The following is a 72,089-nucleotide window of genomic DNA, read 5'->3' on the forward strand; positions in this document are numbered from 1 at the left end:
TGCAAGAGGGTCCAAATAAGTGTCCGAGTGTTTAAGCCCTAATGCATGAGAAAAGGCAAGTAAACACCATAATTACATATCCGCCATCATGCAAGAGGGTCGGAATAAGTGTTTGAGTGTTTAAACCCTAATGCATGAGAAATGGCAAATAAACACCATAATTACATATCAGCCATCATGCAAGAGGGTCCGAATAAGTGTCCGAGTGTTTAAGCCATAATGCATGAGAAATGGCAAGTAAACACCATAATTACATATCTGTCATCATGCAAGAGGGTCCGAATAAGTGTCCGAGTGTTTAAACCCTAATGCATGAGAAATGGCGAATAGACACCACAATTACATATCTGCCATCATGCAAGAGGGTCCGAGTAAGTGTCCGAGTGTTTAAGCCCTAATGGATGAGAAATGGCAAGTAAACACCATAATTACATATCTGCCATCATGCAAGAGGGTCTGAATAAGTGACTGAGTAATTATACCTTAATGCAAGAAAAATGGCAAATAAACACCATAATTACATATCTGACATCATGCAAGAGGCTCCGAATAAGTGTCCGAGTGTTTAAACCCTAATCCATGAGAAATGGCAAGTAAACACTATAATTACATATCTGCCATCATGCAAGAGGGTCAGAATAACTATCCGAGTGCTTAAACCCTAATGCGTGAGAAATGGCAAATAATCCCCACAATTACATATCTGCCATCATGCAAGAGGGTCCGAATAAGTGTCCTTGTGTTTAAGCCCTAATGCATGAGAAATGGCTAGTAAATAAAATAATTACATATCTGTCATCATGCAAGAGGGTCCAAATAAGTGTCCGAGTGTTTAAGCCCAAATGCATGAGAAAAGGAAAGTAAACACCATAATTACATATCCGCCATCATGCAAGAGGGTCGGAATAAGTGTTCGAGTGTTTAAACCCTAATGCATGAGAAATGGCAAATAAACACCATAATTACATATCTGCCATCATGCAAGAGGGTCCGAATAAGTGTCCGAGAGTTTAAGCCATAATGCATGATAAATGGCAAGTAAACACCATAATTACATATCTGTCATCATGCAAGAGGGTCCGAATAAGTGTCCGAGTGTTTAAACCCTAATGCATGAGAAATGGCAAATAGACACCACAATTACATATCTGCCATCATGCAAGAGGGTCCGAATAAGTGTCCGGGTGTTTAAGCCCTACTGCATGGGACATGGCAAGTAAACACCATAATTACATATCTGCCATCATGCAAGAGGGTCCGAATAAATGTCCGAGTGTTTAAAGCCTAATGCATGAGAAATGGCAAACAAATCCCATAATTACATATATGCCATCATGCAAGAGGGTCCGGATAAGTGTCCAAGTGTTTAAACCCTAAAGCATGAGAAATGGCAAGTAAACAACAATTACATAGTTGCCATCATGCAAGAGGGTCCAAATAAGTGTCCGAGTGTTTAAATCCCTATGCATGTGAAATGGCAAGTAAACACCATAATTACATATCTGCCTTCATGCAAGAGGGTCGGAATAAGTGTTCAAGCGTTTAGACCATAATGCATGAGAAATGGCAAGTAAACACCATAATTACATATCTGCCATCATGCCAGAGAGACCGAATAAGTGTCCGAGTATTTAAACCCTATTGCATGAGAAATGGAAAATAAACACAATAATTACATATCTGCCATCATGCAAAAGGGTCCGAATAAGTGTCCGAGTGTTTAAACCCTAATGCATGAGAAATGGCAAGTTAACACCATAATTTCATTTCTGCCATCATGCAAGAAGGTTCGAATAAGTGTTCGAGTGTTTAAGCCGTAATGCAAGAGAAATGGCAAATAAACACCATATTTACATATCTGCCATCACGCAAGAGGGTCCGAATAAGTGTCCGAGTATTTAGGCCCTAATGCATGAGAAATGAAAAGTAAACACCATAATTGCATATCCGCCATCATGCAAGAGGGTCCAAATAAGTGTCCGAGTGTTTAAGCCCTAATGCATGAGAAAAGGAAAGTAAACACCATAATTACATATCTGCCATCATGCAAGAGGGTCAGAATCAGTGTCCGAGTGTTTAAACCCAAATGCGTGACAAATGGCAAATAAACCCCATAATTACATATCTGCCATCATGCAAGAGGGTCCGAACAAGTGTCCGAGTGTTTAAGCCCTAATGCACGAGAAATGGCTAGCAAATAAAATAATTACATATCTGCCATCATGCAAGAGAGTCCAAATAAGTGTCCGATTGTTTAAACCCTAATGCATGAGAAAAGGCAAGAAACACCATAATTACATATCCGCCATCATGCAAGAGGGTCGGAATAAGTGTTCGAGTGTTTAAACCCCAATGCATGAGAAATGGCAAATAAACACCATAATTGCATATCTACCATCATGCAGGAGGGTCCGAATAAGTGTCCCAGTGTGTAAGCCATAATACATGAGAAATGGCAAGCAAACACCATAATTACATATCTACCACCATGCAAAAGGGTCCGAATAAGTGTCCGAGTGTTTAAACCCTAATGCAAGAGAAATGGCAAATAGACACCACAATTACATATCTGCCATCATGCAAGGTGGTCCGAATAAGTGTCCAAGTGTTTAAGCCCTAATGCATGAGAAATGACAAGTAAACACCATCATTACATATCTGCCATCATACGAAAGGGTCCGAAGAAGTGTCCGAGTGTTTAAGCCCTAATGCATGGGAAATGGTAAGTAAACACCATAACTACATATCTACCATCATGCAAGAGGGTTTGAATAAGTGTTCGAGTGTTTAAACCGTAATGCATGGGAAATGGAAAATAAACAACATAATTACATATCTGCCATCATGCAAGAGGGTCCGAATAAATGTCCGAGTGTTTAAAGCCTAATGCATGAGAAATGGCAAATAAACACCATAATGACATATCTGCCATCATGCAAGAGGGTCCGAATAAGTGTCTGGGTGTTTAAACCCTAATGCAAGAGAAATGGCAAATAAACACCATAATTACATATCTGCCATCATGCAAGAGGGTCCGAATAAGTGTCTTAGTGTTTAAAACCTAATGCAAGAGAAATGGCAAATAAACACCATAATTACATATCTGCCATCATGCAAGAGGGTCCGAATAAGTGTCCGAGTGTTTAGGCCCTAATGCTTGAGAAATGGCAAGTAAACACCATAATTACATATCTGCCACCATGCAGGAGGGTCTGAATAAGTGTCCGAGTATTTTTACCCTAATGCAATAGAAATGGCAAATAAACATCATAATTACATATCTGCCATCATGCAAGAGGGTCCGAATAAGTGTCGGAGTGTTTAAACCCTAATGCAAGAGAAATGGCAAATGAACACCATAATTACATATCTGCCATCATGCAAGAGGGTCCGAATAAGTGTCCTAGTGTTTAAGCCCTAATGCATGAGAAATGGCTAGTAAATAAAATAATTGCATATCTGCCATCATGCTAGAGTGTCCAAATAAGTGTCCGAGTGTTTAAACCGTAACACAAGATAAAAGGCAAGTAAACACCATAGTTACATATCCGCCATCATGCAAGAGGGTCAGAATAACTGTTCAAGTGTTTAAACCATAACGCATGAGAAATGGCATGTAAACACCATAATTACTTATCTGCCCTCACGCAAGAGGGTCAGAATAAGTGTCTGAGTATTTAAACCCTAATGCAAGAGAAATGGAAAATAAACACAATAATTACATATCTGCCATCATGCAAGAGGGTACGAGGAAGTGTCCGAGTGTTTAAACCCAAATGCATGAGAAATGGCAAGTAAACACCATAATTTCATATCTGCCATCGTGCAAGAGGGTCCGACTAAGTGTCCGAGTGTTTAAACCCTAATGCATGAGAAATGGCAAGGAAACACCATAACTACATATCTGCCATCATGCAAGAGGGTCCGAATAAGTGTCTGAGTGTTTGAACCCTAATGCAAGAGAAATGGCAAACAAACACCATAATTACAAATCTGCCATCATGCAAGAGGGTCCGAATAAGTGTCCGAGTATTTAGGTCCTAATGCATGAGAAATGAAAAGTAAACACCATAATTGCATATCCGCCATCATGCAAGAGGGTCTGAATAACTGTTCGAGTATTTATACCCTAATGCAATAGAAATGGCAAATAAACACCATAATTACATATCTACCATCATGCAAGAGGGTCCGAATAAGTGTCCGAGTGTTTAAACCCTAATGCAAGAGAAATGGCAAATAAACACCATAATTGCATATCTGCCATCATGCAAGAGGGTCCGAATAAGTGTCCGAGTGTTTAAGCCCTAATGCATGAGAAATGGCTAGTAAATAAAATAATTACATATCTGCCATCATGCAAGGGTGTCCAAATAAGTGTCCGAGTGTTTAAACCCTATTGCATGAGAAAAGGCAAGTAAACACCATAATTACATATCCGCCATCATGCAAGAGGGTCCGATTAAGTGTTCGAGTGTTTAAATCCTAATGCATGAGAAATGGCATGTAAACACCATAATTACATATCTGCCCTCATGCAAGAGGGTCGGAATAAGTGTCCGAGTGTTTAAACCATAATGCATGAGATATGGCAAGTAAACACCATAATTACATAACAATCATCATGCAAGAGAGTCCGAAGAAGTGTCCGAGTATTTAAACCCTAATGTATGAGAAACGCCAAATGAACACAATAATTACATATCTACCATCATGCAAGAGGGTCCGAATAAGTGTCCGAGTGTTTAAACCCAAATGCATGACAAATGGCAAGTAAACACCATAATTTCATATCTGCCATCGTACAAGAGGGTCCGAACAAGTGTCCGACTGTTTAAACCCTAATGCATGAGAAATGGCAAGGAAACACCATAATTACATATCTGCCATCATGCAAGAGGTTCCGAATAAGTGTCTGAGTGTTTGAACCCTAATGCAAGAGAAATGGAAAATAAACACCATAATTACATATCTGCCATCATGCAAGAGGGTCCGAATAAGTGTCCAAGTGTTTAGGCCCTAATGCATGAGAAATGGCAAGTAACCACCATAATTACATATCTGCCATCATGCAAGAGGGTCTGAATAAGTGTCCGAGTATTTATACCCTAATGCAATAGAAATGGCAAATAAACACCACAATTACATATCTGCTATTATGCACGAGGGTCCGAATAAGTGTCCGACTGTTTAAACCCTAATGGAAGAGAAACGGCAAATAAACACCATAATTACATATCTGCCATCATGCAAGAGGGTCTGAATAAGTGTCCGAATGTTTAAGCCCTAATGCATGAGAAATGGCTTGTAAATAAAATAATTACATATCTGCATCATGCAAGAGTGTCCAAATAAGTGTCCGAGTGTTTGAACCGTAATGCATGAGAAAAGGCAAGTAAACACCATAATTACATATCCGCCATCATGCAAGAGGGTCCGAATAAGTATCCGAGTATTTTAACCCTAATGCATGAGAAATGGCAAATAAACACAATAATTACATATCTGCCATCATGCAAGAGGGTCCGAATAAGTGTCCGAGTGTTCAAACCCAAATGTATGAGAAATGGCAAGTAAACACCATAATTTCATATCTACCATCGTGCAAGAGGGTCCGAATAAGTGTCCGAGTCTTTAAGCCCTAATGCATGAGAAATGGAAAGTAAACACCACAATTACATATCTGCCATCATCCCAGAGGATCTGAATAAGTGTCCGAGTAATTATATCCTAATGCAAGAGACATGGAAAACAAACACCATAATTACACATCTGCCATCATGCAAGAGGGTCTGAGTAAGTGTCCGAGTATTTAAACCCTAATGCATGACAAATGGAAAATGAACACCATAATTATATATCTGGCATCATGCAAGAGGGTCCGAATAAGTATCCGAGTGTTTAAGCCATACTGCATGAGAAACGGCTAGTAAACAACATAATTAAATATCTGCCATCATGATAGAGGGTCTAAATAAGTGTACAAATGTTTAAACCCTAATGCATGAGAAATGGCAAGTGAACACCATAACTACATATCTGCCATCATGCAAGAGGGTCCGAATAAGTGTCCGACGGTTTAATCTGTAATGCATGGGAAATGGCAAATAAACACCATAATTACATATCTGCCATCATGCAAGAGGGTCCGAATAAATGTCAGAGTGTTTAAACCCTAATGCATGAGAAATGGAAAATAAACCCCATAATTACATACTTGCCATCATGCAAGAGGGTCCGAATAAGTGTCCGAGTGTTTAAACCCTAATACATGAGAAATGGCAAGTAAATAACATAATTACATATCTGCCATCATGCAACAGGGTCCGAATAAGTGTCCGAGTGTTTAAGCCCTAATGCGTGGGAAATGGCAAATAAACACCGTTACTACATATCTGCCATCATGCAAGAGGGTCCGAATAAGCGTCCGAGTGTTTAAACCGTAATGCATGGGAAATGGCAAATAAACACCATAATTACATATCTGCCTTTATGCAAGAGGGTCCGAATAAATGTCCGAGTGTTCAAACCCTAATGCCTGAGAAATGACTAATAAACCCCATAATTACATACCTGCCATCATGCAAGAGTGTCCAAATAAGTGTTCGAGTGGTTAAGCCCTAATGCATGAGAAATGGCAAGTAAACAACATAATTACATATCTGCCATCATGCAAGAGGGTCGAAATAAGTGTCCGAGTGTTTAAACCCTAATGCATGAGAAATGGCAAGTAAACACCATAATTACATATCTGCCAACATGCAAGAGGGTCCGAATAAGTGTTCGAGTGTTTAAACCCTAATGTCTGAGAAATGGCAAATAAACACCATAATTACATATCTGCCATCATGCAAGAGGGTCCGAATAAGTGTCCGAGTGTTTATACCCTAATGCATGAGATATGGCAAATAAAAACCATAATTACATATCTGCCATCATGCAAGAGGGTTCTAATAAGTGTCCGAGTGTTTAAGCCCTAATTCATGAGAAATCACAAGTAAACACCACAATTACATATCTGCCATAATGCAAGGGGGTCTGAATAAGTGTATGAGTATTTATACCCTAATGCAAGAAAAATGGCAAATAAACACCATAATTACATATCTGCCATCATGTAAGAGGGTCCGAATAAGTGTCTGAGTGTTTAAACCCTAATGCATGGGAAATGGCAAATAAATACCATAATTACATATCTGCCCTCATTCAAGATGGTCGGAATAAGTGTCCGAGTGTTTCAACCCTAATGCATGAGAAATGGCAAGTAGACACCATAATTATATATCTGCCATCATGCATGAGGAACCGAATAAGTGTCCGAGTATTTAAACCCTAATGCATGAGAAATGGCAAATAAACACCATAATTACATATCTGCCATCACGTAAGAGGGTCTTAATAAGTGTTCGAGTGTTTAAACCCTAATGCATGAGAAATGGCAACTAAACACCATAATTACATATCTGCCATCTTGCAAGAGGGTCCGAATAAGTGTCCGAGTGTTCAAACCCTAATGCATGACAAATGGCAAATAAAAACCATAATTACATATCTGCCATCATGCAAGAGGGTCGGAATAAGTGTTCGAGTGGGTAAACCCTAATGCATGAGAAGTGGGAAATAAACACCATAATTACATGTAACAACCCGACCCTCATGTGTGCTTGTGATATATGTTAGTCCTTTATTCTGTGCTATTAAATGCCTAAAATGAAAAGTTCAAGTAACTATGTTGTAATGCCTTGCGGAATGAATTGTATCTGTTAGGAAAGAAATGTATCTGTTACTACTAGAACGATAAAGTAGAAATTGAGGGCCTTAGCGGCTTAATAAGTCAAAATTGATCATATATTTGGAACCAGCATAATTTTTAGGTAATATTAAGCACTTCTGTGAAATGTCGATTTTCGGATGTGTAAACGATTGATTTTCGTCTCATTCTCTCTTTATAGAAATATATATGTGTGTTCTTGGTCATTTGACAAGCCAAGGAATTCCTAACTCTAAACTTAAGAATTGAAGGGGTAGAGAGAGAAGGTCCTCAAGAAGGTTGAGATTTGGGCTTAAGGTATGTAAATGTTTATCTAATTTTCATCCACAACCCCTCTTGTCATAATTTATGTGAAGATGTTCCTATAATCATGTACCTAAGAGTTGGGATTGTGGTGTTGTGAGTATGAGAAGTAAATTAGCAAAATGACCTTGCTTTGCATGTTTTGACTCAATTTGAAGTACCTATGAGAGGCCTTACTCTATTTCTTCAATTGGCTTGTCTGAATTCAAATATGTGGCATGATTTTATGTTTATGAGTTGAGATGTGAGAACAAGTAGGAATCTTGTGAATTGGAGTGAATTTAAGTTGTGGATTCATGATTTGATTTTTACTCAAATGAAATATGTAATTTGATCCTTGTTCACATGTATTCATATGCTTTGAGCTTATATATTAGTAATTTAAAGCTAGATTTTGAGGCCCTAAACATGTCTACAAGAGGAAGAACTTGTGCAGAATTTTCGGACTTTTGGTGCAGAATCGCCACACGTGCGGGGCCTAAGGCCGCACGTGCGGGAGTCACTGCCGCACGTGCGGGAAAATGGCAAATTTTGGACTTCAACACTGCAAAAAAAACACGTGCGGGGCCTCAATGCCGCACGTGTGGGAGGTGTGCCGCACGTGCGGGAGATCCTAGCCGCACGTGCGGCTCAAGCCAGAAAAGTTGGGACGCTCCGTTTTGCGTGTTGGGTCCTCTAATGTTGTCAAAACCTGCAATTTATATTGTTTGAATGTTCGTTAATTCAATCAAAGTAAGAGAACCGAATGTTGATTTAACAAGGATAAAAGGGACTAATGTGATTTTTCATGTGTGTAGGAAATGCCTCAAAAGGAAGTGCACCGACACAACACAGTGAGTAATAGTACTTCAATGTATCTCTACTCAATATTTATTTTTATTGACGTTGTGACCCTTGTTGAAAGTTTTATCATATTATGTATTGACGTTATATCTTGACGTTACGAACCTCACTATCAAGCTTGTGTTGGCATGAAATGATATATTTGCTATAAGTGATTCAATACGAAATTGTGGAAACATTGAAAAAGGTTGTGAAGTTGTACACATCTTATGTGAAAGCTTGTGATTAATGGAATGTATCAAGGCAATTGTGAACTCGTGAACCAATGTGGCTTAGAGCCATTTATGAATCAATGTGGCTTAGAGCCATTTGTGAGTCAATGTGGCTACGAGCCCTAATGTGAAACTACGTGACCAAGGGTCATTTGTGAATTGTGAATCAATGTGGCCAAGGGCCGTTTGTGAATGATGAAATTATGAGGCCAAGGACCGATATGTGAAATATGAACTTATGCTATTGTAAGCTTGTGAATCAAAAAGAACCAAAGGTCTATGTGATGAATTGTAAATTATGAACCCAAGACCCTTTTCTGAATGTGTGAAGTTCTTAGGCCAGAGGCCACATTATGACAATTATAAACCAATTATGTTGTCCCAATAAGCCGTACAGAGACAGACTGATTACATGATTTCAGCATTAATTATGTTTACAAGCATACCAGTACTATTGTTCACTGAGCTTGGCTCACCCTGTGTTATGCCTGTTTCTGTAGGTAACCAACCAGGAGGTCGATCTTAGCTCGGCATCGTCATACTTTTGTCATCCTAGGCACAGCCAAGCTTGGGGTCGGGACCCTACTTTTGTGGAGTTGTTAGATAGTGGCTTACACTTTTGCTATTGGCTTAAGTTATTATGTACTTAATGATTTTGTTATATACCCCACTTCGGGGTTGGTTTTGTATATGCCTGTATATAACTAACTCTTAAATGTATTTTGGCTTTTGATGTACTTGTCCTGTGAAATGTTTATGATCCTGGCATGACTTAGTAGCTCAATGGACATCATATTTTCTGGTTTATATCACTTATGTTTTACAGCTTCCGGTCAGGCCCCTCTATGGAACCAGGTTAAGTGTCATTTTCTGCTTAGGTCATGCCCAAACTTTTAGGGGCAAGTCTAGGGCGTGACATTACATATCTGCTATCATGCAAAAGGGTCCGAATAAGTGTCTGAGTGTTAAAACCCTATTGCATGAGAAATGGCAAACAAACACCATAATTACATATCTGCCATCATGCAAGAGGGTCCGAATAAGTGTCCGAGTGTTTAAGCCCTAATGCATGAGAAATCGCAAGTAAACACCATAATTACATATCTGCCATCATGCAAGAGGGTCCAAATAAGTGTCCGACTGTTTAAACCCTAATGCATGAGAAATGGCAAATAGACACCACAATTACATATCTACCATCATGCAAGAGCGTCCGAATAAGTTTTCGAGTGTTTAAGCCCTAATGCATGAGAAATGACAAGTAAACACCATAATTACATATCTGCCACCATGCAAGAGGATCCAACTAAGTGTCCGAGTGTTTAAGCCCTAATGCATGGGAAATGGCAAGTAAACAACATAACTACATATCTGCCATCATGCAAGAGGGACCGAATAAGTGTCCGAGTATTTAAACCCTAATGCATGAGAAATGGCAAACAAACACCGTAATTACATATCTGCCATCATGCAAGAGGGTCCGAATAAGTGTCCGAGTGTTTAAGCACTAATGCATGAGAAATGCCAGGTAAACACCATAATCACATATTTGCCATCATGCAAGAGGGTCTGAATAAGTGTCCGAGTATTTATATCCTAATGCAAGAGATATGGCAAATAAACACTACAGTTACACATCTGCCATCATGCAAGAGGGTCCGAATAAGAGTCCGAGTATTTAAACCCTAATGCATGAGAAATGGCAAGTAAACACCATAATTACAAATCTGCCCTCATGCAAGAGGGTCGGAATAAGTGTCCGAGTGTTTAAACCCGAATGCATGAGAAATGGCAAGTAAACGCCACAATTACATATCTGCCATCATGCAAGAGGGTCCGAATAAGTGTCCGAGTATTTAAACCCTAATGCATGAGAAATGGCAAATAAATACCGTAATTACATATCTACCATCATGCAAGAGGGTCCGAATAAGTGTCCGAGTGTTTAAGCACTAATGCATGAGAAATGCTAGGTAAACACCATAATCACATATTTGCCATCATGCAAGAGGGTCTGAATAAGTGTCCGAGTATTTATATCCTAATGCAAGAGATATGGCAAATAAACACTACAGTTACACATCTGCCATCATGCAAGAGGGTCCGAATAAGAGTCCGAGTATTTAAACCCTAATGCATGAGAAATGGCAAGTAAACACCATAATTACAAATCTGCCATCATGCAAGAGGGTCAGAATAAGTGTCCGAGTATTTAAACCCTAATGCATGAGAAATGGAAAATAAACACCATAATTACATATCTACCATTGTGCAAGAGGGTCCGCATAAGTGTCCGAGTGTTTAAACCCTAGTGCATGAGAAATGGCAAGTAAACACCATAATTACATATCTGCCATCATGCAAGAAGTTCCGAATAAGTGTCCAAGTGTTTAAAAGCTAATGCATGACAAATGGCAAATAAAACCATAATTATATATCTGGCATCATGCAAGAGTGTCCGAATAAGTATCCGAGTGTTTAAGCCCTACTGCATGAGAAATGGCAAGTAAACAACATAATTACACATCTGCCATCATACAAGAGGGTCTAAATAAGTGTCCAAGTGTTTAAACCCTAATGCATGAGAAATGGCAAGTGAACAACGTAACTACATATCTGCCATCATGCAAGAGGGTCCGAATAAGTATCTGAGTGTTTAATCCATAATGCTTGGGAAATGGCAAATAAACATCATAATTACATATTTGCCATCATGCAAGAGGGTCCGAATAAAGGTCCGAGTGTTTAAACCCTAATGCATGAGAAATGGCAAAAAACCCCATAATTACATATCTGCCATCATGCAAGAGGGTCCGAATAAGTGTCCGAGTGTTTAAACCCTAATGCATGAGAAATGGCAAGTAAACAACATAATTACATATCGGCCATCATGCAAGAGGGTCCGAATTAGTGTCCGAGTGTTTAAGCCCTAATGCGTGGGAAATTGCAAATAAACACCATAACTACATATCTGCCATCATGCAAGACGGTCCGAATAAGCTTCCGAGTGTTTAAACCGTAATGCGTGGGAAATGGCAAATAAACACCATAATTACATACCTGCCTTCATGCAAGAGGGTCCGAATAAATGTCCGAGTGTTTAAACCCAAATGCATGAGAAATGGCTAATAAACCCCATAATTACATATCTGTCATCATGCAAGAGGGTCCGAATAAGTGTCCGAGTGTTTAAGCCCTAATGCATGAGAAATGGCAAGTAAACAACATAATTACATATCTGCCATCATGCAAGAGGGTCCAAATAAGTGTCCGAGTGTTTAAACCCTAATGCGTGAGAAATGACAAGTAAACACCATAATTACATATCTGCCAACATGCAAGAGGGTCCGAATAAGTGTTCGAGTGTTTAAACCCTAATGCATGAGAAATGGCAAATAAACACCATAATTACATATCTGCCATCATGCAAGAGGGTCCGAACAAGTGTCCGAGTGTTTAAGCCATAATGCATGAGAAATGGCAAGTAAACACCAGAATTACATATCTGCCATCATGCAAGAGGATCCGAGTAAGTGTCCGAGTGTTTAAACCGTAATACATGAGAAATGGGAAATAGACGCCACAATTACGTATCTGCCATCATGCAAGAGGATCCGAATAAGTGTCCGAGGGTTTAAACCATAATGCATGGGAAATGGCAAATAAACACCATAATTACATATCTGCCATCATGCAAGAGGGTCCGAATAAATGTCCGAGCGTTTAAACCCTAATGCATGAGAAATGTCTAATAATCCCCATAATTACATATCTGCCATCATGCAAGAGGGTCTGAATAAGTGTCCGAGTGTTTAAGCCCTAATGCATGAGAAATGGCAAGTAAACAACATAATTACATATCTACCTTCATGCAAGAGGGTCCAAATAAGTGTCCGAGTGTTTAAACCCTAATGCACGAGAAATGGCAAATAGACACCACAATTACATATCTGCCATCGTGCAAGAGGGTCGGAATAAGAGTCCGAGTATTTGAACCGTAATGCATGGGAAATGGCAAATAAACACCATAATTACATACCTGCCATCACGCAAGAGCGTCCGAATAAATGTTCTAGTGTTTAAACCCTAATGCATGAGAAATGGCAAATAAACACCATAATTACATATCTGCCATCATGCAAAAGGGTCCAAATAAGTGTCCGAGTGTGTGTAACAAGCCTGCGGGGGACCTCGCTACAGCTCGGACTCGACTTTCGTAGTCACGGTTCTTAATCTGAACCAAAGAGTCCAAATCCGGCAAATCGTTTTGAGAAAACTGATTTTTGAAAGAAGTGCCAAACATGGACTGCTTTGCCAGATACAGAGTCGCCACCTAAATATTTTATTTTGGGAAATTTAGGAAACCCTGACTCGGTGCCAAAAGGCCACGCGTCCGTTATCACCAAAGTTGCCTCGGCTCGGGAACTTGGGTACGATTGGGGAAGGTCACTTCGTGAGCACCCCCGCTCGCCCGATCAAAGATCGGCCTCTACTAACCATGATATCTTTTTTTGAAAACATTGTGAGTTCTTCTTCCGGTTATTAGCCTAGGTTACTATGTGATGCTCACAGCATACAAGTATAGACTGGATCGCCTGAATTGGAACAAAACATTTCATGTTTGTTTTTGAAAGTGGTTTTGCTACCCGCAGGTAGGCTTGAAACATTTGATGATTTATTCCAATTCAGATAACCCAACCTTCACCCACAGGCATTCAGGCAGTTATATCATATAAGCACATAGCCTCATGGTAAGCATGCTATTCATGGCAGTCACTCACACACATGCAAGGATGCTAAAGCATAGAACTTACCGAGTACTCCAAGCCAAAATAGAATCCTCATTAGAAATCATGCATGATCCTAATTATACAGAAATGCCTAATGCAACACATGCAATAATGCAAACTATAGCAGGCTCGGCTATTCTAAGATGGCATATGAAATGCTACAACTATCATGCATTCAACTTTGAAATTGAAAGTACAATGCAGTTAGTATGATGCGCCGAGCCCGGTGCATGCAATACAGATGAATGAATGCAAACATGCTATCATACTGTATGTTAATTGAAATATGCCCTAATCTAACCATCATAAGCGGATAAATAAAAGGGAGAAAGACGTGGGATTGGGAGACATACAACACACACACCCACACTTATTACAGTTATGCCCTCGCGTAGAGGGTCCGAATAAATAATACAGTCCCGAATAAAAGAATATTACAGTCCAAAATATTACAAAATTCTAATTAATTAACAAATTGACTAAGGAAATAAATAAAACTGGCATGCAAGCTAGGGACTGCCTTGCTTCTGATGGATGATGCATGTCCGGGTTGTCTTGCGCGGAAATCCACCGGAATGCCCCAATTAGCCTCTGTTTACACCTGTTCTTGAAATGCGTGCCAAGCCCCAAAAAGTTGCTGATTCTTCGTTTTGCTGCAGCAGAGAGCAGGAAAGGGGCATAGCAATGTATTTGCACATATATATGCATGTCTCGAACCTCGTGCCACCAATCACGCATACCGAGGCATGATGGCCGAGGAGTCGAAATGCACAACTCAATATAGAATGAATGCACATGAAACTACAGCTAAGACCTAACTCCATCATGGATAATCCGGAGTGTCGGTGACTGGGGAATTGAGACACATTCCGTCACTCGGAGTACGAAATGTACCTCGTTTCCCGTGCCCGGGCTAACTCCTATTCCGGACACGATGCAATTTGCATGATATGCATGAATTGCGACTAAGATACAATCCTAACATACACCATGCTATGAACGTGAGATGCCTCGAAATGCGTGCACACGGGCACGCAAACCGAGAAAATGACAGAATGCAATCTAAGATACAACCTGGTATGCACAATGCTATGAAAATGAGGTGCCTCGAAATGCGTGCACACGGGCACGCAAACTGAGAAAATGACAGAATGCAATCTAAGATACAACCTAGTATGCACAATGCTATGAAAATGAAGTGCCTTGAAATGCGTGCACACGGGCACGCAAACCGAGAAAATGACAGAATGCAATCTAAGATACAACCTAGCATGCACAATGCTATGAAAATGAGGTGCCTCGAAATGCGTGCACACGGGCACGCAAACCAAGGAAATGACAGAATGCAATCTAAGATACAACCTAGTACGCACAATGCTATGAAAATGAGGTGCCTCGAAATGCGTGCACACGGGCACGCAAATCGAGGCAATGGCATACGCAATGCAAATGACATGGAAAATGTAACATGGGCTTATACCAACATGAGTGAGCCTCAGCCACACTCACATAGGATGCCGATAATTGAAAATGAATTGCCTCAAAATGCGTGCACACGGGCACGCAAACCGAGGCAATGGCATACGCAATGCGAATGACATGAAAACATGATATGGGCTTATACCAACATGAGTGAGCCTCAGCCACACTCGCATAGGATGCCGGCGGATAAAAATGAAGTGCCTCCAAATGCGTGCACACGGGCACGCAAACCGAGGCAATGGCAGAATGCGATGTAATGACATAAAAATGTGATATGGGCTTATACCAACATGAGTGAGCCTCAGCCACACTCACATAGGATGCCGGCGGATAAAAATGAAGTGCCTCGAAATGCGTGCACACGGGCATGCAAACCGAGGCAATTGCAGAATGTGATGCAATGATATAAAATGAATAGCAATCATTCTAATAGAATTTCAGCACTAAGATATGGGGGAAAACAGTCCCGAAATGAGGCGAAATGACACCAAATGCATGGAATTGTCCCGAAATGTGAATTTAGGCACCCGAAATGGCCTATAGCTATGCGATGCATGCACAATATGGACATGTAATGCAAAGACAGAAGCTAGGCAGTCCCAAAAAAGACACTTTCACAGTTATAAACATGGCCAAACAGCGAGCATAGGTAGGGCAAAAATGGCATGCAAGAATAGGGGCCAAGAGAGGGGTAATGAAGCAAGTGATATAAGAAAAATGCAAACTGAAAAACTTCCTTCTACAACATTGAAGAGGGACCAAAAATATGAATGTTTACAGTATATTGAAAGCCTCGAATCAATATAAAAACATGATAGAAATGCGATGCAAAATAAGGCTCAAAAGTGGCTATGACATGAGGTATGCAAAATATTAACCAAACAGCCAAAGACCCTTAATAAAACATATAGAATGGGCCAAAATAGGACTATTTCCAGAACTGTAAAATGGCCAAAAACAAAAGCATGATAGGCTAACTAAACATGCAAGAATGAGGAATAAAAGAGAGATATAACATGAAGTGGCATATGGAGGTCCCAAACCATGAAAGGACCTAAATGAAACATGAATAATGGACCAAAATAAGAACTTTTTCAGAACTGTAAAATGTCCAAAAACAAAAGCATGGTAGGCTGCCATTGCATGCAAAAATGGGACTAAAAAGGGGAGTATAAAGGTAAGTATAACATGGAAGTCCCAAATGGTGTTGAGCCCTTCTTCAATGTTGAAGAGGGGTTCAAAATAAGCCTAATATCAGTTTACAACATGCTCGAAAACAGATTGATCATGGGCCAAAAATAGCATGCAAGATTATGACATATAAGAGGATCAATGAAGCAAGTGCATCATGGAGGGCTCAAACAGGGTTGAGCCCTTAATGAAGAATGAAAATGAGCTCAAAATAGGGCCACTTTCAGTTAGGGCCGGAGCTTGAAACAAAAAGCATATGGCGCTTACAAATGGATCAAGAAAAAGGGTCAAAGAGGAGAAATGTCACTCACCCTTGAAGACTAAAGCTTTTGTTGTTTCTTGGATCAATTTGCAGCTCCTTTAGCCTTTGAGAAGCTCTCCTTGTTGCTGGAAATGAAGTGGTGATGGTAAAGCTTGGTGGTGTAGAAGAAATGGTGATTAGGGACTTGGAAGTTTTCAAGGGAATGAGAGGAATAGAGAGGGCTTTGTGTCTGGAAGCTTGAAGAACAATTTTTCTAACCCCTACAAGTGAAGCCAGCAGCTGGTTATAAGGGCCAAAAAGGGGGTGTAAAGGTGGGGGAAAAGGAGGGCAACTTTCCCCCACAAAATATCCCCCGGATAAAGATATTTTCTGGGGGATAAAGCTCCACAGCTGTAAAGTGCACAGTGCAAGGAACTCGGCCGGCCAGTTACTTTTGCTGCAGGTGGCCGGCCGGCCACACCCCCTAGCCGGCCAGCTAGGGTCAAAAGGGTCAATCTGATTTAGTGGCCGGCCACCAACTGATGGTGTCCTCCTATCTGTGTACAACACAACCCTGTGGTTAAAAGTCCAAGAAAGTGGGTCCAAGGGGTTCAACATTAGCTCGGAAAGAGGGGTTCAAAAGGGTCAGGTGGAATTACTGGCCGGCCACCAACTTTTAGGGTCCTCTCATGTGTGTACATCACAAATATGTGGTTCAAAGTTCAAGAAAATGGGCCCAAGGTGTTCAACATTAGCCCGGAAGGAGGGGGTCAAAAGGGTCAAGTAACATTAATGGCCGGCCACCAACTTTTAGGGTCCTCCCGTGTGTGTACATCACAAATATGTGGTTCAAGTTCAAGAATGTGGGCCCAAGGTGTTCAACATTAGCCCGGAAGTGTGAAAAACGGGCGCCGGAGGGCGTCGGAGGATGTATAACTGGTTGCTGCAACAATTACTGGCCTCTCACCCTTCAGTGACCTCCCCGGTGATAAAACAGAGGTACCTGCCAAAAATGAACGAAAACCGTTGCAAAACGAATGTTCGGGGGCCAAAACGCGCAGTTCGAGGTCCCGAAAATGGGTTGTTAAGCACCGAAAGTGGCATTCGGCCACGAAGTGGGTTTCTCAGACCCCAGTGTCCCTCAAAAGGGAGAAAATAGGAAGTATGCCAAAAATCGGAGCAATAGGAGATGGTTAAGCGGTCCCGAACTGAGGCACACGGCCTGACGGCTCTGAAAATCGGAAACCGGACTCCGAAACAGGCAAAAATGGCCTACGGCCACCAAATGTAGCCTACGGACATTGAGAGATGGTCTACGGGACCTCTCCCTTCCCTCAGGAAAAGAAGCAAAGAAAACCGAGCCTGGTTCGCAAACCGAGACAAAGTACAAAAGAGGGTTCGGAAGTCCGGAGGCAGGGCTCACGGCCGCAACTATGAAACTTCTGAACGAGCACATTATGCAACATCACCAAGCGCTCAATCAGTGACGTCTGAGTCTTAAGGTCGGTCAAAAATGGGGTGTCTACAGTTGCCCCTCTTTGACAGAACTCGAAAGTCATAAGTGACGGGAGTGAATGTCAAAGCCCAGAGACGACCCATTTTTGACAAGGCCGAAGACTTAGACAAACGTACAAGATAAACAGAGATGTGCCCGCAGGCATGCCCGCAGGCAGGGGGGCAAAATGCAAATGATATGCAAGAAGCCGAACATAACTCAATGATCATGCAAATGCAGCAAGCTGTAATGAAGCAAGTATTCGCAAATAGATGCAACAGTTTTAAGCAAGAATGCAAAGCAACAACTACATTTCATGCAGTTAAGAATGCAGAGGATTATTCAATCCCCGCCACGTCTCACACGGAGAAGATACGATACCTGCGCAATTCGTCTGGTCGCACCAGCCTCAATTGAACCGTACATACAATATCGTGCCTGCAAAAAAGAGAAACTCAGCGAGCACAACATGCTACCAACATATATTTAATGTGATTCCGAAAGTTCGACACACGCAGTGCCGGTGAGTGTATGCATCGCAATGCAAGAGTGGAACATGCGTGACAACGCATGCTCAAGCACAGAAGTATGATTAACATCAAGAAATGTGCATAAAAATGTGGGTATGCTCATGAGAATGCAAGTTATGTGCATGATAGTACAAAATGAGCATGAATTAGGGTGCCCGTTTGTCATGAAGTAACGAGTACGGAAATGCGCGTTTCGGCGAAGGCGACTTAATCATGGCCTCCGACCCACTTCCTGGAAGGGCTACAACTCATTCAAAAAGGATACACTTTGATTTTGATGAGTGATGATGAGACACATGTCAGATCTTGAAGCCGAAGTTCCGACGGAGCAAATTCGCGACCGGAAGTGTACTTTTCTTGAACTTTTTCAGGTCCCGGGAACTCCGATCTTCCTCAAAATTTGCAGAGAGCTAGGTGAGCATGTGGGGGATATGGCCGGCCGTTTATCTTCCCAAGGGGAGGTGGCCAACCGGTTTTCCATAAAGCAAATAGCTGGCCCGCCGGTTTTCCAAAAAGGAAATGGAGAAAAGAGGGCCGGCCGGCCATATGCCCAAATCCGGGGGCACTTTGGTCTTTTCACCTCCTTTTTGATGCTCCTTCAATCCATGACTTGGGGCCTATATAAGGCAGCGGAGATCCCTTCCTTTCTTGCCTCCTACAACACTTTCTTCTCCAGATCTGAGTTTCACACGCGTTTTCCAACGCCCCGTGTAAATTGTTTTCCCAAAAATATTCAGTTTCAAGCACTTTGAAGCGATTAAATTTCGGTTTCGGAGCTTCTTTTCGCATTTTCGCCACTTGAGGTAAGTTTGTCTCAATATTTGGAAGATTTTCTCGGTAGTTGACTTTTGTTGACTTTTTCATTTCCCGAGAGTTGACTTTTGTTGACTTTTTCCAATTTTGGCTCATTTTGCTCATTTTTGCTCCCTTTGCAAATTCTTTGAAAATGGCGGGTAATTCTCCCCATGGCGGAGGTTTTCCAGGTGCCGGAGATGATTTTGATCACATGACTCTACCCCCGAGGACCCGACCTTTTATTCCCGGGAGGTACCGTCCGCCAGCACATGTCCTCCCTCGTGCTGTCTTCCGTCACTTTACTAGCTTTGACGAGCGAGCACCCGGGAATCTGCTTCTCCGAGAGCCAGAGCATCACCTCTCTCATGAGGCCCGAGAGGTATTTACTTCATTTTCTGTATTTTTCGTACATTTCGCACCTTTGCCATGCTTGAACATGCAGTTTAGCTTATGACATAGTACTTTCCTTGCATCCTGAACATGTAGTTTCAACACTCGAATTTCTGAACACACGGCTCATTAATTGATTGTGAACGCACAGTACACATTAGTTAAGAGGCGAACACACGGCTCAAACACTGATTTGTCGAACACACAGCCCGAACCCGAAAGTGAACACACAGCCCTCACTTTACATTTTCTAAACACACAGCCCAGATTAGATAGTGAACACGCAGCCCACACTAGTTGAAATTTGAACACGCAGCCCAAACTTTAAATTTTCTAAACACGCAGCCCAGATTAGAGTAGTGAACACGCAGCCCACACTGATAGAAAGTTGAACACGCAGCCCAAACTTTAAATTTTCTGAACACGCAGCCCAGTTGAATAGTGAACACGCAGCCCACACTGATAGAAAGTTGAACACGCAGCCCAAACTTTAAATTTTCTGAACACGCAGCCCAGTTGAATAGTGAACACGCAGCCCACACTGATTGAAAGTTGAACACGCAGCCCAAACTTTAAATTTTCTGAACACGCAGCCCAGTTGAATAGTGAACACGCAGCCCACACTGATTGAAAGTTGAACACGCAACCCAAACTTTAAATTTTCTGAACACGCAGCCCAGATTAAATAGTGAACACGTAGCCCACACTGATAGAAAGTTGAACACGCAGCCCAAACTTCAAATTTTCTGAACACGCAGCCCAGATTAAATAGTGAACACGCAGCCCACACTGATAGAAAGTTGAACACGTAGCCCAAACTTCAAATTTTCTGAACACGCAGCCCAGATTAAATTTACATGTAGCTTATTTCACTTCATCGGCATACAGCCCATTTCATCTCATTGGCACACAGCCCATTTCATCTCATTGGCACACAGCCCATTCATCTCATTGGCACACAGCCCAGTTCATCTCATTGGCACACAGCCCAGTTCATCTCATTGGCACACAGCCCATTTCATCTCATTGGCACACAGCCCATTTCATCTCATTGGCACACAGCCCATTCATTTCATTATTGACACATGTATTCATTATGAATGCAGGTTGGTTCCCGCAGTGTGCGGGGGTATGGTTCCACCATCGCGCGGGACTGGTACGCTGAGCTCCCGGAGGGTGTCCGAGACTTAGTAGACTTGGCAGGGTTTGGGCCCTTCTGCGTCGGGTTGTCACGTTGTCCTGCCAGGAGGACACTGATGGCAGCCTTGGTAGAGAGATGGTGGGACACCACCAACTCCTTTCATTTCTCTGCCACTGGAGACATGACCATGACACCTCTAGATTTTGCTGTGCTGACCGGCCTGGACATCGGAGGTTGGTCCATCCCCTATGATGAGGATATGGGCGAGTGGGAGGCCGTTTGGATGTATCTATTGGGGGCTCGCCCGCCTGTTGACAGGGTTTCTGGGAGAGTCCGATACACTTGGTTCTCTTCCCACTTCCGGCGGGCGGAGATGGTGCCCGAGACTCCTGAGGAGACGGAGCAGTACGCCCGTGGTTTCCTTATGTTCCTCTTCGGGACTACCCTGTTCGCCGATAGAGGGAACACAGTCGGGTTATATCTGCTGAGCGCTCTGGTTGACTTATCACAGGTCCATCGATATGACTGGGGTGGCGCCGGCCTGGCTACCCTTTACTTTTATATGAGCGCGACCTCCCGCGGGCGGGGCGATTTACTTGGCGGCTACTGGAGAGCCTGGGAGGTACTTTTCTGTCCCCTTGATTTACATTTCTGCTTCTCATTACTTGTACATTGCACTCACAGCGCACTTTTACAGTCTGTATTTTGCTCTCAGCATTTCGTACTAATATTCTGCACTGCTTTTCTCAACTATGGGTCTATGTATACTTCCCATCATTAGCCCCAGAGTTGGAGGTGGCAGGGGTTCCCATGACCCCATACTCACTGGTGTTCGAGGGCCCGCACCGGCCGAGACCTCGAGAGACCCTCCTTTACCTGCGACAGTACTTTGACACTGTGCGACATTCAGAGGTACCTCAGAACTTTCAGTTCCTTTCATTTTCATCTTTGATTTGCTCTGTATATTCTTGATTTCTGATTGGTTTATGCATTTATCATCCGCAGATCACATGGCAGCCCTGGGTGTCTCTGGGTGACGGTCTCCAACTTCAGTATACCGGAGGGTCGGATATCTCCCAGTATAGGGTCCTACTCGAGGGGCCGGTTGGCAGGGCATGGTTTATGGGGGAACGCTTTCTGCGTCAGGTATGGGGGTATCTTTCTCAGGATCCTCCCGCAGTACCCCCAGTCAGTATGCGGACTGCTGACAGGCTCTCTTACTCGGAGGTAGTCGGCGCCATGCTGGGTAGTGATGCTTTACTATATATTGAGGAGGGGGACTACGCCACTTACCGTCACATATATTTGATGCCTCCATTGACGGGAGCTCGTATCCCGATGATGAGGCCTGCCGGTATGTCATCCTCGGGCCAGGCTCAGGCTCGGGCTGCTGACGCCCCTTCTACTTGCAGGGCTGGTACATCTAGAGGTGGGGGTAGACCGGTTCCTCCGATTCCGTCGGCTTATCCTCATCCTGGATGGCCAGATATGCCGACTGAGTTGATGGCGTGGCAGTATGGGGCTATCTCTCTGACCCCGATCCCGCTAGAGCCTCCGATGCCCAGTGATCGATACGCCATTGATCCTGACTCACCGCTGGTATGCTCCACTGTTTTTTCATTCATCATTCAGACGTTTAGACATTTTTGTTCACTGATGATTATGAGCTCATATTTGCAGCCACCGCGAGGGTACATGGAGGAGGTGGTTGGACTGGTGGCCACACGCGAGGGCATGGTCCTGCATAGGGAGGCACAGTTGTCTGTCGCGGGCATTCAGGTACCCTTCAGTTTTCTGGCATTTATCATACTTCTGATGACATGCTGATTTCTACTGCATCGATAGACTACTTGTGTAGAGCACATCTGACACACACCCCACTTGTACACTGTATTTACATGCACCCACTTCACGTAGCCTTTGCTTGTATCTACATCTGATGTATATATTTGGACTGATGTATTTGAATTGAACTCTTTGTTTTCAGATGCCTTCATGGTCCGGTCAGCCGCAGGCCAGGCCACCTGGGCCTCCTTGGGGAGCTGGGCCATCTGGGCCTTTTCAGGGAGTTGGGTCACCCGGGCCTTTTCAGGGGGCGGGGCCATCCCGGCCTTCCCGAGGAGCCGGGCCATCTAGACCTTTTCGAGGAGCTCGAGGAGGGCCTGTCCGCAGACGCAGGGCTCACGTTGTTGAGGTGGAGCCTGATGAGGAGGAGGAGGGTGCTGAGGAGGAGGAGGAGGCTACCGACCGTCAGTCAGAGACATCTGCTGAGGAGGGGGGCTCCGGTTTTGGTTCGGGGAACAGAGGTGAGGCTGAGGGGGATCCTGAGGATGACAGCTCCGACTCAGATGATGATGATGGTGCAGAGGTTGTCCCGCAGAAGAGGATGAGGAGTGCTTCTCGTTCCCATTCCCGAGGACATTGATGCTGTTATTTCCTGCTTTATTTTTCTTTTTGCTAATAGTTTGTAGCACTTTGCACATTGTTAGGCAGTTTTATTTTTTGTAAAACTTGTACCTTTGTTTGTTGTAAAGCATGATGGAATGAAATAGCTTTTGAAAAGGTGTTTGTATTTTAAACTTTTAGCATCGTATCGCATCAATTTATTTCGCACAAAAATGAAATTGAATGGAAATGTGCATTGTGTAATCACCAAGTCAGGTAGTGAACCGACGCAACAAACTAAACAACTCAACTTACTAAGATATAACAGAACCTTAGGAAGTTTACAACTCGATAAGCAAAATGCAACAACGTTGACAACGCAAATAAACAAGACTTTAAACAAAGATTGTTTTAAACAGAGAACAATGACTCAAAAACACGAAACGCGTCCGCTCGACAAACAACTCGATAAGCAAAACAACAACTCGATAATCAAAACAACAACTCGATAAACAAAACTCAGCAATAACAGAGTGTACTTCGGACGATCTGGGCACCGGAACGCATTCGAAATGAAGGCCTTTGACTCTCCCGTTGCATGGAAATGCTTGAAACTTTCCTCAAAGGGTAAAACAGGGCCAAGGGGGTACACTGCAGCATTGCCAGCCACCTTTGGGAGCCGGCCGGCCATTTTTGTGGAGAGAGACAGCTGGCCGGCCAGTTTTGTAAAAAGTAAATGGCTGGCCAGCCAGAAAAGGTGGCCGGCCGGCCACTTAGTCCTGCAGGCACCAGATTTTTGACACGTGTCCCCGTGAATAGTGTTTTTTCCTCTATAAAAGCCTCAACTTCGGGAACATTCATTTCATCTTAGTTTTAGCCAAAGATGGAGGCGTTTCTCGCAGAAAATGTCACATCTTGGATCTCTTCTCTAGATGGCTCGGAAAAGCTGAATTTCCGGGGTTTCGGCTTGAATGCACTATTCACGCTGGGCCGTACTTCGCTACAACTTCCTTTTCTCCATGCCGCGGCAAGGTTCTGGAATCTAGTGACGCACGTTTTTAGCTTCGGCGGCCAAGAGGTATGTCCCACTTTCGAAGATTTTCAGGTTTTGATGGAGTCTGAATGCTCTGAAGTGATCTTGCCCCAGCTCCGTTTTGGCCATGCTCAGGCTTTAGGGCGGATGTGTGGGCTCACGGCGCATGACGCTCGATCTCTGATCTGCAGTGGGGAACTAGACATCCTCGGCTTGATCCATCGTTTTTCCGACGCCGGTGACCGCAGCAACCATTATTGGCAGGGTTTCCGGCAACACGCCCTCTGTTTATGTTTGTTGTCTCACTTTCTGCTTTCCTCGGGCTTCGACGGGGCTAGCATTCGCCTAATTGAAGTCGCCCAAGGTTTGAGAGAAGGAAAGAGCTGTATTGCCATGACCTTGGCCGAGACACTGATGGGCTTAGATTCTGTCTATCGCCGGGAGGCGACTAGGTTTGCTGGGAGTCCACTGCTGCTGCAGGTAATGTTTCCCACCCGACCTTACATATATATTTGCTCACATCACTCGACCCTCAGGCTCGGTTTTTCTCACAAAACCCTTGTCTTACTTTTCTCTCATCGTACATCTCTCTGTTCTTTATTCTCTCATTTTCCATCCCTCCCCCAGGTATGGTTAATGGACAAGTTGCAGGTTGTGGACTATTGTCCAGCCTATTCAGCTCGAGGCTACTTCTTTCGGCAGCGTCTAGTCAATGCTCTTGACGAAAGGTGGTGGTTCGATTGGATGTGCAATTTGCCCGCAGACGGCATTGCTTGGCGTTGTCCTTGGCTCAACCTCCCGGCAATGAGCTATAGTATGTCCCGGCTGATTGGGATCCAATTGATTGGTCTAACCCACTGCGTATTCTATTTTCCGTTCCGGTTCCTGCGTCAGTTTGGTCATGATCAGACCTGTCCACCGGAGGGGATTGAGTACCCAGCCGCTTTCCCGGTCCGGGGTGCACAGCTTGCCCGATATGCCACAGCATGGAGGACTAGAGAGCTCCTGGCCCCTGCTTCTACTTTCAGTTGCACTTTGTCCGACGAGTGCTTGGATTGGCTCAATGAGGAGGCACAGGTTGGGCCTAGCTTGGCATCAGATGCTCCGTCCAGCTCTAGGAGGGGACGCAGAGATACTTGATTCAACTATGCCCCAAATTTATTGCTTTATTAGTATTTTCAAGTTTTCTTTATGAATGTACTAAAAAGCAACCTCGATTGTAATGCAAGAGCAGGAGAACTCAGTTTTGAAATCAATGAAATTGAAAGTTGTGGTACTGAAAATTTTCCGCTTTTGGTCCAAAAATGGTCTTAGTCGTAAAAAGATTGATTTGAACAAAGTCAACTTTTATTAAAACTTTTCAAAACTATTTTCGATGTGGATCAGAAATGGACACGCCGAAGATCTGTCACTGAGATGCACAACCCCAGATCCCTGCAACTGGAAAGTTGCCCCTAGTCTGAAGAACAATGCGGCACTTCATAGCAACGGAAAGTTGCCCCTAGTCTGAGTAACTTTGCACCGTCGCGGCAACGGAAAGTTGCCCCTAGTTTGAACAGCACTGTACCGGAAATCACGATAAATGCTGATGGATAAAGATGACTGAGATGATCAAAATGGACAGAGTTGATCGGGGAAAAGTTTATGGCTGAACTTCAAGGTGAAGTTGCCTACGTATCCCAAAGATGGGAATCAAGCCTTACGTAGTTCGGGCCAAGGTTCACTCGAGTATTTTCACTCTCCTTTTGCGCTCTAACTTTTGCCAAGGCCGCCCTTTGCGGGTTTTCAACCTTGCGAGCTCAGTTTTTATATTTTCTAATTTTTTGTGCTCTGAATTTTGCCTAGGTCGCCCTTTCGGGTTTTCGGCCTTGCGAGCCTCTCAAGGGTAGTATTTCTTCAACTTGTCCATATTGATCGGTTGTGAGAACTCCAAGCCATCTAGATCCATCAGAACCACAGCTCCACCTGACCAGATAGCTTTGATGATGTAAGGACCAGTCCAATTGGGTTTGAAATTGCCCCTTGGGTCGTGGATGGGAGCTCGGTTGTCTTTGAGCACCAAATCTCCTTCTTTCAGATTCCTAGACTTAACCTTCTTGTTGAAAGCCCGGGCAATTCTGCGTTGATAGCCTTGGATGTGGTACAGTGCTTTCAGTCTTCTTTCATCAAAGAGCATGAGTTCTTCGAATCTGCTGTGCTGCCAATCTGCTTCGGCTATTTGGCATTCAGCCAATACTCGTAACGACGGAACCTCAATCTCGATGGGTAGAACAGCCTCCATTCCATAGACCAATGAATATGGAGTTGCTCCGATAGAAGTTCTGGTTGAAGTCCTGTAGCCCCACAGTGCAAATGGCAGCTTGTCTGGCCAATCCCGATAGGTTTCCACCATCTTCTGCAGTATATGCTTGATATTCTTGTTGGCGGCCTCAACCGCTCCGTTGGTCTGCGGCCGGTATGTAGATGACTTATGGAAAGCCACATTGTATTTCTCCAACAAGTCTATCACTTCTTTCTTGAAGTGGGAACCATTATCTGAAATTACCTCGTTTGGCACCCCGTAGCGACAGATGATGTTGTTCCTGATGAACTTTGCGACATGCGACGCCTTCAACACCACGTATGATTGGGCCTCGACCCACTTTGTGAAATAATCTATCGCTACTAGGATAAACTCATGCCCGTTTGACCCCTTCGGGGTAACAGCTCCGATCACATCAATTCCCCAGACTGAAAAAGGCCATGGCGAAGTCATGTTGTACAGTTTTGACGGCGGGATGTTCATGCGATTGGCATGGATTTGACACTTGTGGCATCGCCGAACAAAACTAATACAATCCTCCTCCATGGTTGACCAGTAGTAGCCCTGTCTGAGGATCTTTCTGGCCAGCATTACTCCATTCATGTGTGCACCGCACTCCCTCCCATGGATGGCTTCCATCAGGCGTTTTGACTCTTCAGCTTCTACACAGAGCTTATGCATTCCCAGATGACCCCTTTTGTACAGCTTTCCCCCGCAGATAATGAACTGAGCAGCCATTCTTCTGATGGCCCTCTTATCTTTGGCATTTGCCCCTAGTGGATATGTCTCCTTTTCCAAGAAGTTCCAGATGTCGTAATACCAGGGGTTGCCGTCTTGAACCTCATCTATGGCGGAAATCGACTCGTATGCTGGCGCAAACTTCTGATCAATAATGACTGGACGCATCCGGACTCCGGATGGGATGTCTATCATAGAAGATAGAGTTGCTAGTGAATCTGCAAACCTGTTGTTCTCTCTTACGAGGTGGGTGAAATTTAGCTTCTCAAACCGAGGAATTAGCAGATCCAAGGTTTGGTGGTAAATTATCATCCTTTCCTCCTTGACTTTCCAATCTCCTTTTGCTTGAGACACAACAAGGTTCGAGTCCCCAATGACGTCCAACCGTCTTGCCCCTAGTTCTAGGGCTGCTTCCAGGCCAGCAATACATGCCTCATACTCTGCCTCATTGTTCGAGACTTTGAACTGGAGCTTGAATGCTAAAGGGATACGGGAATCGTCAGGCGCTATCAGCAACACCCCTATCCCATACCCATACTGGTTTGACGCTCCGTCAAAGTACATCGTCCAAGTTTCATCTTCGACGTGCAGAATGGCTTCATCTGGGAATAGATACTCAACCGCTTCATCCCCCTCAACCGGGTGGTCGACAAGGAACTCCGCTACCGCTCTCCCTTTTACTGACTTGCGCGTTACATACTTCAAATCAAATTCGGAGAGCAACAGCAGCCAACGAGCTAGCCTACCCGTAAGTGCTGGTTTCTCGAAAAGATATTTGATGGGATCCAAACGCGAAACCAACATTACAGAGTGAGCTAACAGGTAGTGCCGCAGTTTCTTGGTTGCCCATACCAAGGCAAAACAAGCCTTCTCCAGCGGTGTATAGCGGGTCTCGTAATCCAGCATCTTTTTGCTCAGATAGTAGATGGCTCTTTCCACTTTGTCTTCTGACTCCTGCGCGAGCATGCAGCCCATGGTAGTCTCAGTTACCGAAAGGTACAATATCAACGGTCTCCCCGGCTCTGATGGTGACAACACGGGTGGGTTCTGTAGATACTCTTTGATCTGTTCAAAAGCTGCTTGACATCGGCCGTCCCATTGGAATTTCTTTCCTTTCTTCAGGAGACCAAAAAGTGGTTCACAAGTCAAGGTTAATTTAGAAATAAACCGTCTTATGAATTGCACTTTACCCAGAAAGCCTCGCACCTCCTTTTCAGTCCTTGGTGGTGGCATTTCTAAGATGGCCTTGATTTTGGAAGGGTCGACCTCGATGCCCCTTTGTGTAATCAGAAACCCTAGCATCTTCCCTGCTGTAACACCGAACGTGCATTTCTGGGGATTCAGTCGCAGCCGAAACTCTTTGATCCTTTGAAAGAATTTTTGTAAGGCGGTGTAGTGGCCCTCTCTTTCTTTGGACTTGACAATCATGTCGTCCACATACACCTCGACCTCTTTATGGATCATATCATGCAATATTGTAGTTGCTGCCCGTTGATACGTAGCTCTAGCATTTTTCAACCCGAATGGCATCACTCTATAACACTATGTACCCCACGGGGCAGTCAACGCAGTCTTCTCCCGGTCTTCGGGTGCCATTACTATCTGATTATAGCCTGAGAAACCATCCATAAACGAAAGCAAGGCGTGTCCTGCCGTGAAATCCACCAATTCATCAATGTGTGGCAAGGGAAAGTCGTCCTTCGGACTGGCCCTATTCAACTCTCTGAAGTCTACACAGACCCGAATTCTGCCGTCCTTCTTTGGCACCGGAACAATGTTGGCCAACCAAGTTGGATATTCACATACCAGCAGGAACCCTGCGTCAATTTGCTTGGTGACCTCTTCCTTAATTTTGAGGGCCCAGCCCGGGCGAATCCTTCTGAGTTTCTGTTTGACAGGGCGGGCCTCGGGATGAAGAGGGATCTGGTGCTGTACAATCTCAGGATCGATTCCAGGCATGTCTTCGTAGGACCACGCGAAAACATCTTTGAAATCTTTTAATAAAGCGACTAAGCGCTCGCGCTCCTCCGAAGACAACGTGGACCCGATCTGGACCAGCCGCGGGTCCTTCTCAGTACCAACATTCACAGTAGTGATTTCATCCATTAAAGGTTTAACAAATCTTTCCTGCTCTTGATCAATTAATCGTTGCAAAACTGGGGGAATTTCTCCCTTGTTGTTTTCATCAAAATTTTGAAAATCCTGATTTAAGCAATAAATCAAAGGCACAGAAAAATACTCGGAAACCACATCCACATCATTCTCATTAAATATTTCCAAGCCGTCAGATTCCTCTGTTACAACAGACTCAAAAGAAAATGAAAAAGACAACCTAGACAGGACTGTGGCATCCGGGTTATCACCCCCAGGAATACCGGACTCAGACTCAGTCGAGCTGGAATCTGATTCCGACGCACAAGATTCGATAGAGTCAGATTCCGGCTCACTACCTGACCCGGAGCTGCTAGATAAAAAGCCTTCTTCATATTGCCAGATGAGAGAAGGTGCGATAGATGCATCCAAGATCGGCGCTGGAAAGCCCGCAGCTATTTCATCTCCAATCACAGAAACCGAAGAGTTATCCCCCAAGCACTCTTGGCCGATCAGAGGAACTGATAGTAGACTCGCCAGTGCTACCCCCATTTCAAGCTCTGTGCTCTCAGGATCCACTGCTTCACATTGCTCAACCTCAGTTGGTGGGTCTGTCTGCGCTTCGGCAACGTCATCCCCAGATAATTGTATGTCGAAGAAGATTTCAAAACCAGGCACGCGCTTCCCCTCCGCATTTAGCCATGGCTCCGGGAAGCCGCAGAATGGAAAATCTTCCCCCTCCCGGACGAAACGTCCGTTTAGGGTACCCCAGATGGGCCTGTGCATTAACTCAAATGGCTTCCCGGCCTTCTTTGCTCTGGCCCTGCCGGCCATTTCTTTTCCTTTCCTCACCCAATCCTCCTTGGTGGGCAGATAACCCAGTCCAAAGGCGTGAGGGTTGTGTGGCACTTCGGCCAACACTGAGACGCCCTTCCGGCCGCTTCTCCCTAATCCCATCCCGGGAGTATGTTTTAGCTTGTTCATGAGGTAGATAGATTGAGCACTAACGTACATGCCCTCATTCACAGCCATGACATTCTGCACCACTTGAGCCTCGGCCAAAGTGAACCCCGACAAAAACACATTCTCCGTGCCGTGCTCGATCTCCAAGACAGGTGTGGACACTTCCGGCGGCGGATGGATTGATGAATTCCCAAAAACGATCGCTACCCCTTTCCCGTGAGGGTACTTTAGCATTTGATGTAGAGTGGAAGAGACTGCTTTGACCTGGTGCAACCACGGTCGCCCCAAAAGTAGGTTAAAGGTTGCGGGAACGTCCAAGATATGAAATTCAATGCTGTGTTGTCCTGGGCCAACCTTGGTTTGAATTTTAACAGTCCCCATCACTTCTCTGCTGGTATTGTCGTATGCTCTGATCACTTGGGTAGTTGGGACGAAGTCCACGGGCTTCAACCCGATTGCATATGCCGTTCTGGTCGGGCAGACATTAATTGCAGACCCGGTATTAACAAGTACCACCGGTATCCACTTATCTCTACACTCCACAGAAATATAGAGAGGTTTGTTATGACTTGTGCCCTCAGGCGGTAGTTCCTTGTCCGAAAAGGTTAATGCCGGGGAACCTCCTCCCGGAAAAACCAACCCAACCAGCTGTTCAGGCGTGGTGTCTATGGAGAGTTTGGACTTGTCCAAAGCAGATAGGACATCTTCTCTATGTACTCGTGATGCCATTAGCAGTCCCCAGATGGAGATGTCTGCTTGTATCTTTTTTAACTGTTTCAGCACAGCTTCCTCTTCAATCTGCTTCTCCTTCTGTTTCTCCGCTTCTCTATCCTTCCCGGATGCCTCGGGTTGGTCCAGGTGTGGGGGTTTGAAGTACCGCCCACTTCTCGTCATGTGGTCAACCTCATCGAGGTACCAAGTGTCATCCGGTTGATTATTCCCCCAGTCTTCATCCGTGTGGGCAAGACATAAGTCATCGTCTTCCCACCACATTCCGTCGGCAGCCAACAGACACCTGTCTGGCTCCGGTTCGGTTGCACTCGCAGTACTCTCTGTCCATATGCTCGCAGCATTCTCCATCTTCGTGCACACAACACTTTCAGTCCCCTCAGGGCCTTTAGCTTTCCTAATTCTCTCAGCCTCCTCAAACTTTTCTCGTTCCAGCTGCATCAGTACAGCTGTTTGTTCAACAATTCCCGTATCCATAATGCCCATGTCTCGAGCGGAATTCTTAGCACCGGCGCTCTCCGGCGATACAACTTGACTTTCGGCCATTCCGGCCACAACTGATACTTCCGCCCCTGCCGGGCTCTGTTCTGGTTGGGCTTCCCCCACTGCATCTGGTTGATCCTCGAGCCATCCAGTGGCCTCCGCTGATCCCTCATAATCATACCAGTTGATTGACGTATCCCCCAGTTCCTGGTCATCGAAAAATTGCAAGTTAGCAAAGTCCTCCTCTACGGCTGTCAGATCATCTGCCCATAGCCCAGATCCATCCCCCCGGATCATGCATAGCTCTCCTGTCTCTGGCAATTCTATACCTAGCCCAATTCGGCTCGTTGAAAGGATGTACTTGCTTGGATCATGGGCTCCCCCAGCAAAACTCTGTCCAGTCCCAGATTCAACAATCTCATTCTCTCCCAAAATCTGCCCTGCCCTGTCTTCGACGATCACCACCATCGGTTCTGGTTGGGTTTTGGAGATGTCCACCATGCACAAGAAATCTGTGCAGTCGGGGAGGAGCACCTCCGGCTTGGGTAGGTGGGTGGGAGTAATATAGATGCTAGGATCGTAGGATGCGACCCCAGTCTGGATAAAATTAATTCTTTTGGGAGGGGGAGGTTGGTTATGTGGTGGGAGAGGGTTGGTTGTGACATTGGGTTTATCAGGAGGCGCGATCACCTGTTTGTCAATAAGATCTTGGATCTCATGACGCAATCTGTAACAACGGTCGGTGTCGTGACCGTGTTGTTGGTGATATGCGCAGTACTTTGCTGGGTCATAAGAGGGGGGAGTGGATTCGGTAATGGCTTTGGCTCCAGGGGTTTTAAATGATTTTTTCTGATCAATATTCCCAGAACTTTGGTCAGGGGCATATATAGTGGGGTAAAGGTTCTTTGGCCTCGCGGTTGGAATCTGTTGGTTTGTGTGTTGCTTCCGGACGCGCCGGAGAAGGGTGTGGCAGTCATAGGCCTTGGAGGGGGAGGGGGAGTGTTGGTGACCACACTAACATCCGAGGCTCTCGTATTTGCAGCGCCACTCGGGCCCGCATTGTTGTTACGGTTGAAGGTCCTCCTCGGTTGTTCCCTGTCGTGGTCAAACAGACCTTGTTTCATTGCATCTTCGATTTGCACCCCCATCTCATGTAAATCTGCGAAAGTAGGGAAGGGGACTACGATCATTCTCTGCATCAACTTTGGGTGGAGATTGCGCACAATCATCCGGATTTGATCTTTGTCAGTGGGCCTTAAAGTCATCATTGACGCCTTTGCCCTCCATCGGATCACAAAGTCCGAGAAAGTTTCCTTGGGCTCTTGCCTTGTCGTTTCAAGATCACGGGTTGTGATCTCGATCTGAGTGTTGTATGAATATTGCGTGACAAAGGCCTCAGCCATCTCATCCCAATTCTTCTTCACTTCATCTTGTAACTTTGTGTACCAGTGGGTGGCCACTCCCGACAGGGTTCGGCCGAATAATGAAAGCTTCTGTGGTCGTGTTAGGCCCATTGGCTGCAAGATGTCTGCAAACAGTCGGAGATGGACCATGGGGTCGCCGGTCCCGTCAAAGCGGTCAATTTGTGGCATTTTGAAGCTATCGGGGAGCGTTACGGCCTCCTCGGTATATCCGTCTTCGATATCCGGCATAGCCTTGACCCCTTGGGATTTCTTAAAGAGTTTCTCAAGTTTGCTCAATTTCAGAGCTGTATGATCAACCTCGAACTCGAAGGGAGAGTCGGGGCGATTGGGTGCATGGACCTTGGACAGTTGTGTTGGAAGCGGGGGCGGAGCTGGCCCCGTTGGAAGATTCGTGTCCTCTTGTAAATTTTGGACATTCGGCAGGGTATTCTGGGCATTTGGTGGGGCGTTCTGAACAGTAGGTGCCTGCTCAGGTAATGGAGTCCCTGCCGGAGGAGGGATTTGGTGTGAAGCAGATGCTGTATTCTGTTGTTGCAGTCTGGTAATCAGCTCAGCTGGCTGGGTCATAATTTCGGCCTGCTGCTTAGCGAGTTCATCTCGGCGAACGGCATCCTGCTGCATGGCCCGCATGGTTTCCTGCATTTGGCGCATCTTCTCCTCAACTCCTGTTGGTGCCGTCATACTGTTTCGATTTGTCTGAACTACTGGCAGATCTGTCTCAATGGGGATCTCGATCCAACTGTCCACTGATGGGGGAAACCACTGTTCTGGTGATCTCTGTTCAGATACACTGCGCTTTTTCTGCTTCCTTCTGGTAACAGGGGGTAGAGAATGGAACACTGGCTGTCCGTCGATTAGATCCTCAGATCGATGGAGTCGACGACCTCGTGTCCAAAGTGCTTGGGGAATGCCTGCTGGGTTAGAAGCAATTGTGCTAAAACTGACCTAGCAAAAGATAAATAAAGCGAAATGGAAATAAATAAACAGATAAACGGACAACATAACAGCTTTAAAATAAAATGCATGACACACAGCCGGGCATAATCAACACACAGTCAATAAGCTGAATAACACACTGTCCTCAAACACTGATTATTATCCCTGTATCACTGTCCCCTAAAACAGAATCTGATATCCGCAGATAACTAATTCTCAAATACTGGCTGATGCCCGCAGGCCTGATACCCATAATACCGAACTGATGCCCGCAGGCCTGATGCCGACAATACTGAACTGATGCCCGCAGGCCTGATACTCAAACTCATATACTGATCTGATGCCCGCAGGCCTGATACTGACAATACTGAACTGAAGCCCGCAGGCTTGATGCCCAAATTCATATACTGATACATGCATTCCTGTAGAGACGCACTCTAAAGCACATAACAGATAAGTGAGAGCCAAAACACCCCTATGTTGGGGTAGGGTTTCCCTGTCCTATTGTGTCAGGAGCTAGGGTTTCATTACGCACAGAGCGGTTTCAAACAACCTATAAACGGGTAAGCAACCTGTCCTAATTTGGAATGGTCACTATGGATCCGAATATGCACTAGGTCGAATGGTCAAAGAGGATGCCCCGGTAAAACCGGGGTTTGTGTTCCCATACTGGAAGAGCCCACAACCGGTCAGCCTTATGGTCATGCCTTGACAAGACAAGCCTCCGGCAAACCGTTCAGGAATAGCAGATGGCAAACACGGTGTCCTAGGCGCACCAATGCAAATGCAATGCAAAGAAATACACAAGTGTAGTCAAAAACAGATATCATGAGTTCGAGTCAAGTTCTCTAAATCCCCAGCAGAGTCGCCAGAAACTATAACAAGCCCGCGGGGGACCTCGGTACAGCTCGGACTCGACTTTCGTAGTCACGGTTCTTAATCTGAATCAAAGAGTCCAAATCCGGCAAATCGTTTTGAGAAAACTAATTTTTGAAAGAAGTGCCAAACATGGACTGCTTTGCCAAATACAGAGTCGCCACCTAAATATTTTATTTTGGGAAATTTAGGAAACCCTGACTCGGTGCCAAAAGGCCACGCGTCCGTCATCACCAAAGTTGCCTCGGCTCGGGAACTTGGGTACGATTGGGGAAGGTCACTTCGTGAGCACCCCCGCTCGCCCGATCAAAGATCGGCCTCTACTAACCATGATATCTATTTTTGAAAACATTGTGAGTTCTTGTTCCGGTTATTAGCCTAGGTTACTATGTAATGCTCACAGCATACAAGTGTAGACTGGATCGCCTGAATTGGAACAAAGCATTTCATGTTTGTTTTTGAAAGAGGTTTTGCTACCCGCAGGTAGGCTTGAAACATTTGATGATTTATTCCAATTCAGATAACCCAACCTTCACCCACAGGCATTCAGGCAGTTATATCATATAATCACATAGCCTCATGGTAAGCATGTTATTCATGGCAGTCACTCACACACATGCAAGGATGCTAAAGCATAGAACTTACCGAGTACTCCAAGCCAAAATAGAAACCTCATTAGAAATCATGCATGATCCTAATTATACAGAAATGCCTAATGCAACACATGCAATAATGCAAACTATAGCAGGCTCGGCTATTCTAAGATGGCATATGAAATGCTACAACTATCATGTATTCAACTTTGAAATTGAAAGTACAATGCAGTTAGTATGATGCGCCGAGCCCGGTGCATGCAATACAGATGAATGAATGCAAACATGCTATCATACTGTATGTTAATTGAAATATGCCCTAATCTAACCATCATAAGCGGATAAATAAAAGGGAGAAAGACGTGGGATTGGGAGACATACAACACACACACGCACACTTATTACAGTTATGCACTCGCGTAGAGGGTCCGAATAAATAATACAGTCCCGAATAAAAGAATATTACAGTCCAAAATATTACAAAATTCTAATTAATTAACAAATTGACTAAGGAAATAAATAAAACTGGCATGCAAGCCAGGGACTGCCTTGCTTCTGATGGATGATGCATGTCCGGGTTGTCTTGCGCGGAAATCCACCGGAATGCCCCAATTAGCCTCTGTTTACACCTGTTCTTGAAATGCGTGCCAAGCCCCAAAAAGTTGCTGATTCTTCGTTTTGCTGCAACAGAGAGCAGGAAAGGGGCATAGCAATGTATTTGCACATATATATGCATGTCTCGAACCTCGTGCCACCAATCACGCATGCCGAGGCATGATGGCCGAGGAGTCGAAATGCACAACTCAATATAGAATGAATGCACATGAAACTACAGCTAAAACCTAACTCCATCATGGATAATCCGGAGTGTCGGTGACTGGGGAATTGAGACACATTCCGTCACTCGGAGTACGAAATGTACCTCGTTTCCCGTGCCCGGGCTAACTCCTATTCCGGACACGATGCAATATGCATGATATGCATGAAATGTGACTAAGATACAATCCTAACATACACCATGCTATGGACGTGAGATGCCTCGAAATGCGTGCACACGGGCACGCAAACTGAGAAAATGACAGAATGCAATCTAAGATACAACCTGGTATGCACAATGCTATGAAAATGAGGTGCCTCGAAATGCGTGCACACGGGCATGCAAACTGAGAAAATGACAGAATGCAATCTAAGATACAACCTAGTATGCACAATGCTATGAAAATGAAGTGCCTCGAAATGCGTGCACACGGGCACGCAAACCAAGAAAATGACAGAATGCAATCTAAGATACAACCTAGTATGCACATTGCTATGAAAATGAGGTGCCTCGAAATGCGTGCACATGGGCACGCAAACCGAGGCAATGGCATACGCAATGCAAATGACATGGAAAATGTAACATGGGCTTATACCAACATGAGTGAGCCTCAGCCACACTCACATAGGATGCTGATAAATGAAAATGAAGTGCCTCGAAATGCGTGCATACGGGCACGCAAACTGAGGCAATGGCATACGCAATGTGAATGACATGAAAACATGATATGGGCTTATACCAACATGAGTGAGCCTCAGCCACACTCGCATAGGATGCTGGCGGATAAAAATGAAGTGCCTCGAAATGCTTGCACACGGGCACGCAAATCGAGGCAATGGCAGAATGCGATGTAATGACATAAAAATGTGATATGGGCTTATACCAACATGAGTGAGCCTCAGCCACACTCACATAGGATGCCGGCGGATAAAAATGAAGTGCCTCGAAATGCGTGCACACGGGCACGCAAACCGAGGCAATGGCAGAATGTGATGCAATGACATAAAATGAATAGCAATCATTCTAATAGAATTTCAGCACTAAGATATGGGGGAAAACAGTCCCGAAATGAGGCGAAATGACACCAAATGCATGGAATTGTCCCGAAATGCGAATTTAGGCACCTGAAATGGCCTATAGCTATGCGATGCATGCACAATATGGACATGTAATGCAAAGACAGAAGGTAGGCAGTCCGAAAAACGGCACTTTCACAGTTATAAACATGGCCAAACAGCGAGTATAGGTAGGGCAAAAATGGCATGCAAGAATAGGGGCCAAGAGAGGGGTAATGAAGCAAGTAATATAAGCAAAATCCAAACTGAAAAACTTCCTTCTACAACATTGAAGAGGGACCAAAAATATGAATGTTTAGAGTATATGGAAAGCCTCGAATCAATATACAAACATGATAGAAATGAGATGCAAAATAAGGCTCAAAAGTGGCTATAACATGAGGTATGCAAAATATTCACCAAACATCCAAAGACCCTTAATAAAACATATAGAATGGGCCAAAATAGGACTATTTCCAGAACTGTAAAATAGCCAAAAACAAAAGCATGATAGGCTAACTAAACATGCAAGAATGGGGAATAAAAGAGAGATAAAACATGAAGTGGCATATGGAGATCCCAAACCATGAAAGGACCTAAATGAAACATGAATAATGGACCAAAATAAGCACTTTTTCAGAACTGTAAAATGGCCAAAAACAAAAGCATGGTAGGCTGCCATTGCATGCAAAAATGGGACTAAAAAGGGGAGTATAGTGGTAAGTATAACATGGAAGTCCCAAATGGTGTTGAGCCCTTCTTCAATATTTAAGAGGGGCTCAAAATAAGCCTAATATCAGTTTACAACATGCTCGAAAACAGATTGCTCATGGGCCAAAAATAGCATGCAAGATTATGACATATAAGAGGATCAATGAAGCAAGTGCATCATGGAGGGCTCAAACAGGGTTGAGCCCTTAATGAAGAATGAAAATGAGCTCAAAAGAGGGCCACTTTTAGTTAGGGCCGGAGCTTGAAACAAAAAGCATATGGGGCTTACAAATGGATCAAGAAAAAGGGTCAAAGAGGAGAAATGTCACTCACCCTTGAAGACTAAAGCTTTTGTTGTTTCTTGGATCAATTTGCAGCTCCTTTAGCCTTTTAGAAGCTCTCCTTGTTGCTGGAAATGAAGTGGTGATGGTAAAGCTTGGTGGTGTAGAAGAAATGGTGATTAGGGACTTGGAAGTTTTCAAGGGAATGAGAGGAATAGAGAGGGCTTTGTGTGTGGAAGCTTGAAGAATAATTTTTCTAACCCCTACAAGTGAAGCCACTAGATGGTTATAAGGGCCAAAAAGGGGGTGTAAAGGTGGGGGAAAAGGAGGGCAACTTTCCCCCACAAAATATCCCCCGGATAAAGATATTTTGTGGGGGATAAAGCTCCACAGCTGTAAAGTGCACAGTGCAAGGAACTCGGCCGGCCAGTTACTTTTGCTGCTGGTGGCCGGCCGGCCACACCCCCTAGCCGGCCGGCTAGGGGTCAAAAGGGTCGATCTGATTTAGTGGCCGGCCACCAACTGATGGTGTCCTCCTATCTATGTACAACACAACCCTGTGGTTAAAAGTCTAAGAAAGTGGGTCCAAGGGGTTCAACATTAGCTCGGAAAGAGGGGTTCAAAAGGGTCAAGTAGAATTACTGGCCGGCCACCAACTTTTAGGGTCCTCTCATGTGTGTACATCACAAATACGTGGTTCAAAGTTCAAGAAAATGGGCCCAAGGTGTTCAACATTAGCCCGGAAGGAGGGGGTCAAAAGGGTCAAGTAACATTAATGGCCGGACACCAACTTTTAGGGTCCTCCCATGTGTGTACATTACAAATATGTGGTTCAAAGTTCAAGAATGTGGGCCCAAGGTGTTCAACATTAGCCCGGAAGTGTGAAAAACGGGCGCCGGAGGGCGTCGGAGGATGTATAACTGGTTGCTGCAACAATTACTGGCCTCTCACCCTTCAGTGACCTCCCCGGCGATAAAACAGAGGTACCTGCCAAAAATGAACGAAAACCGTTGCAAAACGAATGTTCGGGGGCCAAAACGCGCAGTTCGAGGTCCCGAAAATGGCCTGTTAAGCACCGAAAGTGGCATTCGGCCACGAAGTGGGTTTCTCAGACCCCAGTGTCCCTCAAAAGGGAGAAAATAGGAAGTATGCCAAAAACCGGAGCAATAGGAGATGGTTAAGCGGTCCCGAACCGAGGCACACGGCCTGACGGCTCTGAAAATCGGAAACCGGACTTCGAAACGGGCAAAAATGGCCTACGGCCACCAAATGCAGCCTACGGACATTGAGAGATGGTCTACGGGACCTCTCCCATCCCTCAGGAAAAGAAACAAAGAAAATCGAGCCTGGTTCGCAAATCGAGGCAAAGTACAAAAGAGGGTTCGGAAGTCTGGAGGCAGGGCGCACGGCCGCAACTCTGAAACTTCTGAACGAGCACATTATGCAACATCACCAAGCGCTCAATCAGTGACGTCTGAGTCTTAAGGTCGGTCAAAAATGGGGTGTCCACAGTGTGTAAACCCTAATGCATGAGAAATGGCAAGTAAACACCATAATTACATATTTGCCATTATGTAAGAGAGTCCGAATAAGTGTTCGAGTGTTTAAACCCTAATGCAAGAGAAATGGCAAATAAACACCATAATTACTTATCTACCATCATGCAAGCGGGTCCGAATAAGTGTCCGAGTGTTTAAGCCATAATGAATGAGAAATGGCAAGTAAACACCACAATTACATATCTGCCATCATGCAAGAGGGTCCGAATAAGTGTCCGAGTGTTTAAACCCTAATGCACGAGAAATGGCAAATAGACACCACAATTACATATCTGCCATCGTGCAAGAGGGTCCGAATAAGTGTCCGAGTATTTAAACCGTAATGCATGGGAAATGGAAAATAAACACCATAATTACATATCTGCCGTCATGCAAGAGCATCCAAATAAATGTCCGAGTGTTTAAACCCTAATGCATGAGAAATCGCAAATAAACACCATAATTACATATCTGCCATCATGCAAAAGGGTCGAAATGAGTGTCCGAGTGTGTAAACCCTAATGCATAAGAAATGGCAAGTAAACACCATAATTACATATCTGCCATCATGCAAGGGGGTTCAAATAAGTGTCCGAGTGTTTAAACCCTAATGCGTTAGAAATGGCAAATAAACACCATATTTACATATCTGCCATCATGCAAGAGGGTCCGAATAAGTGTCCGATCGTTTAAGCCATAATGCATGAGAAATGGCAAGTAAACACCACAATTACATATCTGCCATGCATGCAAGAGGGTCCGAATAAGTGTCAGAGTGTTTAAACCCTAATGCATGGGAAATGGCAAGTAAACACCACAATTACATATCTGCCATGCATGCAAGAGGGTCCGAATAAGTGTCAGAGTGTTTAAACCCTAATGCATGGGAAACGGCAAATAGACACCACAATTACATATCTGCCACCATGCAAGAGGGTCCGAATAAGTGTCCGAGTATTTAAGCCCTAATGCTTGAGGAATGACAAGTAAACACCATAATTACATATCTGCCATCATGCAAAAGGGTTTGAAGAAGTGTCCGAGTGTTTAAGCCCTAATGCATGGGAAATGGCAAGTGAACACTATAACTACATATCTGCCATCAGGCAAGAGGGTCCGAATAAGTGTCCGAGTGTTTAACCCGTAATGCATTTGAAATTTCAAATAAACACCATAATTACATATATGCCATCATGCAAAAGGGTCCGAATAAATGTCCGAGTGTTTAAACCCTAATGCATGAGAAATGGCCAATAAATTCCATAATTGCATATCTGCCATCACGCAAGAGGGTCCGAATAAGTGTCTGAGTGTTTAAGCCCTAATGCATGAGAAATGGCAAGTAAACACCATAATTACATATTTGCCATCATGCAAGAGGGTCCGAATCAGTGTCCGAGTGTTGAAACCCTAATGCATGAGAAATGGCAATTAAACACCATAATTACATATCTGCCATCATGCAATAGGTCCGAATAAGTGTCTGATTGTTTAAGCCATAATGTATGAGAAATGGCAAGTAAAAACCACAATTACATATCTGCCATCACGCAAGGGGGTCCGAATAAGTGTCCGAGTGTGTAAACCCTAGTGCATGAGAAATGGCAAATAAACACCAGAATTACATATCTGCCATCATGCAAGGGGGTCCGAATGAGTGTCCGAGTATTTAGGCCCAAATGCATGAGAAATGACAAGTAAACACCATAACTACATTTCTGCCATCATGCAAGAGGGTCCGAATAAGTGTCCGAGTGTTTAAACCGTAACGCATGGGAAATGGCAAACAAACACCATAATTACATATCTGCCATCATGCAAGAGGGTCCGAATAAATGTCCGAGCGTTTAAACCCTAACGCATGAGAAATGGCAAATAAACCCCATAATTACATACCTGCCTTCATACAAGAGGGTCCGAATAAGTGTCCGAGTGTTTAAGCCCTAATGCATGAGAAATGGCAAGTAAACAACATAATTACATATCAACCATCATGCAAGAGGGCCCGAATAAGTGTCTGAGTGTTTAAGCCCTAATGCAAGAGAAATGGCAAGTAAACAACATAATTACATATCTATCATCATGCAAGAGGGTCCAAATAAGTGTCCGAATGTTTAAACCCTAATGCAAGAGAAATGGCAAATAAACACCATAATTACATATCTGCCATCATGCAAGAGGGTCCGAATAAGTGTCCGAGTGTTTAAGCCATAATGCATGAGAAATGGCAAGTAAAGACCATAATTACATATCTGTCATAATGCAAGAGGGTCTGACTAAGTGTCCGAGTGTTTAAGCCCTAATGCACGAGAAATGGCAAATAGACAACACAATTACATATTTGCCATCATGCAAGAGGGTCCGAATAGGTGTCCGAGTATTTAAACCGTAATGCATGGGAAATGGCAAATAAACACCATAATTACATTTCTGTCATCATGCAAGAGGGTTCGAATAAATGTCCGAGTGTTTAAACCCTAATGCATGAGAAATGGCAAATAAACACCATAATTACATATCTGCCATCATGCAAAAGGGTCCAAATAAGTGTCCGAGTGTGTAAACCCTAATGCACGGGAAATGGCAAGTAAACCCTGTAATTACATATCTGTCATCATGCAAGGGGGTCCGAATAAGTGTCCGAGTGTTTGAGCCATAATGCATGAGAAATCACAAGTAAACAGCATAATTACATATCTGCCATCATGCAAGAGGGTCCGAATAAGTGTCCGAGTGTTTAAACCCTAATGCATGAGAATTGGCAAATAGACACCACAACTACATATCTGCCATCATGCAAGAGGGTCCGAATAAGTGTCCAACTATTTAAGCCCTAATGCATGAGAAATGGCAAGTAAACACCACAATTACATATCTGCCATCATGTAAGAAGGTCCGAATAAGTGTTCGAGTGTTTAAGCCATAATGCATGAGAAATGGCAAGTAAACACCATAATTACATATCTGCCATCATGCAAGAGGGTATGAATAAGTGTCCGAGTGTTTAAACCCTAATGCATGTGAAATGGCAAATAGACACCACAATTACATATCTGTCATCTTGCAAGAGGGTCCGAATAAGTGTCCGGGTATTTAAGCCCTAATGCATTAGAAATGACAAGTAAACACCATAATTACATATCTGCCATCATGCAAGAGGGTCCGAATAGGTGTCCGAGTATTTAAACCGTAATGCATGGGAAATGGCAAATAAACACCATAATTACATTTCTGTCGTCATGCAAGCGGGTTCGAATAAATGTCCGAGTGTTTAAACCCTAATGCATGAGAAATGGAAAATAAACACCATAATTACATATCTGCCATCATGCAAAAGGGTCCAAATAAGTGTCCGAGTGTGTAAACCCTAATGCACGGAAAATGGCAAGTAAACCCCGTAATTACATATCTGTCATCATGCAAGGGGGTCCGAATAAGTGTCCGAGTGTTTAAACCCTAATGCATGAGAAATGGCAAATAAACACCATAATTACATATCTGCCATCACACAAGAGGGTCCGAATAAGTGTCCGAGTGTTTAAGCCATAATGCATGAGAAATCGCAAGTAAACAGCATAATTACATATCTGCCATCATGCAAGAGGGTCCGAATAAGTGTCAGAGTGTTTAAACCCTAATGCATGAGAATTGGCAAATAGACACCACAACTATATATCTGCCATCATGCAAGAGGGTCCGAATAAGTGTCCAACTATTTAAGCCCTAATGCATGAGAAATGGCAAGTAAACACCACAATTACATATCTGCCATCATGTAAGAAGGTCCGAATAAGAGTTCGAGTGTTTAAGCCATAATGCCTGAGAAATGGCAAGTTAACACCATAATTACATATCTGCCATCATGCAAGAGGGTCCGAATAAGTGTCCGAGTGTTTGAACCCTAATGCATGTGAAATGGCAAATATACACCACAATTACATATCTGCCATCTTGCAAGAGGGTCCGAATAAGTATCCGGGTATTTAAGCCCAAATGCATTAGAAATGACAAGTAAACACCATAATTACATATCTGCCATCATGCAAGAGGGTCCGAATAAGTGTCCGAGTGTTTAAACCCTAATGCACGAGAAATGGCAAATAGACACCACAATTACAAATCTGCCATCATGCAAGAGGGTCCAAATAAGTGTCCGAGTATTTAAATCGTAATGCACGGGAAATGGCAAATAAACACCATAATTACATATCTGCCATCATGCAAGAGGGTGCGAATAAGTGTCCGAGTGTTTAAACCCTAATGCATGTGAAATGGCAAATAGACGCCACAATTACATATCTGCCATCATGCAAGAGGTTCCGAATAAGGGTCCGAGTATTTAAGCCCTAATGCATGAGAAATGACAAGTAAACACCATAATTATATATCTGCCATCGTGTAAGAGGGTCCAAATAAGTGTCCGAGTGTTTAAACCCTAATGCAAGAGAAATGGCAAATAAACACCATAATTACATATCTGCCATCATGCAAGAGGGTCCGAATAAGTGTCCGAGTGTTTAAGCCATAATGCATGAGAAATGGCAAGTAAAGACCATAATTACATATCTGTCATAATGCAAGAGGGTCTGACTAAGTGTCCGAGTGTTTAAGCCCTAATGCACGAGAAATGGCAAATAGACACCACAATTACATGTTTGCCATCATGCAAGAGGGTCCGAATAGGTGTCCGAGTATTTAAACCGTAATGCATGGGAAATGGCAAATAAACACCATAATTACATTTCTGTCATCATGCAAGAGGGTTCGAATAAATGTCCGAGTGTTTAAACCCTAATGCATGAGAAATGGCAAATAAACACCATAATTACATATCTGCCATCATGCAAAAGGGTCCAAATAAGTGTCCGAGTGTGTAAACCCTAATGCACGGGAAATGGCAAGTAAACCCCGTAATTACATATCTGTCATCATGCAAGGGGGTCCGAATAAGTGGCCGAGTGTTTGAGCCATAATGCATGAGAAATCACAAGTAAACAGCATAATTACATATCTGCCATCATGCAAGAGGGTCCGAATAAGTGTCCGAGTGTTTGAACCCTAATGCATAAGAAATGGCAATATAAACACCATAATTACATATCCGCCATCATGGGAGAGGGTACGAATAAGTGTCCGAGTGCTTAAGCCATAATGCATGAGAAATGGCAAGTAAACACCATAATTACATATCTGCCATCATGCAAGAGGGTCCGAATAAGTGTCCGAGTGTTGAAACCGTAATGCATGGGAAATGGAAAATAAACACCATAATTACATATCTGCCATCATGCAAGAGGGTCCGAATAAATGTCTGAGTGTTTAAACCCTAATGCATCAGAAATGGCAAGTAAACAACATAATTACATATCTGCCTTCATGCAACGGGGTCCGAATAAGTGTCCGAGTGTTTAAGCCGTAATGCATGAGAAATGGCAAGTAAACAGCAAAATTACATATCTGTCTTCATGCAAGAGGGTCCAAATAAGTGTCCTAGTGTTAAAACCCTAACGCATGAGAAATGAAAAGTAAACAACATAATTGCATATCTGCCATCATGCAAGAGGGTCTGAATAAGTGTCCGAGTGTTTAAACCCTAACGCATGAGAAATGGCAAGTAAACACCATAATTGCATATCTGCCATCATGCAAGAGGGTCCGAATAAGTGTCCGAGTGTTTGAACCCTAATGCATAAGAAATTGCAATATAAACACCATAATTACATATCCGCCATCATGGGAGAGGGTACGAATAAGTGTCCGAGTGCTTAAGCCATAATGCATGAGAAATGGCAAGTAAACACCATAATTACATATCTGCCATCATGCAAGAGGGTCCGAATAAGTGTCCGAGTGTTTAAACCATAATGCCTGTGAAATGGCAAATAGACACCACAATTACATATCTGCCATCATGCAAGAGGGTCCGAATAAGGGTCCGAGTATTTAAGCCCTAATGCATGAGAAATGACAAGTAAACACCAAAATTACATATCTGCCATCACGCAAGAGGGTCCGAATAAGTGTCCGAGTGTTTAAGCCCTAATGCATGGAAAATGGCAAGTAAACACCATAACTACATATTTGCCATCATGCAAGAGGGTCCGAATAAGTGTCCGAGTGTTGAAACCGTAATGCATGGGAAATGGAAAATAAACACCATAATTACATATCTGCCATCACACAAGAGGGTCCGAATAAATGTCCGCCTGTTTAAATTCTAATGCATGGGAAATGGCAAATAAACCCTACAATTACATATCTCCCATCATGCAAGAGGGTCCGAATAAGTGTCCGAGTGTTTAAACCCTAATGCATGAGAAATGGCAAGTAAACAACATAATTACATATCTGCCATCATGCAAGAGGGTCCCAATAAGTGTCCGAGTGTTTAAACCCTAATGCAAGAGAAATGGAAAATAAACACCATAATTACATATCTGCCATCATGCAAGAGGGTCCGAATAAGTGTCCGAGTGTTTAAGCCATAATGCATGAGAAATGGCAAGTAAACACCATAATTACATATCTGCCATCATGCAAGAGGGTTCGAATAAGTGTCCGAGTGTTTAAGCCGTAATGCATGAGAAATGGCAAATAAACACCACAATTACATTTCTGCCATCATGCAAGAGGGTCCGACTAAGTGTCCGATTGTTTAAGCCATAATGCATGAGAAATGGCAAGTAAACACCATAATTACATATCTGTCATCATGGAAGAGGGTCCGAATAAGTGTCCGAGTGTTTAAACCCTAATGCATGAGAAATGGCAAATAGACACCACAATTACATATCTGCCATCTTGCAAGGGGTTCCGAATAAGTGTTCGGGTATTTAAGCCCTAATGCATGAGAAATGACAAGTAAACACCATAATTACATATCTGCCATCATGCAAGAGGGTCCGATTAAGTGTCCGAGTGTTTAAACCCTAATGCACGAGAAATGGCAAATAGACACCACAATTACATATCTGCCATCATGCAAGAGGGTCCGAATAAGTGTCCAAGTATTTAAACGGTAATGCACGGGAAATGGAAAATAAATACCATAATTACATATCTGCCATAATGCAAGAGGGTCCGAATAAGTGTCTGAGTGTTTAAACCCTAATCCAAGTGAAATGGCAAATAGACGCCACAATTACATATCTGCCATCATGCAAGAGGGTCCGAATAAGGGTCCGAGTATTTAAGTCCTAATGCTTGAGAAATGACAAGTAAACACCACAATTACATATCTGCCATCATGCAAGAGGGTCCGAATAAGTGTCCGAGTGTTTAAGCCCTAATGCATGGGAAACGGCAAGTAAACACCATAACTACATATCTACCATCATGCAAGAGGGTCCGAATAAGTGTTCGAGTATTGAAACCGTAATGCATGGGAAATGGCAAATAAACACCATAATTACATATCTGCCATCATGCAACAGGGTCCGAATAAATGTCCGCGTGTTTAAATCCTAATGCATGAGAAATGGCAAATAAACCCTACAATTACATATCTGCCATCATGCAAGAGGGTCCGAATAAGTGTCCGGGTGTTTTAACCCTAATGCATGAGAAATGGCAAGTAAACAACATAATTACATATCTGCCATCATGCAAGAGGGTCCCAATAAGTGTCCGAGTGTTTAAACCCTAATGCAAAAGAAATGGCTAATAAACACCATAATTACATACCTGCCATCATGCAAGAGGGTCCCAATAAGTGTCCGAGTGTTTAAACCCTAATGCAAAAGAAATGGCTAATAAACACCACAATTACATACCTGCCATCATGCAAGAGGGTCCGAATAAGTTCCTGAGTGTTTGAACCCTAATGCACGAGAAATGGCAAATAGACACCACAATTAGATATCTGCCATCATGCAAGAGGGTCCGAATAAGTGTCCGATTATTTAAACCGTAGAGCACAGGAAATGGCAAATAAGCACCATAATTACATATCTGTCATCATGCAAGAGGGTCCGAATAAGTGTCCGAGTGTTTAAACCCTAATGCATAAGAAATGGCAAGTAAACACCATAATTACAGATCTGCCATCATGCAAGAGGGTCCGAACATGTGTCCAAGTGTTTAAAGCCTAATGCATGACAAATGGCAAATAAACAGCATAATTACATATCTGGCATCATGTAAAAGGGCACGAATTAGTGTCCGAGTTCTTAAGCCCTAATGCATTAGAAATGGCAAGTAAACACCATAATTACATATCTGCCATCATGCAAGAGGGTCTGAATAAGTGTCCGAGTATTTATACCCTGATGCAAGAGAAATGGAAAACAAACACCATAATTACATTTCTGCCATCATGCAAGAGGGTCCGAATAAGTGTCCGAGAGTTTAAACCCTAATGCATGAGAAATGGCAAGTAAACAACATAATTACATATCTGCCACCATGCAAGAGGGTTCGAATAAGTGTCCGAGTGTTTAACCCATAATGCATGAGAAATGACAAGTAAACACCATAATTACATATCTGCCATCATGCAAGAGGGTTCGAATAAGTGTCCGAGTGTTTAAACCGTAATGCATGAGAAATGGCAAATAAAAACCACAATTTCATATCTGCCATCATGCAAGAGGGTCCGAATAAGTGTCCGATTGTTTAAGCCATAATGCATGAGAAATGGCAAGTAAACACCATAATTACATATCTACCATCATGCAAGATTGGCCGAATAAGTGTCCGAGTGTTTAAACCCTAATGCATGAGAATTGGCAAATAGACGCCACAATTACATATCTGCCATCATGCAAGAGGGTCCGAATAAGGGTCCGAGTATTTAAGCCCTAACGCATGAGAGATGACAAGTAAACTCCATAATTACATATCTGCCATCGTGCAAGAGGGTTTGAATAAGTGTCTGAGTGTTTAACCCCTAATGCATGGGAAACGGCTAGTAAACACCATAACTACATATCTGCCATCATGCAAGAGGGTCCGAATAAGTGTTCGAGTGTTAAAACCGTAATGCATGGGAAATGGCAAACAAACACCATAATTACATATCTTCCATCATGCAAGAGGGTCCGAATAAATGTCCGCGTGTTTAAATCCTAATGCAAGAGAAATGGCAAATAAACCCTACAATTACATATCTCCCATCATGCAAGAGGGTCCGAATAAGTGTCCGAGTGTTTAAACCCTAATGCATGAGAAATGGCAAGTAAACAACATAATTACATATCTGCCATCGTGCAAGAGGGTCCCAATAAGTGTCCGAGTGTTTAAACCCTAATGCAAGAGAAATGGAAAATAAACACCATAATTTCATACCTGCCATCATGCAAGAGGGTCCGAATAAGTGTCCGAGTGTTTAAGCCATAATGCATGAGAAATGGCAAGTAAACACCATAATTACATATCTGGCATCATGCAAGAGGGTTCGAATAAGTGTCCGAGTGTTTAAACCGTAATGCATGAGAAATGCCAAACAAACTCCACAATTACATATCTTCCATCATGCAAGAGGGTCCGAATAAGTGTCCGATTGTTTAAGCCATAATGAATGAAAAATGGCAAGTAAACACCATAATTACATATCTGCCATCATGCAAGAGGGTCTGAATAAGTGTCCGAGTGCTTAAGCCCTAATGCATGAGAAATGGAAAGTAAACACCATAATTACATATCTGCCATCATGCAAGAGGGTCTGAATAATTGTCCGAGTATTTATAACCTGATGCAAGAGAAATGGAAAACAAACACCATAATTACATATCTGCCACCATGCAAGAGGGTCCGAATAAGTGTCCGAGTGTTTAAACCCTAATGCATGAGAAATGGCAAGTAAACTACATAATTACATATCTGCCATCATCCAAGAGGGTCCCAATAAGTGTCCGAGTGTTTAAACCCTAATGCAAGAGAAATGGCAAATAAACACCATAATTACACATCTGCCATCATGCAAGAGGGTTCGAATAAGTGTCCGAGTGTTTAAACCGTAATGCATGAGAAATGGCAAATAAACACCACAATTACATATCTGCCATCATGCAAGAGGGTCCGAATAAGTGTCCGAATGTTTAAGCCATAATGCATGAGAAATGGCAACTAAACACCATAATTACATATCTGCCATCATGCAAGAGGGTCCGAATAAGTGTCCGAGTGTTTAAACCCTAATGCACGAGAAATGGCAAATAGACACCACAATTACATATCTGCCATCATGGAAGAGGGTCCGAATAAGTGTCCGAGTATTTAAACTGTAATGCACGGGAAATGGCAAATAAATACCATAATTACATATCTGGCATCATGCAAGAGGGACCGAATAAGTGTCTGAGTGTTTAAACCCTAATGCATGTGAAATGGCAAATAGACGCCACAATTACATATCGGCCATCCTGCAAGACGGTCCGAATAAGGGTCCGAGTATTTAAGCCCTAATGCATGAGAAATGACAAGTAAACTCCATAATTACATATCTTCCATCTTGCAACAGGGTCCGAATAAGTGTCCGGGTATTTAAGCCCTAATGCATGAGAAATGACAAGTAAACACCATAATTACATATCTGCCATCATGCAAGAGGGTCCGAATAAGTATCTGAGTGTTTAAACCCTAATGCACGAGAAATGGCAAATAGACACCACAATTCGATATCTGCCATCATGCAAGAGGGTCCGAATAAGTGTCCGGGTATTTATACCCTGATGCAAGACAAATGGAAAATAAACACCACAATTACATATCTGCCATCAAGCAAGAGGGTCTGAATAAGTGTCCGAGTGTTTAAACCCTAATGCATGAGAAATGGCAAGTAAACAACATAATTACATATCTGCCATCATGCAAGAGGGTCCCAATAAGTGTCCGAGTGTTTAAACCCTAATGCGAGAGAAATGGCAAATAAACACCATAATTAAATATCTGCCATCATGCAATAGGGTCCGAATAAGTGTCTGAGTGTTTAAGGCATAATGCATGAGAAATGGAAAGTAAACACCATAATTACATATCTGGCATCATGCAAGAGGGTTCGAAAAAGTGTCCGAGTGCTTGAACCGTAATGCATGAGAAATGGAAAATAAACACCACAATTACATATCTGCCATCATGCAAGAGGGTCCGAACAAGTGTCCGATTGTTTAAGCCATAATGCATGAGAAATGGCAAGTAAACAACATAATTACATATCTGCCATCATGCAAGAGTGTCCGAATAGGTGTCCGAGTGTTTAAACCCGAATGCATGAGAAATGGCAAATAGACACCACAATTACATATCTGCCATCTTGCCAGAGGGTCCGAATAAATGTCCGGGTATTTAAGCCCTAATGCATGAGAAATGACAAGTAAACACCATAATTACATATCTGCCATCATGCAAGAGGGTCCGAATAAGTGTCCGAGTGTTTAAACCCTAATGCACGAGAAATGGCAAATAGACACCACAATTACATATCTGCCATCATGCAAGAGGGTCCGAATAAGTGTCCGACTATTTAAACCGTAATGCACGGGAAATGGCAAATAAATACCATAATTACATATCTGCCATCATGCAAGAGGGTCCGAATAAGTGTCTGAGTGTTTAAACCCTAATGCATGTGAAATGGCAAATAGACACCACAATTACATATCTGCCATCATGCAAGAGGGACCGAATGTGGGTCCGAGTATTTAAGCGCTAATGCATGAGAAATGACAAGTAAACACCATAATTACATATCTGCCATCATGCAAGAGGGTCCGAATAAGTGTCCGAGTGTTTAAGCCCTAATGCATGGGAAACGGCAAGTAAACACCATCACTACATATCTGCCATCATGCAAGAGGGTCCGAATAAGTGTCCGCGTGTTGAAACCGTAATGCATGGGAAATGGCTAATAAACACCATAATTACGTATCTGCCATCATGCAAGAGGGTCCGAATAAATGACCGCGTGTTTAAATCCTAATGCATGAGAAATGGAAAATAAACCCTACAATTACATATCTACCATCGTGCAAGAGGGTCCGAATAAGTGTCCGAGTGTTTAAGCCCTAATGCATGGGAAACGGCAAGTAAACACCATAACTTCATATCTGCCATGATGCAAGAGGGTCCGAATAAGTGTCCGAGTGTTGAAACCGTAATGCATGGGAAATGGCAAATAAACACCATAATTACATATCTGCCATCATGCAAGAGGGTCCGAATAAATGTCCGCGTGTTTAAATCCTAATGCATGAGAAATGGCAAATAAACCCTACAATTACATATCTGCCATCATGCAAGAGGGTCCGAATAAGTGTCCGAGTGTTTAAACCCTAATGCATGAGAAATAGCAAGTAAACAACATAAATACATATCTGCCATCATGCAAGAGGGTCCCAATAAGTGTCCGAGTGTTTAAACCCTAATGCAAGAGAAATGCCAAATAAACACCATAATTACATACCTGCCATCATGCAAGAGGGTCCGAATAAGTGTCCGAGTGTTTAAGCCATAATGCATGAGAAATGGCAAGTAAACACCATAATTACATATCTTCCACCATGCAAGAGGGTTAGAATAAGTGTCCGAGTGTTTAAACCGTAATGCATGAGAAATGGCAAATAAACACCACAATTACATATCTGCCATCATGCAAGAGGGTCCGAATAAGTGTCCGATTGTTTAAGCCATAATGCATGAAAAATGGCAAGTAAACACCATAATTACATATCTGCCATCATGCAAGAGGGTCCGAATAAGTGTCCGAGAGTTGAAACACTAATGGATGAGAAACGACAAATAGACACCACAATTACATATCTGCCATCTTGCAACAGGGTCCGAATAAGTGTCCGGGTATTTAAGCCCTAATGCATGAGAAATGACAAGTAAACACCATAACTACATATCTGCCATCATGCAAGAGGGTCCGAATAAGTTTCTGAGTGTTTAAACCCTAATGCACGAGAAATGGCAAATAGACACCACAATTACATATATGCCATCGTGCAAGAGGGTCCGAATAAGTGTCCGAGTATTTAAACCGTAAAGCACGGGAAATGGCAAATAAACACCATAATTACATATCTGCCATCATGCAAGAGGGTCCGAATAAGTGTCCTAGTGTTTAAACCCTAATGCATGAGAAATGGCAATTAAACACCATAATTACATATCTGCCATCATGCAAGAGGGTCCGAATATGTGTCCAAGTGTTTAAAGCCTAATGCTTGACAAATGGAAAATAAACACCATAATTACATATCTGCCATCATGTAAAAGGGGATGAATAAGTGTCCGAGTGCTTAAGCCCTAATGCATTAGAAATGGCAAGTAAACACCATAATTACATATCTGCCATCATGCAAGAGGGTCTGAATAAGTGTCCGAGTACTTATACCCTGATGCAAGAGAAATGGAAAACAAACACCATAATTACATATCTGCCATCATGCAAGAGGGTCCGAATAAGTGTCCGAGTGTTTAAACCCTAATGCATGAGAAATGGCAAGTAAACACCATAATTACATATCTGCCATCATGCAAGAGGGTCCAAATAAGTGTCCGAGTGTTTAAACCCTAATGCATGAGAAATGGCTAGTAAACAACATAATTACATATCTGCCATCATGCAAGAGTGTCCCAATAAGTGTCCGAGTGTTTAAACCCTAATGCAAGCGAAATGTCAAATAAACACCATAATTACATACCTGCCATCATACAAGAGGGTCCGAACAAGTGTCCGAGTGTTTAAGCCATAATACATGAGAAATGGCAAGCAAACACCATAATTACATATCTGCCATCATGCAAGAGGCTTCGAATAAGTGTCCGAGTGTTTAAACCGTAATGCATGAGAAATGGCAAATAAACACCACAATTACATATCTACCATCATGCAAGAGGGTCCGAATAAGTGTCCGATTGTTTAAGCCATAATGCATGAGAAATGGCAAATAAACACCATAATTACATATCTGCCATCATGCAAGAGGGTCCGAATAAGTGTCCGAGTGTTTAAACTTTAATGGATGAGAAACGGCAAATAGACACCACAATTACATATCTGCCATCTTGCAACAGGGTCCGAATAAGTGTCCGGGTATTTAAGCCCTAATGCATGAGAAATGACAAGTAAACACCATAATTACATATCTGCCATCATGCAAGAGGGTCCGAATAAGTATCTGAGTGTTTAAACCCTAATGCACGAGAAATGGCAAATAGACACCACAATTCGATATCTGCCATCATGCAAGAGGGTCCGAATAAGTGTCCGGGTATTTAAACCGTAAAGCACGGGAAATGGCAAATAAACACCATAATTACATATCTGCCATCATGCAAGAGGGTCCGTATAAGTGTCCGAGTGTTTAAACCCTAATGCATGAGAAATGGCAAGTAAACACCATAATTAAATATTTGCCATCATGCAAGAGGGTCCGAATATGTGTCGAAGTGTTTAAAGCCTAATGCATGACAAATGGCAAATAAACACCATAATTACGTATCTGGCATCATGTAAAAGGATCCGAATAAGTGTCCGAGTGCTTATGCCATAATGCATGAGAAATGGCAAGTAAACACCATAATTACATATCTGCCATCATGCAAGAGGGTCTGAATAAGTGTCCGGGTATTTATACCCTGATGCAAGACAAATGGAAAATAAACACCACAATTACATATCTGCCATCAAGCAAGAGGGTCTGAATAAGTGTCCGAGTGTTTAAACCCTAATGCATGAGAAATGGCAAGTAAACAACATAATTACATATCTGCCATCATGCAAGAGGGTCCCAATAAGTGTCCGAGTGTTTAAACCCTAATGCGAGAGAAATGGCAAATAAACACCATAATTACATATCTGCCATCATGCAATAGGGTCCGAATAAGTGTCTGAGTGTTTAAGGCATAATGCATGAGAAATGGAAAGTAAACACCATAATTACATATCTGGCATCATGCAAGAGGGTTCGAAAAAGTGTCCGAGTGCTTGAACCGTAATGCATGAGAAATGGAAAATAAACACCACAATTACATATCTGCCATCATGCAAGAGGGTCCGAACAAGTGTCCGATTGTTTAAGCCATAATGCATGAGAAATGGCAAGTAAACAACATAATTACATATCTGCCATCATGCAAGAGTGTCCGAATAGGTGTCCGAGTGTTTAAACCCGAATGCATGAGAAATGGCAAATAGACACCACAATTACATATCTGCCATCTTGCCAGAGGGTCCGAATAAATGTCCGGGTATTTAAGCCCTAATGCATGAGAAATGACAAGTAAACACCATAATTACATATCTGCCATCATGCAAGAGGGTCCGAATAAGTGTCCGAGTGTTTAAACCCTAATGCACGAGAAATGGCAAATAGACACCACAATTACATATCTGCCCTCATGCAAGAGGGTCCGAATAAGTGTCCGACTATTTAAACCGTAATGCACGGGAAATGGCAAATAAATACCATAATTACATATCTGCCATCATGCAAGAGGGTCCGAATAAGTGTCTGAGTGTTTAAACCCTAATGCATGTGAAATGGCAAATAGACACCACAATTACATATCTGCCATCATGCAAGAGGGACCGAATGTGGGTCCGAGTATTTAAGCGCTAATGCATGAGAAATGACAAGTAAACACCATAATTACATATCTGCCATCATGCAAGAGGGTCCGAATAAGTGTCCGAGTGTTTAAGCCCTAATGCATGGGAAACGGCAAGTAAACACCATCACTACATATCTGCCATCATGCAAGAGGGTCCGAATAAGTGTCCGCGTGTTGAAACCGTAATGCATGGGAAATGGCTAATAAACACCATAATTACGTATCTGCCATCATGCAAGAGGGTCCGAATAAATGACCGCGTGTTTAAATCCTAATGCATGAGAAATGGAAAATAAACCCTACAATTACATATCTACCATCATGCAAGAGGGTCCAAATAAGTGTCCGAGTGTTTAAACCCTAATGCATGAGAAATGGCAAGTAAACAACATAATTACATATCTGCCATCATGCAAGAGGGTCCCAATAAGTGTCGGACTGTTTAAACCCCAATGCAAGAGAAATGGAAAATAAACACCATAATTACATACCTGCCATCATGCAAGAGGGTCCGAATAAGTGTTCGAGTGTTTAAACCCTAATGCATGAGAAATGGCAAATAGACAACACAATTACATATCTGCCATCTTGCAAGAGGGTCCGACTAAGAGTCCGGGTATTTAAGCCCTAATGCATGAGAAATGACAAGTAAACACCATAATTATATATCTGCCATCACGCAAGAAGGTCCGAATAAGTGTACGAGTGTTTAAACCCTAATGCACGAGAAATGGAAAATAGACACCACAATTACATATCTGCCATCATGCAAGAGGGTCCGAATAAGTGTCCGGGTATTTAAACCGTAATGCACGGCAAATGGCAAATAAATACCATAATTACATATCTGCCATCATGCAAGAGGGTCCGAATAAGTGTCTGAGTGTTTAAACCCTAATGCATGTGAAATGGCAAATTGACGCCACAATTACATATCTGCCATCATGCAAGAGGGTCCGAATAAGGGTCCGAGTATTTAAGCCCTAAAGCATGAGAAATGACAAGTAAACACCATAATTACATATCTGCCATCATGCAAGAGGGTCCGAATAAGTGTCCGAGTGTTTAAGCCCTAATGCATGGGAAACGGCAAGTAAACACCATAACTACATATCTGCCATCATGCAAGAGGGTCCGAATAAGTGTCCGTGTGTTGAAACCGTAATGCATGGGAAATGGCAAATAAACACCATAATTGCATATCTGCCATCATGCAAGAGGGTCCAAATAAATGTCCGCGTGTTTAAATCCTAATGCATGAGAAATGGCAAATAAACCCTATAATTACATATCTGTCATCATGCAAGGGGGTCCGAATAAGTGTCCGAGTGTTTAAACCCTAATGCATGAGAAATGGCAAGTAAACAACATAATTACATATCTGCCATCATGCAAGAGGGTCCCAATAAGTGTCCGACTGTTTAAACCCCAATGCAAGAGAAATGGCAAATAAACACCATAATTACATACCTGCCGTCTTGCAAGAGGGTCCGAATAAGTGTATGAGTGTTTAAACCCTAATGCATGAGAAATGGTAAATAGACACCACAATTACATATCTGCCATCTTGCAACAGGGTCCGAATAAGTGTCTGGGTATTTAAGCCCTAATGCATGAGAAATGAAAAGTAAACACCATAATTACATATCTGCCATCATGCAAGAGGGTCCGAATAAGTTTCTGAATGTTTAAACCCTAATGCACGACAAATGGCAAATAGACACCACAATTACATATCTGCCATCATGCAAGAGGGTCCGAATAAGTGTCTGAGTATTTAAACCGTAAAGCACCGGAAATGGCAAATAAACACCATAATTACATACTGCCATCATGCAAGAGGGTCCGAATAATTGTCCGAGTGTTTAAACCCTAATGCATGAGAAATGGCAAGTATACACCACAATTACAGATCTGCCATCATGCAAGTGGGTCCGAATATGTGTCTAAGTGTTTCAAGCCTAATGCATGACAAATGGCAAATAAACACCATAATTACATATCTGGCATCATATAAAAGGGTCCGAATCAGTGTCCGAGTGCTTAAGCCCTAATGCATGAGAAATGGCAAGTAAACACCATAATTACATATCTTCCATCATGCAGGAGGGTCTGAATAAGTGTCCGAGTATTTATACCCTGATGCAAGAGAAATGGAAAATAAACACCATAATTACATATCTGCCATCATGCAAGAGGGTCCGAATAAGTGTCCGAGTGTTTAAACCCTAATGCATGAGAAATGGCAAGTAAACAACATAATTACATATCTGCCATCATGCAAGAGGGTCCCAATAAGTGTCCGAGTGTTTAAACCCTAATGCAAGAGTAATGGCGAATAAACACCATAATTACATATCTACCATCATGCAAGAGGGTCCGAGTAAGTGTCCGAGTGTTTAAGCTATAATGCATGAGAAATGACAAGTAAACACCTTAATTACATATCTGCCATCATGCAAGAGGTTTCGAATAAGTGTCCGAGTGTTTAAACCGTAATGCATGAGAAATGGCAAATAAACACCACAATAACATATCTGCCATCATGCAAGAGGGTCCGAATAAGTGTCCGATTGTTTAAGCCATAATGCATGGGAAATGGCAAGTAAACACCATAATTACATATCTGCCATCATGCAAGAGGGTCCGAATAAGTGTCCGAGTATTTAAACCTAATGCACGAGAAATGGCAAATAGACCCCACAATTACATATCCGCCATAATGCAAGAGGGTCCGAATAAGTGTCAGAGTATTTAAACCGTAATGCACGGGAAATGGCAAATAAATACCATAATTACATATCTGCCATCTTGCAAGAGAGTCCGAATAAGTGTCTGAGTGTTTAAACCCTATTGCATGTGAAATGGCAAATAGACGCCACAATTACATATCTGCCATCATGCAAGAGGGTCCGAATAAGGGTCCGAGTATTTAAGCCCTAATGCATGAGAAATAACAAGTAAACACCATAATTACATATCTGCCATCATGCAAGAGGGTCCGAATAAGTGTCCGAGTGTTTAAGCCCTAATGCATGGGAAACGGAAAGTAAACACCATAACTACATATCTGCCATCATGCAAGAGGGTCCGAATAAGTGTCCGAGTGTTGAAACCGTAATGCATGGGAAATGGGAAATAAACACCATAATTACATATCTGCCATCATGCAAGTGGGCCCGAATAAATGTCCGCGTGTTTAAATCCTAATGCATGAGAAATGGCAAATAAACCCTACAATTACATATCTGCCATCATGCAAGAGGGTCCGAATAAGTGTCCGAGTGTTTAAACCCTAATGCATGAGAAATGGCAAGTAAACAGCATAATCACTTATCTGTCATCATGCAAGTGGGTCCCAATAAGTGTACGACTGTTTAAACCCCAATGCAAGAGAAATGGCAAATAGACACCATAATTACATACCTGCCATCATGCAAGAGGGTCCGAATAAGTGTCCGAGTGTTTAAACCCGAATGCGTGAGAAATGGCAAATAGACAACACAATTACATATCTGCCATCTTGCAAGAGGGTCCGAATAAGTGTCCGGGTATTTAAGCCATAATGCATGAGAAATGACAAGTAAACACCATAATTACATATCTGCCATCATGCAAGAGGGTCCGAATAAGTGTCCGAGTGTTTAAACCCTAATGCACGAGAAATGGCAAATAGACACCACAATTACATATCTGCCATCATGCAAGAGGGTCCGAATAAGTGTCCGGGTATTTAAACCGAAATGCACGAAAAATGGCAAATAAATACCATAATTACATATCTACCATCATGCAAGAGGGTCCGAATAAGTGTCCGGGTATTTAAACCATAATGCACGGCAAATGGCAAATAAATACCATAATTACATATCTGCCATCATGCAAGAGGGTCCGAATATGTGTCTGAGTGTTTAAACCCTAATGCATGTGAAATGGCAAATAGACGCCACAATTACATATCTGCCATCATGCAAGAGGGTCCGAATAAGGGTCCGAGTATTTAAGCCCTAATGCATGAGAAATGACAAGTAAACACCATAATTACATATCCGCCATCATGCAAGAGGGTCCGAATAAGTGTCTGAGTGTTTATGCCCTAATGCATGGGAAACGGCAAGTAAACACCATAACTACATATCTGCCATCATGCAAGAGGGTCCGAATAAGTGTCCGAGTGTTGAAACCGTAATGCATGGGAAATGGCAAACAAACACCATAATTACATATCTGCCATCATGCAAGAGGGTCCGAATAAGTGTCCGAGTGTTGAAACCGTAATGCATGGGAAATGGCGAATAAACACCATAATTACATATCTGTCATCATGCAAGAGGGTCCGAATAAATGTCTGAGTGTTTAAACCCTAATGCATGAGAAATGGCAAGTAAACAACATAATTACATATCTGCCATCCTGCAAGAGGGTCCCAATAAGTGTCCGAGTGTTTAAACCATAATGCAAGTGAAATGGCAAATAAACACCATAATTACATACCTGCCATCATGCAAGAGGGTCCGAATCAGTGTCCGAGTGTTTAAGCCATAATGCATGAGAATTGGCTAGTAAACACCATAATTACATATCTGCCATCATGCAAGAGGGTTCGAATAAGTGTCCGAGTGTTTAAACCGTAATTCATGAGAAATGGCAAATAAACACCACAATTACATACCTGCCATCATGCAAGAGGGTCCGAATAAGTGTCCGTGTGTTTAAACCCTAATGGATGAGAAATGGCAAATAGACACCACAATTACATATCTGCCATCTTGCAACAGGGTCCGAATAAGTGTCCGGGTATTTAAGCCCTAATGCATGAGAAATGACAAGTAAACACCATAATTAGATATCTGCCATCATGCAAGAGGGTCCGAATAAGTTTCTGAGTGTTTAAACCCTAATGCACGAGAAATGGAAAATAGACACCACAATTACATATCTGCCATCATGCAAGAGGGTCCGAATAAGTGTCCGAGTATTTAAACCGTAAAGCATGGGAAATGGCAAATAAACACCATAATTACATATCTGCCATCATGCAAGAGGGTCCGAATAAGTGTCCGAGTGTTTAAACCCTAATGCATGAGAAATGGCAAGTAAACACCATAATTACAGATCTGCCATCATGCAAGTGGGTCCGAATATTTGTCTAAGTGTTTAAAGCCTAATGCATGACAAATGGCAAATAAACACCATAATTACATATCTGGCACCATATAAAAGGGTCCGAATAAGTCTCCGAGTGCTTAAGCCCTAATGCATGAGAAATGGCAAGTAAACACCATAATTACATATCTGCCATCATGCAAGAGGGTCTGAATAAGTGTCCGAGTATTTATACCCTGATGCAAGAGAAATGGAAAATAAACACCATAATTACATATCTGCCATCATGCTAGAGGGTCCGAATAAGTGTCCGAGTGTTTAAACCCGAATGCATGAGAAATGCCAAGTAGACACCACAATTACATATTTGCCATCTTGCAAGAGGGTCCGAATAAGTGTCCGGGTATTTAAGCCCTAATGCATGAGAAATGACAAGTAAACACCATAATTACATATCTGTCATCATGTAAGAGGGTCCGAATAAGTGTCCGAGTGTTTAAACCGTAATGCATGAGAAATGGCAAGTAAACACCATAATTACATATCTGCCATCTTGCAAGAGGGTTCGAATAAGTGTCCGATTGTTTAAGCCATAATGCGTGAGAAATGGCAAATAAACACCACAATTACATATCTGCCATCATGCAAGAGGATCCGAATAGGTGTCCGATTGTTTAAGCCATAATGCATGAGAAATGGCTAGTAAACACCATAATTGCATATCTGCCATCATGCAAGAGGGTCCGAATAAGTGTCCGAGTGTTTAAACCCTAATGCATGAGAAATGGCAAATAGACACCACAATTACATATCAGCCATCTTGCAAGAGGGTCTGAATAAGTGTCCGGGTATTTAAGCCCTAATGCATGAGAAATGACAAGTAAACACGATAATTACATATTTGCCATCATGCAAGAGGGTCCGAATAAGTGTCCGAGTGATTAAACCCTAATGCACGAGAAATGGAAAATAGACACCACAATTACATACCTGCCATCATGCAAGAGGGTCCGAATAAGTGTCTGAGTATTTAAACCGTAATGCACGGGAAATGGCAAATAAATACCATAATTACATATCTGCCATCATGCAAGAGGGTCCGAATAAGTGTCTGTGTGTTTAAATCCTAATGCATGTGAAATGGCAAATAGACGCCACAATTACATATCTGCCATCATGCAAGAGGGTCCGAATAAGCGTCCGAGTATTTAAGCCCTAATGCATGAGAAATGACAAATAGACGCCATAATTACATATCCGCCATCATGCAAGAGGTTCCGAATAAGTGTCCGAGTGTTTATGCCCTAATGCATGGGAAACAACAAGCAAACACCATAACTACATATCTGCCATCATGCAAGAGGGTCCGAATAAGTGTCCGAGTGTTTAAGCCCTAATGCATGGAAAACGGCAAGTAAACACCATAACATACATATCTGCCATCATGCAAGAGGGTCCGAGTAAGTGTCGGAGTGTTGAAACCGTAATGCATGGGAAATGGCAAATAAACACCATAATTTCATATCTGCCATCATGCAAGAGGGTCCGAATAAGTGTCCGAGTGTTTAAACCCTAATGCATGAGAAATGGCAAGTAAACAACATAATTACATATCTGCCATCATGCAAGAGGGTCCCAATAAGTGTCCGAGTGTTTAAACCCTAATGCAAGAGAAATGGAAAATAAACACCATAATTACATATCTGCCATCATGCAAGAGGGTCCGAATAAGTGTCCGAGTGTTTAAGCCATAATGCATGAGAAATGGCAAAGAAACACCATAATTACAAATCTGCCATCATGCAAGAGTGTTTAAACCGTAATGCATGAGAAATGGGAAGTGAACACCATAATTACATATCTGCCATCATGCAAGAGGGTCCGAATAAGTGTCCGAGTGTTTAAACCCTAATGCATGAGAAATGGCAAACAGACACCACAATTACATATCTGCCATCTTGCAACAGGGTCCGAATAAATGTCTAGGTATTTAAGCCCTGATGCATGAGAAATGACAAGTAAACACCATAATTACATATCTGCCATCATGCAGGAGGGTCTGAATAAGTTTCTGAGTGTTTAAACCCTAATGCACGAGAAATGGCAAATAGACACCGCAATTACATATCTGCCATCATGCAAGAGGGTCCGAATAAGTGTCCGAGTATTTAAACCGTAATGCACGGGAAATGGCAAATAAACACCATAATTACATTTCTGCCATCATGTAAGAGGGTCCAAATAAGTGTCCGAGTGTTTAAACCCTAATGCATGAGAAATGGCAAGTAAACAACATAATTACATATCTGCCATAATGCAAGAGGGTCCCAATAAGTGTCCGAGTGTTTAAACCCTAATGCAAGAGAAATGGCAAATAAATACCATAATTACATATCTGCCATGATGCAAGAGGGTCCGAATAAGTGTCCGAGTGTTTAAGCCATAATGCATGAGAAAAGACAAGTAAACACCATAATTACATATCTGCCATCATGCAAGAGTGTTCGAATAAGTGTCCGAGTGTTTAAACCGTAATGCATGAGAAATGGCAAATAAACACCACAATTACATATCTGCCATCATGCAAGAGGGTCCGAATAAGTGTCCGATTGTTCAAGCCATAATGCATGAGAAATGGCAAGTAAACACCATAATTACATATCTGCCATCATGCAAGAGGGTCCGAATAAGTGTCCGAGTGTTTAAACCCTAATGCATGAGAAATGGCAAATAGACACCACAATTACATATCTGCCATCTTGCAAGAGGGTCCGAATAAGTGTCCGGGTATTTAAGCCCTAATGCATGAGAAATGACAAGTAAACACCATAATTACATATCTGCCATTATGCAAGAGGGTCCGAATAAGTGTCCGAGTGTTTAAACCCTAATGCACGAGAAATGGCAAATAGACACCATAATTACATATCTGCCATCATGCAAGAGGGTCCGAATAAGTGACCGAGTATTTAAACCGTAATGCACGGGAAATGGCAAATAAACACCATAATTAAATTTCTGCCATCATGCAAGAGGGTCCGAATAAGTGTCTGAGTGTTTAAACCCTAATGCATGTGAAATGGCAAATAGACGCCACAATTACATATCTGCCATCATGCAAGAGGGTCCGAATTAGGGTCCGAGTATTTAAGCCCTAATGCATGAGAAATGACAAGTAAACCCCATAATTACATATCCGCCATCATGCAAGAGGGTCCGAATAAGTGTCCGAGTGTTTAAGCCCTAATGCATGGGAAACGGCAAGTAAACACCATAACTACATATCTGCCATCATGCAAGAGGGTCCGAATAAGTGTCTGAGTGTTGAAACCGTAATGCATGGGAAATGGCAAATAAACACCATAATTACATATCTGCCATCATGCAAGAGGGTCCGAATAAATGTCCGCGTGTTTAAATCCTAATGCCTGAGAAATGGCAAATAAACCCTACAATTAAATATCTACCATCATGAAAGAGGGTCCGAATAAGTGTCCGAGTGTTTAAACCCTAATGCATGAGAAATGTCAAGTAAACAACATAATTACATATCTGCCATCATGCAAGAGGGTCCCAACAAGTGTCCGAATGTTTAAACCCTAATGCTAGAGAAATGGCAAATAAACACCATAATAACATATCTGCCATCATGCAAGAGGGTCCGAATAAGTGTCCGAATGTTTAAGCCATAATGCATGAGAAATGACAAGTAAACACCATAATTACATATCTGCCATCATGCAAGAGTGTTCGAATAAGTGTCCGAGTGTTTAAACCGTAATGCATGAGAAATGGCAAATAAACACCACAATTACATATCTGCCATCATGCAAGAGGGTCCGAATAAGTGTCCGATTGTTTTAGCCATAATGCATGAGAAATGGCAAGTAAACACCATAATTACTTATCTGCCATCATGCAAGAGGGTCCGCATAAGTGTCCGAGTGTTTAAACCCTAATGCATGAGAAATGGCAAATAGACACCACAATTACATATCTGCCATCTTGCAAGAGGGTCCGAATAAGTGTCCGGGTATTTAAGCCCTAATGCATGAGAAATGACAAGTAAACAACACAATTACATATCTGCCATCATGCAAGAGGGTCCGAATAAGTGTCCGAGTGTTTAAACCCTAATGCACGAGAAATGGCAAATAGACACCACAATTACATATCTGCCATCATGCAAGAGGGTCCGAATAAGTGACCGAGTATTTAAACCGTAATGCACGGGAAATGGCAAATAAACACCATAATTACATTTCTGCCATCATGCAAGAGGGTCTGAATAAGTGTCTGAGTGTTTAAACCCTAATGCATGTGAAATGGCAAATAGACACCACAATTACATATCTGCCATCTTGCAAGAGGGTCCGAATAAGTGTCCGGGTATTTAAGCCCTAATGCATGAGAAATGACAACTAAACACCATAATTACATATCTGCCATTATGCAAGAGGGTCCGAATAAGTGTCCGAGTGTTTAAACCCTAATGCACGAGAAATGGCAAATAGACACCATAATTACATATCTGCCATCATGGAAGAGGGTCCGAATAAGTGACCGAGTATTTAAACCGTAATGCACGGGAAATGGCAAATAAACACCATAATTACATTTCTGCCATCATGCAAGAGGGTCCAAATAAGTGTCTGAGTGTTTAAACCCTAATGCATGTGAAATGGCAAATAGACGCCACAATTACATATCTGCCATCATGCAAGAGGGTCCGAATAAGGGTCCGAGTATTTAAGCCCTAATGCATGAGAAATGACAAGTAAACACCATAATTACAAATCCGCCATCATGCAAGAGGGTCCGAATAAGTGTCCGAGTGTTTAAGCCCAAATGCATGGGAAACGGCAAGTAAACACCATAACTACATATCTGCCATCATGCAAGAGGGTCCGAATAAGTGTCTGAGTGTTGAAACCGTAATGCATGGGAAATGGCAAATAAACACCATAATTACATATCTGCCATCAGGCAAGAGGGTCCGAATAAATGTCCGCGTGTTTAAATCCTAATGCATGAGAAATGGCAAATAAACCCTACAATTAAATATCTACCATCATGCAAGAGGGTCCGAATAAGTGTCCGAGTGTTTAAACCCTAATGCATGAGAAATGGCAAGTAAACAACATAATTACATATCTGCCATCATGCAAGAGCGTCCCAATAAGTGTCCGAGTGTTTAAACCCTAATGCAAGAGAAATGGCAAATAAATACCATAATTACATATCTGCCATCATGCAAGAGGGTCCGAATAAGTGTCCGAATGTTTAAGCCATAATGCATGAGAAATGACAAGTAAACACCATAATTACATATCTGCCATCATGCAAGAGTGTTCGAATAAGTGTCCGAGTGTTTAAACCGTAATGCATGAGAAATGGCAAATAAACACCACAATTACATATCTGCCATCATGCAAGAGGGTCCGAATAAGTGTCCGATTGTTTTAGCCATAATGCATGAGAAATGGCAAGTAAACACCATAATTACTTATCTGCCATCATGCAAGAGGGTCCGAATAAGTGTCCGAGTGTTTAAACCCTAATGCATGAGAAACGGCAAATAGACACCACAATTACATATCTGCCATCTTGCAAGAGGGTACGAATAAGTGTCCGAGTATTTAAGCCCTAATGCATGAGGAATGACAAGTAAACACCATAATTACATATATTCCATTATGCAAGAGGGTCCGAATAAGTGTCCGAGTGTTTAAACCCTAATGCACGAGAAATGGCAAATAGACACCATAATTACATATCTGCCATCATGCAAGAGGGTCCGAATAAGTGACCGACTATTTAAACCGTAATGCACGGGAAATGGCAAATAAACACCATAATTACATTTCTGCCATCATGCAAGAGGGTCCGAATAAGTGTCTGAGTGTTTAAACCCTAATGCACGTGAAATGGCAAATAGACGCCACAATTACATATCTGCCATCATGCAAGAGGGTCCGAATAAGGGTCCGAGTATTTAAGCCCTAATGCATGAGAAATGACAAGTAAACACCATAATTACAAATCCGCCATCATGCAAGAGGGTCCGAATAAGTGTCCGAGTGTTTAAGCCCTAATGCATGGGAAACGGCAAGTAAACACCATAACTACATATCTGCCATCATGCAAGAGGGTCCGAATAAGTGTCTGAGTGTTGAAACCGTAATGCATGGGAAATGGCAAATAAACACCATAATTACATATCTGCCATCAGGCAAGAGGGTCCGAATAAATGTCCGCGTGCTTAAATCCTAATGCATGAGAAATGGCAAATAAACCCTACAATTAAATATCTACCATCATGCAAGAGGGTCCGAATAAGTGTCCGAGTGTTTAAACTCTAATGCATGAGAAATGGCAAGTAAACAACATAATTACATATCTGCCATCATGCAAGAGCGTCCCAATAAGTGTCCGTGTGTTTAAACCCTAATGCAAGAGAAATGGCAAATAAACACCATAATTACATATCTGCCATCATGCAAGAGGGTCCGAATAAGTGTCCGAATGTTTAAGCCATAATGCATGAGAAATGACAAGTAAACACCATAATTACATATCTGCCATCATGCAAGAGTGTTCGAATAAGTGTCCGAGTGTTTAAACCGTAATGCATGAGAAATGGCAAATAAACACCACAATTACATATCTGCCATCATGCAAGAGGGTCCGAATAAGTGTCCGATTGTTTTAGCCATAATGCATGAGAAATGGCAAGTAAACACCATAATTACTTATCTGCCATCATGCAAGAGGGTCCGAATAAGTGTCCGACTGTTTAAACCCTAATGCATGAGAAACGGCAAATAGACACCACAATTACATATCTGCCATCTTGCAAGAGGGTCCGAATAAGTGTCCGAGTATTTAAGCCCTAATGCATGAGGAATGACAAGTAAACACCATAATTACATATCTTCCATTATGCAAGAGGGTCCGAATAAGTGTCCGAGTGTTTAAACCCTAATGCACGAGAAATGGCAAATAGACACCATAATTACATATCTGCCATCATGCAAGAGGGTCCGAATAAGTGACCGACTATTTAAACCGTAATGCACGGGAAATGGCAAATAAACACCATAATTACATTTCTGCCATCATGCAAGAGGGTCCGAATAAGTGTCTGAGTGTTTAAACCCTAATGCACGTGAAATGGCAAATAGACGCCACAATTACATATCTGCCATCATGCAAGAGGGTCCGAATAAGGGTCCGAGTATTTAAGCCCTAATGCATGAGAAATGACAAGTAAACACCATAATTACAAATCCGCCATCATGCAAGAGGGTCCGAATAAGTGTCTGAGTGTTGAAACCGTAATGCATGGGAAATGGCAAATAAACACCATAATTACATATCTGCCATCATGCAAGAGGGTCCGAATAAGTGTCCGAGTGTTTAAACCCTAATGCACGAGAAATGGCAAATAGACACCACAATTACATATCTGCCATCATGCAAGAGGGTCCGAATAAGTGACCGAGTATTTAAACCGTAATGCACGGGAAATGGCAAATAAACACCATAATTACATGTCTGCCATGATGCAAGAGGGTCCGAATAAGTGTCCGAGTGTTTAAACCCTAATGCATGAGAAATGGCAAGTAAACAACATAATTACATATCTGCCATCATGCAAGAGGGTCCCAATAAGTGTCCGAATGTTTAAACCCTAATGCAAGAGAAATGGCAAATAAACACCATAATTACATATCTGCCATCATGCAAGAGGGTCCGAATAAGTGTCCGAATGTTTAAGCCATAATGCATGAGAAATGACAAGTAAACACCATAATTACATATCTGCCATCATGCAAGAGTGTTCGAATAAGTGTCCGAGTGTTTAAACCGTAATGCATGAGAAATGGCAAATAAACACCACAATTACATATCTTCCATCATGCAAGAGGGTCCGAATAAATGTTCGATTGTTTTAGCCATAATGCATGAGAAATGGCAAGTAAACACCATAATTACTTATCTGCCATCATGCAAGAGGGTCCGAATAAGTGTCCGAGTGTTTAAACCCTAATGCATGAGAAATGGCAAACAGACACCACAATTACATATCTGCCATCTTGAAAGAGGGTCCGAATAAGTGTCCGGGTATTTAAGCCCTAATGCATGAGAAATGACAAGTAAACAACACAATTACATATCTGCCATCATGCAAGAGGGTCCGAATAAGTGTCCGAGTGTTTAAACCCTAATGCACGAGAAATGGCAAATAGACACCACAATTACATATCTGCCATCATGCAAGAGGGTCCGAATAAGTGACCGAGTATTTAAACCGTAATGCACGGGAAATGGCAAATAAACACCATTATTACATTTCTGCCATCATGCAAGAGGGTCCGAATAAGTGTCTGAGTGTTTAAACCCTAATGCATGTGAAATGGCAAATAGACGCCACAGTTACATATCTGCCACCATGCAAGAGGGTCCGAATAAGGGTCCGTGTATTTAAGCCCTAATGCATGACAAATGACAAGTAAACACCATAATTACATATCCGCCATGATGCAAGAGGGTCCGAATAAGTGTCCGAGTGTTTAAGCCCTAATGCATGGGAAACGGCAAGGAAACACCATAACTACATATCTGCCATCATGCAAGAGGGTCCGAATAAGTGTCCGAGTGTTGAAACCGTAATGCATGGGAAATGGCAAATAAACACCATAATTACATATCTGCCATCATGCAAGAGGGTCCGAATAAATGTCCGCGTGTTTAAAAGCTAATGCATGAGAAATGGCAAATAAACCCTACAATTAAATATCTACCATCATGCAAGAGGGTCCGAATAAGTGTCCGAGTGTTTAAACCCTAATGCATGAGAAATGGCAAGTAAACAACATAATTACATATCTGCCATCATGCAAGAGGGTCCCAATAAGTGTCCGAGTGTTTAAACCCTAATGCAAGAGAAATGGCAAATAAACACCATAATTACATACCTGCCATCATGCAAGAGGGTCCGAATAAGTGTCCGAGTGTTTAAGCCATAATGCATGAGAAATGGCAAGTAAACACCATAATTACATATTTGCCATCATGCAAGAGGGTTCGAATAAGTGTCCGAGTGTTTAAACCGTAATGCATGAGAAATGGAAAATAAACACCACAATTACATATCTGCCTTCATGCAAGAGGGTCCGAATAAGTGTCCGATTGTTTAGGCCATAATGCATGAGAAATGGCAAGTAAACACCATAATTACATATCTGCCATCATGCAAGAGGGTCCGAATAAGTGTCTGAGTGTTTAAACCCTAATGCATGAGAAATGGCAAATAGACACCACAATTACATATCTGCCATCTTGAACCAGGGTCCGAATAAGTGTCCGGGTTTTTAATCCCTAATGCATGAGAAATGACAAGTAAACACAATAATTACATATCTGCCATCATGCAAGAGGGTCGGAATAAGTTTCTGAGTGTTTAAACCGTAATGCACGAGAAATGGCAAATAGACACCACAGTTACATATCTGCAATCGTGCAAGAGGGTCCGAGTATTTAAACCGTAATGCACGGGAAATGGCAAATAAGCACCATAATTACATATCTGCCATCATGCAAGAGGGTCCGAATAAGTGTCCGAGTGTTTAAACCCTAATGCATGAGAAATGGCAAGTAGACAACATAATTACATATCTGCCATCATGCAAGAGGGTCCCAATAAGTGTCCCACTGTTTAAACCCTAATGCAAGAGAAATGGCAAATAAACACCATAATTACATATCTGCCATCATGCAAGAGGGTCCGAATAAGTGTCCGAGTGTTTAAGCCATAATGCATGAGAAATGATAAGTAAACACCATAATTACATATCTGCCATCATGCAAGAGGGTTCGAATAAGTGTCCGAGTGTTTAAACCATAATGCATGAGAAATGGCAAATAAACACCACAATTACATATCCGCCATCATGCAAGAGGGTCCGAATAAGTGTCCGATTGTTTAAGCCATAATGCATGAGAAATGGCAAGTAAACACCATAATTACATATCTGCCATCATGCAAGAGGGTCCGAATAAGTGTTCGAGTGTTTAAGCCCTAATGCATGAGAAATGGCAAATAGACACCATAATTACATATCTGCCATCATGCAAGAGGGTCCGAATAAGTGTCCGAGTGTTTAAACCCTAATGCATGAGAATTGGCAAGTAAACAACATAATTACATATCTACCATCATGCAAGAGGGTCCGAATAAGTGTCCGAGTGTTTAAACCCTAATGCATGAGAAATGGCAAGTAAACAACATAATTACATATCTGCCATCATGCAAGAGGGTCCCAATAAGTGTCCGAGTGTTTAAAGCTTAATGCATGACAAATGGAAAATAAACACCATAATTACATATCTGCCATCATGCAAGAGGGTCCGAATAAGTGTCCGATTGTTTAAGCCATAATGCATGAGAAATGGCAAGTAAACACCATAATTACATATCTGCCATTATGCAAGAGGGTCCGAATAAGTGTCCGAGTGTTTAAACCCTAATGCATGAGATATGCCAAACAGACACCACAATTCCATATCTGCCATCTTGCAAGAGGGTCCGAATAAGTGTCCGGGTATTTAAGCCGTAATGCATGAGAAATGACAAGTAAACACCATAATTACATATCTACCATCATGTAAGAGGGTCCGAATAAGTGTCCGAGTGTTTAAACCGTAATGCATGAGAAATGGCAAGTAAACACCATAATTACATATCTGCCATCTTGCAAGAGGGTTCGAATAAGTGTCCGATTGTTTAAGCCATAATGCGTGAGAAATGGCAAATAAACACCACAATTACATATCTGCCATCATGCAAGAGGGTCCGAATAAGTGTCCGATTGTTTAAGCCATAATGCATGAGAAATGGCAAGTAAACACCATAATTACATATCTGCCATCATGGAAGAGGGTCCGAATAAGTGTCCGAGTGTTTATTCCCTAATGCATGAGAAATGGCAAATAGACAACACAATTACATATCTGCCATCTTGCAACAGGGTCCGAATAAGTGTCCGGGTATTTAAGCCCTAATGCATGAGAAATGACAAGTAAACACCATAATTACATATCTGCCATCATGCAAGAGGGTCCGAATAAGTTTTTGAGTGTTTAAACCCTAATGCACGAGAAACGGCAAAGAGACACCACAATTACAAATCTGCCATCATGCAAGAGGGTCCGAATAAGTGTCCGAGTATTTAAACCGTACTGCACGGGAAATGGAAAATAAACACCATGATTACATATCTG

The 72,089-nt window shown here is 42.6% G+C and overlaps 1 protein-coding gene across 1 annotated transcript; it reads left to right on the forward strand.

Moving 5' to 3' along the window:
• Positions 1-22,298: 22,298 nt before the first annotated feature.
• LOC145818237 (uncharacterized) lies at positions 22,299-23,720 on the forward strand. The gene is made up of 3 exons (XM_082912874.1): positions 22,299-22,783; positions 22,865-22,963; positions 23,172-23,720. The coding sequence occupies exons 1-3, from the start codon at positions 22,307-22,309 to the stop codon at positions 23,607-23,609; spliced, it is 1,014 nt and encodes a 337-aa protein (XP_082769000.1). The 5' UTR covers positions 22,299-22,306; the 3' UTR covers positions 23,610-23,720.
• The last annotated feature ends 48,369 nt before the right edge of the window (positions 23,721-72,089 follow it).

Source organism: Camellia sinensis, unplaced genomic scaffold, assembly GCF_055761805.1.
Source record: "Camellia sinensis isolate YWXY unplaced genomic scaffold, ASM5576180v1 Unanchor6, whole genome shotgun sequence".
NCBI classification, from domain to species: Eukaryota; Viridiplantae; Streptophyta; class Magnoliopsida; order Ericales; family Theaceae; genus Camellia; species Camellia sinensis.

What these genes read in the sequence shown, in the direction of transcription:
- LOC145818237 (XM_082912874.1), top strand. Translation starts at nt 22,307, where the DNA reads ATGGGGGAACGCTTTCTGCGTCAGGTATGGGGGTATCTTTCTCAGGAT. An exon ending in TTGATCCTGACTCACCGCTG is followed by an intron (nt 22,784 to 22,864) that starts GTATGCTCCACT and finishes TCATATTTGCAG; the next exon opens with CCACCGCGAGGGTACATGGA. An exon ending in TGTCTGTCGCGGGCATTCAG is followed by an intron (nt 22,964 to 23,171) that starts GTACCCTTCAGT and finishes CTTTGTTTTCAG; the next exon opens with ATGCCTTCATGGTCCGGTCA.